The sequence below is a fragment of the Nicotiana tabacum genome, chromosome 23 (assembly GCF_000715075.1).
Source record: "Nicotiana tabacum cultivar K326 chromosome 23, ASM71507v2, whole genome shotgun sequence".
Classification (NCBI taxonomy): Eukaryota; Viridiplantae; Streptophyta; class Magnoliopsida; order Solanales; family Solanaceae; genus Nicotiana; species Nicotiana tabacum.
Genome location: NC_134102.1, coordinates 22,816,442 through 22,888,530, shown reverse-complemented (window position 1 = coordinate 22,888,530; position 72,089 = coordinate 22,816,442). Strand labels below are relative to the sequence as shown.

Here is a 72,089-nt window from a genome sequence, read left to right as displayed (position 1 = left end):
ATAAAGAATATGATAAACTTTCTTTAGTGTTGTAACCCTCTGAAAGAATATGATAAACCTTACAACATTATTTCTCTATGTGTTGAATGAAAAATTTGGGAGGGTTACAACAGTAGATAGAGAATTGTGAGAACGGAAAAATTATATACCTAAGGATAAAATCGTATTTTTATAAAGTTTATTGAGTTATCGGTTAAACCGTTAATAAAATTGGGCAAACCGGGACCCGAACATATAGCCCAATAATAAAATAACACTAAACGATTACCGAACTATTAATCCAATAACCCGATATCGATAATCCAATAAGCTTTTTTCGGTTCGGGCTATCAGTTTTACGCGATATATGCCCAGCCCTACATACCAAGTATTTTTGCTCAAAAAATTATTAAATATGTACAAATAAAAAAAATTGAACTCATTAAATTAGATTAGATATGGTAGAATTGCAAATCTGAACCCTTAAAGTTGAAATCTAGGATTCGCCATTGGTTGGAACAGTAATCCCAGGATAAATTATTCCAAGATAAAACAGTAAAATTGATAATCCTAAAATTAATACAACATATCAAACATTCAATAAAAAATAATATAAAATAATTAATCTCACCGTGACTTATATTCGAACCAAAGGAACCTAGATTTATGCTTCCTACACGTATCTATGCTCCCGAAAGTTGCTCTTTTTCCAAAGCGGGTAGCAATGAAAAAATTTATTCTGAGTGAGGCACAACCAACAATATGTGAGGCACTCTCTATTTTTGACAAGTATGTTGTGGTGCCCACTGGTCAGGACTAAGGGTGGCAAGTGGGTCGGTCCTGGGCCTAAACGGGCTAAGTGGTCCGGTCCAAACGGTCCCAGTCCCGGGCCGGTCCCAAATTAAACGGGCTAAACGGTCTTTTTGTAGGGACCGGCGCGGGACCGGGACCATTTGATCCCGGGCTAAACGGTCCCGGCCCGCGGGTTAAATGGGCTAAGTGGGCCCAACGAATTTTTAAAAAATAATTAAATAGAAATTAGAGACAAAAGGATATTAAAAATAATATCTAAGTCTAAAGACAAAAATATTGTAAAGCAATATGCCTTGTAATTTTATTATAGCATTAAAAAATATGGCAATAACTTTCTTAGTCTTCATCCCCCCATATGGAATAAGCACAACAAGGTGCTAATACCACCATTGAGAAGAAAAAGAAACTAATTAAGATGTGCCAAAATAAAAGTTACATACTACATACTAATTTTTGTTCATACAAGTTACATGGTATCTCTTACAAACTTTATAAATCTATCAAGGTCTGGAGGAATTTCCGTTGGTGGTAGCAGAAAAGTAGCTTGGTCATCGCCACTTCCGGATGAAGCAACATCCTCCGCAAGTTCAGCTAGCATTTCTTTGTAAGCATCGTCTTCATCTGGTTGTGATTCAGCAAGTCCAAAATTTCTTCTTTTCGACCGGTTCCAATCTCTGAAAAGTACTGATTTTTCCAAGCTCTCCCTCATAGACGCTCTATAATCACCGAGTTGAAGTCTTGCTTGACTGAAAGCGCTCTCTGATGCCACTGTTGAAGCTTGAATAGTGAAAATATTTCGGGCCATCCTTGAAAGAACCGGAAAGTATTTTTCTTTGTCCTTCCACCATTCCAAAAGATTAAAGGAGCCGTCGGGATTCACTTCCTCAATTCCCTGTGACAAATATACTTCAAGCTCATGTAATTGTGAAAAATCACTACTACTAGAACCTTGAAAACCCCTAAACCCCACCTAAGCACTAAATGCTCTTACTCCAGCAGTTCTTTTAGATGATTGAGAATCAGAAGAAGAAGGAGTTGGAACATTTGGTCTAGCATGATTTAATGCAACTTGATAAGCATTAAAAATAATTTGAGCATTTATTCTAATCGTGGCTATTGCTTCCGAAAGTTGAGACAATTCCTCATCTTCAAGTGCTAAACCATTATAAACAGTTTCATACCAAAAATGAGGACCTCCTAATTTCATACAAGGATTTAACAAAGCAGAAACACCATAAATAGGGGAAATAGGGGAAAAATATTTTTTAAACTTTTTTCTCATAGAATCAATAGCAAGTTTATAAATTTCCCCACCCTCTGAAAAATGAGCAAACAAATTTGCAAGTTCTGCAATATAAACTAAACAGTTAGAAATAGTAGGATAATATTGCCCAGAAAATTCATTTGTAACAATATGAAATTTTTCTAAAAAATCTACAAGTATATTAACATTAGCCCAATCCCCATTTGTAAGGTGCTCATCATCATCACTTACATGTGCATTAAATATTGAGTTTATGGGGTTTCTATATTCATATGCAACAACCGAACTTTCATACATGTAATTCCATCTATTTGGACAAGGTTTAGGAACCTTTCTTTCTCTTAGGCCAAATTCATCGCATCTTTTAAAATATTCTCTAAGTCTACTTCTACGGTTTGAATAAAAAAGCCAGTTAAGAGCCATTTTAACCTTTTCAATTTCAATATTTAAAATTCCCATACCATCACCCACAATTAAATGGTAAATATGACAAATACATCTAACATGAAAAATATCACTAAATGCAGGATTTAGCGTAGTGATAAGCAAAGCTATAATATTTGTGTTACTAGTAGCATTATCCATTGAAATTGACATTATTTTATCACTAATACAAAAATATCTACAAATATTTGTAACTGTGCTAGCAATAAACTGCCCTGTGTGATGTGAATTAATTATTCTATAAGAAATAATGCGTTTTTGCATTATCCAATCCTCATCAATCCAATGACTGGTAACGGTAAGATAATTACAGTCGTTACCACTTCTACCAATATCAGTTGTAATAGCAACACGATAATTTATATGAGTAAATAAATAGCGCAAATATTATTCATATTCATGTTTATATTTATAAATATTGCTCTTTACGGTTGTGCGAGGAAAACCTTTATAAGTCGGATTAAAAAAATTTCTAATATAATGTACAAAGTTAGGGTCAGAAGGAAAACTATAGGGTAAACACATAACAGTTACCATTTTTGCCAATTCTTCCCGATCTTTTTTTGGATCATAATATAAAATACCACCGGTAACCGTGTTAATTCTCGGTTGAAATTGATTTGAACCGGTACTAGGGTCAACCTGACTAGGAGTAGGTAAACTTTTCCCCTCTGCCAAAGCTTTCAGACGAAGATATTTCACTTTATCTTGAGGGAGTTTCAATATGTGTCTAGCCAAAGTTCCCCCCTCCCCCCCCTCCGCGATCTAAAATATTTAAAAACTAACTTCGTGCCAAACGGGAGATGTTTCCGTCCGTTTGCTAGGTTGTCTAGAAAAAGTAGGGGTAGTAACAGGAGTATCAGATGAGGTATCATTTGGCTTAGCAGGGTTATCACTAGTTGGGTTAACATCAGGAGCAGGACTAGTTGGTGTATCATCATCCGGTTGAGTTTTATCAAAATCTATTTCCTCGTCATCATTTTCATCAATAGTTGGATTAGAATAAAGAGCATTCATTAATTCATGGTCTAATTGTTCACCAGCTCTAATATTATGGCAAAATTGACTTTCAGTAAATTGTAATAAACTATTATCGCTATCAAGAATAGCAGGTGTAGGACGGATATGGAGTTTGGTTCGGGGAGCCCGGGGCAGTGGAGGAGGAACAGATTGAGCACTAGATTCGTCACTCTTGGACTTTCCCTTATTTTTACCAAAACGTTTTTTTTAAGGAAGCCATCTTAATTAATAAAGTAATAATATTAAAACTTAAGAATTGAAACGAGTTTACCGAATTGACGAATAACTTGTTAAAAATTGATTATCGTTGAAGACTTCAATTCACCAACTTCATAATTGTTTCACGAATTGTAACAACAAAGTAAGCAATAGCAACAATTATAGAAGAAAATTAGAGAGAGATTGTGATATATTGATGATTTTGTAAGAAAAATGAAAGAATGAGGGGGTATTTATAGTTGAAAATAGGGAAAAAGTGTAATTATAAAAAGTTTGGGATTAAAACAAAGTTGGGGAGGTTAAATGACTATTTTATAAATAGCCAGCGGCTATTTTTGACAGCCCAAGGGCTATATTTTAAAAAAATTGTTTTTTAGGAAATATAGCCGTTGGGACCGTATGGCTCGCTAAGGGACCGGTCCCGGCCCCTGGCGTAGGCATATACATATATCAACTTCCATAAAAATCACTCGTCATATAAGAATGGTGTGAACATCTTTTCGTAGTCCTCATACATTAATTAAAGAAAATGATTTCCTACAATCAATTTCAATTTGAATAAAAGAAAATATATGTACGAAGATTTTCTTTGTATACGATCGAAACTGATTTCGGCCTTTGTATGCCTGATCGAGATGGGATCATATTGGACCGAAGAAAGTCTTCATAATATCGAGAAGGGATCCGAATATGGCACAAACGAGCTTCAAATTTCAGGTATAGATCAAAAATCGAGTTCGAAGTCATTATCGAGCTCGGGTCCGAATCGAACTATGATATGATGTGATGGAATCGAGCTTAAGAGCCAGAGCCGACCGATACCGAGCCCAAGTCATTATCGGACCCCGAGTCAGCATCGACCTCAAACCCGCATCGAGCTCTAAAACTGGAAATCGACTGATACCGACCAATGCTGAGTCCGATCAAGATCGAGCTCATAGACAAGAGTCGTTGCAACCGCACTAAGGGAGAGAATCTCGACGGGAATTAGGAAAAAACTGATTTATCATGGGTTTCCCACTATATATTTTTAATTATATCTAAAGTAGGATCCCCCATTATAAAAGGGATGACTATATTTCTGTAAAAGGAAGTTTTTGGCATACATGGTAACTCAGATATCATACACTCCCATACTGAAGAATTGTCATTTTTTAACTTCATAGATTGATTCATCTTGCTTAATCCATAAATCATCATCTTTTCAACTTTGCTTATTTTTCATTCTTTACAGTCAATATTGGATATTTCTATTTACTCTTACGATTTGTGTCAAGTTATACCACATACCCTTAGAACTACGTACAAATTCAACTCTATCCGTTTTTCGGGTAAACAGTTTGGTGCCCACCGTGGGGCTAAGGATAATAGTGATTATTTGATACGAATCTGCAAAAACACACCATTTTACACTTGTTTTCAGAAGTGTCTTTGATTTCGCATTAACAACGGCGAGCTATCAATTAAATGGCCTTACCTATCGACAACGAAGCTGGTCTTCAAGGTGAGAACAACAACTTGACGCCCAGGACCGAAAGGCCGCTTGTCGACGCCGTTGGAGCTCGAGTCGAAGTGCCATTAGACATTAATTCGCATGTGGCCATTGAGGCAAACCTACATTCTGAACCTGAAAATAGCATTCATGGTGGCACTCGATCTGCAGCTCGAGATACCCATAACGTCGAGGAAAACGGTATCAGCTTGCGTATGATTTTCGAAATGTTGCAAGCTTAATAGGCAGCAATAGCTCAGTTGCAGAGTCAAACCCAGATACCAAACAGGCCGGAGCCTAGTCCACCCTGAAAAATTACCCACAGAATGGAACCAGTTATAGTAAGGTCAAATGAGCAAGAGTCGGGGACTAATCCCGAAATTTCTAAGATGTTCGAAGAACTGACCAAACGAATAGAATCAGGGGAAAGGAGGATCGAGGCAAACGACAAAAAGATGGAAACATATAAATCCAAGGTTGACCAGATCCCGAGGGCACCACCGATATTGAAGGGCTTAGATTCCAAAAAATTCGTACAAAAGTCTTTCCCCCCAAGAGCGGCTCCTAAACCGATCCCAAAGACATTCCGCATGCCCGAGATTCCTAAATATAATGGAACGACCGATCCCAATGAACATGTCACCTCTTACACATGTGCCATCAAAGGGAACGATCTAGAGGACGATGAGATCGAATCTGTATTATTGAAAAAAATTGGTGAAACCCTGACAAAGGGAGCAATAATATGGTATTATAATTTACCGTCTAACTCTATCGATTCTTTTTCTATCCTTGCATATTCTTTCGTAAAAGCACTCGTCGGGGCCATAAAGGTCGAGACCAGGAAGTCGGACCTATTCAAGGTAAGACAAAAGGATAATGAGATGCTAAGAGAATTCGTATCTCGTTTCCAAATGGAACGAATGGATCTACCACCAGTCACAGATGATTGGGTTGTTCAAGCTTTCACTCAGGGTCTAAACGAACGAAGCTTGATGGCTTCACGGCGGCTGAAGCATAACCTGATCGAGTACCCAGCTATTACTTGGGCCGATGTGCACAATCGATATCAATCCAAAATAAGAGTCGAAGACAGCCAGTTGGGCTCTGGGTCCGTTATTAAAAGGGCTACCAACCAAGAACAGAGGTCGATTAGAGACCGATATCGGCCGTATAGTGGAAATCCTACAAGCTCGGTGTGATAAACGGCTAAAACGATACTACTGCTAAGGTACGACCCCTCCCCCCTGTTCAATTAAATTATATTTCAAAACTAACCCTTGCAGGTGTTCGAAAAAAGACGAGGATTAATGAATTCGATCAAGAACAAAGATAGATTATTCAACACGAAGCCTTAGGTCAGAAAGCACGCATTGCACTCTTTTTCCCTTAGACCGATTTTGTCCCAAATGAGTTTTTCGACAAGGTTTTTTAATGAGGCAACCATTGATCGTGCTAACTTGGAATAATTCAACAGTATCCGAGGCCTCCTTACAATCAACCTCGAATACTGGGGAGCATACCATTGTCATTGAACATATCAATGATGATTATCAAGTACGGTGCAAAGGAAGTTACTTCATTATTTCATGGAAACAGGGTCTCAACTGGAAAAATTGTAAGTGCCAAATGGTCAAACGGGCCATGCCCATATAGTTGGCCCGAGCCCTGACACAAAACATGAACACATGTATAATGACTTACAAAGAAAAATTTCTTCTTTACCGATATCTTATATCCAAGAAACATTCCTCTATTTCGAGATCTATTATACAAACAAGCTTAAGGGTCGACCATTACCCTATAAATCGGGGACTGCCAACCGAAAAATCAATGAATTTGAGCAACACTCACCTGACTATAAAGCCCAAGGGCTACCCTATTTCGAGCTCGAGCAAGCACTCACTCGACCACTAAGCCTATGGGCTACTCTTATTTCGAGTTCGAGCAATCACTCACTCGACTACTAAGCCTACGGGCTATATTACTTCGAGTTCGAATCACTCACTCGACTACTAAGCCTACAGGCTACTCTTATTACGAGTTCGAGCAATCACTCACTCGACTACTAAGCCTACGGGCTATATTACTTCGAGTTCGAATCACTCACTCGACCACTAAGCCTATGGGCTACTCTTATTTCGAGTTCGAGCAATCACTCATTCGACTACTAAGCCTACGGGCTACATTACTTCGCATTCGAATCACTCATTCGACTACTAAGCCTACGGCTACTCTTATTTCGAGTTCGAGCAAGCACTCACTCGATCGTTAAGCCTACGGGCTACATTACTTCGAGTTCGAATCACTCACTCGACCATTAAGCCTACGGTCTACATCACTTCGAGTTCGAACAAGCACTCACTCGACTATTAAGCCTACGGTCTACATTACTTCGAGTTCGATCAATCACTCACTTGACCATTAAGCCTGCGGGCTACATTACTTTGAGTTCCAATCACTCACTCGACTACTAAGCCTATGGGCTACCTTATTTCGAGTTTGAGCAAGCACTTACTCAGTTACAAAGGCTACAAGGTTCAAATTCGATCAAATTGCCTTAAGCCTTATGAAAAACTTCATAAGGCATGAATGAAACAAAATCTTCACAAGGCAGAGAATAAAACGGAGGCAAGTCGGGAAAAGAAAAGATCTTTATATATATACAAGAATGTTTACAATGTCTGAACAGGACCCTACACAAAAAGCCAAAATGGAAACTAAGGGCTAAGTCTCTTGGTTATCTCCAGGGGCGGCCTCCTACCCATCAGTCTCCTCCCCGTTCTCGGACCCACTCTTACTCCCATCATCATCATCATAATTATAGAAATCCAAGGCTTCAGCATTAACTTCGAGATCTTTAGCCCTTTTTATTTCTTCGGCTAGATCGAAACCTCGAGCATGGATCTACTCGAGGGTCTCCCTCCGAGATCGGCATTTAGCAAGTTCAGCAACCTAGTGTGCTCGAGTGTTAGCGGTCTCGGCTGCCTCTCTTGCTTGTACCTGAACAGCCTCAGCATCCGCCCGATAGACGGCCACTAATGCATCCGCATTGGCCTTTGCTTTTTCGGCGTCAAATTTGGCCTTGGCAAGTTCGGAGGCCAACCGAGCCTCGAGCTCCTCTATTTTTCTTGCTTGAACCGAGCTCTTCTCCTTCATGCTTTGAAGTTGGTTTTCGGCCAATGATAATTAGGCTCGAACAGTTTCTTTTTCTGCAGCAAGACGGTCCATGCCATCTTTCGATTCCAAGGTCTCTGCCCTTATCATATCAACCTCCTCACGAAGCTTCCCAATCAGCTCAAGCTTCTGCTGCAGCTGTGAGATCGGAATATTAGCCACGGTTCCAGGATCGAGCCCATGGGTTTTTAAGATTATTATTACTTGCTCGGTCAGGTCAGTCTGGTCTTGATGAGCCTTGGCCAACTCAGCTCAGAGGTCTTTGATCTCATCTTTCCTTTGCCCAAATAGGAGTCTAAGGGCATTCCTCTCCCCCGTGACCCATCGGAGGTCGGCCTCATACCGACGCAGCTCAGCTCTAGACTGAGAACATATTTCTCAATGAAAACTGGGGACTACGTAAGAAAGAAGAAAGGAAGTTAGAGGAGAATAGAAAACATAAAAGTAATATCAACGAAGGGAGTTAAAGCTTACCCGATTCAAAGCTTGCTGCACTTCACAGAAAAGGCCTGACACATCACTAGGGCTAGCAACATCCTCGACTCCAGTAAAAAAATCACATAAAGGGTCATCCCCTTCATGAGACCGATTTATCTTGAGGGCCCCCAAATCTTGGGCTTCCCGAATCACCTCTTTGGAAAAGGCAGGGAGAGTGGGCGAGACTCCGATTACTATTTCCCCAAGCGACTCGCTTGGGGCGTTCTCCTCAGTTCGGAGAGCTTCAGGATCGGCCCCTTCTGATATACTCACTGTTTGTTGACTTCGGTGGGAAGCATCCTCGATCTCTAACGATTTGGGGACTCTGCCCGAACCTTCCTCCGATATCTCCTCAGTCTGAGGCGGAGCTTTATAAATCACCATCGATTCAGCTACCTTTGGGGCATCGATGGTTTTCTTCACTGGGGCCACCAGCACGGACCCGTCATTTTCTTCTTCTTCTTCGTCTTCATCCCTTAGACGCAGAACTAAATTTAGGGTCAAAGGGATGATATTCTTCCTCGGCTTACGAGTCGTCCTCGTCTTCGGTTTTGGATCTTTGGAAGCGGAGGCCCTTTTTCACTTATTATACTTCACCGGTTTTGGAACAGAAGTCGAAGCCTCTTCCTCGACGGGCGGGGAACTCAAAACCGCATCTTTGCCCACACCTATATACAGGAAAATTGATTTAAGTATATGGAAAGCATCTCGTTCGAACTACCAAAGATACGAGAAAGAGCTTACCATGATATTTGGCCTCCCATCGGCCCTTTGACAAATCACACCATGAGCACTCGGGATATGTGGAAGTCGAAGCTAGATCTCATACCCAGTTCTTGAGGTCGGGAACTGCACCAGGCATCCAAGAAACCACTGCACCACTAACACACCTCCTTTTTCCCGAGAGGGATAGGAGATAGGGGAGTTTTTCCAATTTAAGTGACATTAATCGAAATGGGATTATTTATTTGATCAGAGTCGCCACTTGGAATAATTTATGGTGCCCCAAGTCACCGGTTTATTTTAAATCCTAAATCGAGGAAATTTGAATCTATTTATGGTCTGCGAATACAGAAGACCGGGTAACGAATTCTATTAACCCAGGAGAAGGTGTGAGGCACTCCCGAGTTCCGTGGTTTTAGCACGGTCGCTTAACAATTAATACTTGGCCTAATTATCTAATTTATTACATATTTAAAACCTATTTTGCATTTTTACTTTTTAACCGCTTTTAATTATTTATGGAATTATTTCTGGAACAAGTCACGATGTCGTACAATTGTCATTTTGGCACATGTCGCAAGCCGCGCCACATGAAATGCACCCGCGATTTATGACACGCTTATTTTTATTATTGTTAGAAGTTATGGTCGGGTCACATGAAATGCACACCCGAATGAAATTTACGTATCGTGACCACGCCACGTGAACCATACCCATGGCCACGATAATTTATTTAAACATGCCTAAAGCAAACTACGATGTTCAAAGATGGTTTCCTACATTGTGATATTAATGTATGATAATTGTAAATTAATAACTACTTTGTGGACATCGTAATTTGATTTCAGTTCTGGTTCGTAAACAAACAAGTGGGCTACAAAAAACCATTGGGCCTAGAAGGTTGATTATTCCCTAACTTCCCTTTCAATTCATGATACGAACAATGTAACTCAAACGAAATTACAAACGGCCATCCTAATTATGTTCGTAAGATGCAAGTTAACCGAAATTCAGATTTCCAAGCTAAAGTGAGATTCAATTGGAAATCTCATATTATACAAATAGCCAACCCAACTTAACATTAGTCAGGTTCATGAATATGTTTTAACATGTAGGAGAACAACATAAGCTATCAACGAAATTTAAAGGAGCATAAATTAAAACAACAGAATCCTCTCTTTTCAACATTTATGGCCCCAAGCAAAACAGAAACAAATCGCCATGATGTTAAACAAGTTTAAATCTTCTAATAGACAAACTACTCAGAAAAGGATTCAATCATGTAAAGGAAACAATGAGTCGAAATTTCATGGAGAAAACAGAGGAATTAATTCATGTTTACAAAGACGGGTTCTCAAGTGAATACCTGGTTGCACAAAACCAAGTCTTAAAAACCAAATGAAAGCGAGATAAGAGAACGTTAAAGCTCAGTAAAATAGCAATAGCAACGACAGCAGTCCACGGCTCCAAAATAGCTCTAATAGCTCAATCAACTTAGAGATTCCAGGATTATGAACTGAAATTTGAGAAGAGAAGCTTCTTAATTTCCAATGTAACTCTTCTTTTTTGTTGTTTTCTTTTTTCGATTTTTTTTGTTTTTGTGTCTTTTTCAAATTTGGATTCAAAATTTTGAAACTGAGTTGGTTATGACAGCCATTAGAGAGAGTGGCGAGGACTTGAGGGAGATGAGTCTAGCGGCTGTTGAGTGAAGAAGGAGAGGAAGAAGGATGCTAGGGTTTTTTTAAGGGGATGGGGTGGTCTGTTCTTTTTCAGTTCTCTCTCTCTCTCCTTTAGGGTTTGGGAAAATGGGTGTTTTAAAGAGGGGGGGATCCGGTTGGGCCAGGTGGGTCATGAAAATTGGGCTTCTAAAAGGATGGGCTTGACTAAACCAATTTGTGTAGCTAAACTATTATATATATTTTACTCACTAATTGACTAATGACCTAATTAATTAACTAGCCTAAGAATGCATGTAGAGTTACTAATGTATTTTTTGGTATTTTAGTGTTTTACAAATGCAATTGATTATGCAATTAAAATTTAAAAAATATAAAAATTCAAAATATTTTTGTATTTTCTTTAAGATTTAAAATACAACTTAAAAATGCATCAAACATGAATACGTACAAAGCAAACTAAGTAAAAATATAAAAAAATAATTTAAAGCTATTTTTTGGATTTTTTAGGAGTAATTTTATATTAGGGCAAAAATTAGGTGCTCACAGCTGTCCCTCTTTGCTCGGAAACATGAAAAGTTTTCGGGCAAAGATAAAGTGAGCAATGACGAGCAATTTTTGCCCGTTTGGATACTCCATGGGAAGTGTTTTTTGAAAAGTTTGACCGAACCTTGCTTCGTAGGTTGCCTACATATCCTTGGCTATAAAGGAATCAGGTCAGTGTAGTTCTGGAAGTTTAGGTAGCTGGGACTACTGAGAAGCTGTGATTTCACTGTTGTTGCTGCTGTTTACTGCTTACTGAGCTCCTTATTACACCAAAGTCAAAATGAAAAAGACTAACTAAGCCTATCAGCTACGAGTTACAAGATTCTTATGTATGAGTCTTTTGAAGCGTGATGAGTCTTGGCTGGTTTTTCATGCAGACTCTGATCTGAACCTCGATGCTTGCTAGCTGCAGGTGCTAGTTCATTCTTCTTCAGCTAGCCCATATCTTTTCATCGACTTCTGCATTTTGAATAATTCACTTCTTTTTTTTTCTTTTATTCTGGATTGAGACTTCTTCTTTCGGTCATCTCAGACTGTCGACTTGCATTCTTGAGGCAAGCTTCTGCTACTTCTAACTTGAATTGAATTCTAAAATAATTTCCCCCGTTCTCCGGGTGGGATCCTGATGGTTCTTGAACTTGAAAATTGAAAGTTGACCCTGTTCTTCAGGCGGGCTGCTGATGCCTCTCTGACTTGACCTTGAAATAAATTCCCTCGTTCTCCAGGTGGGCGCCTGGTAAGTACTAGAAACTTAAAATGAATTCCCTCATTCTCCAGGTGAGTGCCTGCTAATGCCTTGTACTTGAAATAAATTCTCTCATTCTCCAGGTGGGCGCCTGATGACTTAAAACTTTAAATAAATTCCCTCGTTCTCCAGGTGGGCGCCTGATGACTTAAAACCTGAAATAAATTTTCTCGTTCTCCAGGTGGGCGCCTGATGACTTAAAACTTGAAATAAATTCCCTCGTTCTCCAGGCGCGCGCCTGATACAGACTTGAACTTGAAATGAATTGTCTCGTTCTCCAGGTGGGCGCCTGATGACTTAAAACTTGAAATAAATTCCCTCGTTCTCCAGGTGGGCGCCTGATGCTGACATAAAACCTTAAATGAATTCCCTCGTTCTCCAGGTAGGCGCCTGATGACTTACACTTAAAAAGAATTCCCTCATTCTCTAGGTGGGCGCATGATGCTAACTTAAAACTTGAAATAAATTCCCTCATTCTCCAGGTGGGCGCCTGCTGACTTAAAAACTTGAAATGAATTCCCTCGTTTTCAAGGTGGGTGCCTGATGACTTAAAAGTTGGAATAAATTCCCTCATTCTCTAGGTGGGCGCCTGCAACTAACTTGAAATTTGAAATGAATTCCCTCGTTCTCCAGGTGGGCGCCTTCTAATGATTTGAAAATTGAAACAAATTCCCTCATTCTTCAGGTGGGCGCCTGCCGCTAACTTAAAACTTGAAATGAATTCCCCCGTTCTCCAGGTGGGCGCCTGATGCTGACTTAAAACTTGAAATAAATTCCCTCATTCTCCAGGTGGGTGCATGCCGCTAACTTAAAACTTGAAATGAATTCCTTCATTCTCCAGGGTGGCACCTGATGCTAACTTAAAACTTGAAATAAATTCCCTCGTTATCCAGGTGGGCACCTGATGAGTTAAAACTTGAAATAAATTTCCTCATTCTCCAGGTGGGCGCCTGCTGACTTTAAAACATGAAATGAATTCCCTCGTTTTCCAGGTGGGTGACGGATGTTGACTTAACACTTGAAATGAATTCCCTCGTTCGCCAGGTGGGCGCCTGATGTTGACTTAAAACTTGAAAGAAATTCCCTCATTCTCCAGGTGGGCGCCTGCTGACTTTAAAAACTTGAAATGAATTCCCTCGTTTTCCAGGTGGGTGCCTGATGTTGACTTAACACTTTAAATGAATTCCCTCGTTCTCCAGGTGGGCGCCTGATGTTGACTTAAAACCTGAAATGAATTCCCTCGTTCTCCAGTTGGGCGCCTGATGACTTAAACTTGAAATGAATTCCCTCATTCTCTAGGTGGGCTCCTGATACTACAACAAAATAGACAAAACAAAAGAAACTTTTCTGCCCCAGTTTGCACTAGGAAGATTTGTGAGTTGTTAGCAGAACTATAAATCACCTATGCTATTGATGAATGATGCAATGATGAGAGTAAAATTAAAGACTCGACTAGGATGTGCGTCTCCTGTGAGTAAAACCAAGAACATTTTGACTAGCAAATGCATCTGCTAAAAAAAACCTGAATGTCCCAGACTAGGAAGTGCATCTCCTAGTGGTGAAACTTGAATGAACCAAATTAGGAAGTGTGTCTCCTAAAGAAATAAAAATCTGAAAAACCCAAACTAGGAAGTGTGTTTCCTAGATTTGAGATTGAGCTTGCGGAAAACTATAAACTAAGCTTGACTAAACTAAAAACTGACCTTATTCTCCAGGCGGGACCCCTGATTTCAAGAAAACTAAAGATTGATAACTTAAGAAAACTAAAAATTGACCCTTTCTTTTCTTTTCTTTTTAAATCCATACTTCCCCTTTTTTTAACTTATTATCCTAGGAGAAAATTCATTAGACTAGGTTTTAATCTTAGGAGAAAGATTCATCAGACTAAGATTTTGATCCTAGGAGAAAATTTATCAGACTAGGTCTCTTTTCTTTTTCTTTTTTGGTATCTTAGGAGAAAGATTCATCAGACTAAGATTTCTATCCTAGGAGAAAGTTCATCAGACTAGGTAGATTCATCAGACTAAGATTTCTATCCTAGGAGAAAGTTCATCAGACTAGGTTTTCAATCTTAGGAGAAAATTCATCAGACTATGTCTCTTTTTTATTATCTTAGGAGAAAGATTCATCAGTCTAAGATTTCGATCCTAGGAGAAAATTCATCAAGCTAGGTTTTCTATCTTAGGAGAAAGATTCATCAGACTAAGATTTTTGTCCTAGGAGAAATTTCATCAGACTAGGTCTTTTTCTTTGTTATCTTAGGAGAAAGATTCATCAGACTAAGACGTTTATCCTAGGAGAAACTTCATCAGACTAGGTTTTCTATCTTAGGAGAAAGATTCATTAGACTAAGATTTTGATCCTAGGAGAAAGTTCATCAGACTAGGTCCTTTTTTTTATGGTATCTTAGGAGAAAGATTCATCAGACTAAGATTTTGATCCTAGAAGAAAGTTTATCAAACTAGGTTTTCTATCTTAGGAGAACAATTCATCAGACTAAGATTTTTATAAGGAGAAAATCCATCAGACTAGGACTTTTATCCTAGGAGGAAAAATGTGAAGAGCAATGGAAACATTTTATTCACACTAGTAAGACAAATAAAGGCAAAGATTTGAGAAACTTCCTTTTGTTGGATCTTATCTTCTTCTTTTTTTGTTCTTTCTTTTCTTCTCTTTTTTTTTTGTTTTTTAACCAACTTTCTTGCACTGCTTTGTTCCTGTTTCAAACAAAGGAAATTTTATCAGTTTTAAAAGTGGTGATCGGTTTGTGGCCTTGAGTCTTGGGCAGCTTGGTTTTTGCTCAATCAGCTTGAGTCAGTTTCATGAAACTTTTTGCTCTGCATCAACCCTGATTGTTTCACACTCAGTGTCATTTGTATTTGTAGCTCAATCAGCCTTATCTCAAAAAGAGATATCTTTTCTTGGATAACCTTTTCCAATATCTTGAATGACTTTGCTTTTGGAGCAATTTGTCTGTCAAAGAGAATCACAACTGGTAAGAGCCTTTTGCACGATGTGCACACTTCATAGTAATTGTTCGGTACTACAGAGAATCTCTGATTAACCTTGAAGTTATCTTTGCTTGCTTTACCCGAATAGGCTGACATCTTTTGGGGGGAAACCTTTGCGTGAATCCTCAAGGCATGTTGACAGTAACAACTGAGTGTGCTGGCCAAATTTACTTTGTACAACTAAAAAGCTGGTAGCAGATTTTGAAATCTTTTCTTACTTATTTTGACAAGGACTGACTCAGAGTGAAGGGACACGATGGTGCAAAGAAACAGTATTAACAAGAAGTGCCCCTGTCGGGAAGGACAGAAGGAAGAGTTTTTTTTTTCAATAGCTAGCCTTAATGATCATGACATGCATTTTGGACTTAACGGTCTGATCTATCAAACTGACCAAATCTTCCCTTTTACCATTCTTATGATTTTGAAGTCGGGCTTGTTCGTGCCAATCCTTTGCATCAGCTTCACGACTCACTATCGACTAATAGTGCCCCGAGGGGTTTTCACGAACAAGTCTCTCTCATTTATTTATCTCTGCTTACTATCGCCTTACAGTGCCCGTGAGGGTTTTCACTAGTAAGACTCTCTCATTTTTTCTTCTTTATTTTTCTTTTTCTTTTGCTTTCTAGTGTGAGCAAATTGACAGTGTTCTATGCGTGTGACAACTGTTGCGCATTGCATGCATCTCTTGGCATTCTTGAAGGCATATCGGAAGGTCTTTATTTGGAAGGTTTTTGGATAGGGTTGGAAAGAAGGGTCGGGGTGGAGGCTCTAAGTAGACTCAATATGATGGGTTGTACACTTTACAACTCTTGGAATCGACTCTATCAAAAGTGAAATAAAATATTTTCCCCAGTTTCTGATATTGGGTATTTTTGTATTTTTTTTCCTTTCTTTTTTTTTTTCTTTTTTTCTTCTTATTTGGTTGGACTGAACCGTGTAAGGCTGCCTACGTATCCTTTTTTTTAAAGGAATCAGGTCTAACGTAGTTCAAACATCTGACCTAACTATTATTTTTTCATCTTTCTTTTAGCTCTGTTTTTTTCTTTTTTCCTTTTTTTTTTTTCAAAACAAGTTGCCCAACTTCTATTTTCTGGGACATGGACCTTTGACTATTCTATTTTTTTTGTTTCACTTATACTTTCTAAGAGTTACCCCAGTTTGTACTCTTGGGACGTGGACTTTTCTTTTCATTTTTTCTCTTTTTTTTTTCTTTGTTTTTTTTTCTTAGACTTTTGAATCTAAACTTGATTCCAAAAGAGGGTGGTCAAAGAAAATAACACAGGCTCGAAAGGGGTAAAGAAGGGTATAGAGTGTTTGGATAGTAGAAAAAGGGCCTCCCAGCCTCGAGAATGCCAATCATGTTTGCCCTTCACAATCACGACATTGATGCACATGTTGCTTTCTGATCTTTTTCAGTGTAAAGTTTTATGAGCAATACTTTCCTCGCAGTGAATGACCCTTATCAATTTGGGTGACTTTTCTTCGATTTTGTCTTGATGTAGAAGATGCATTTTGCCAATAAACTGATCCATTTCAAGTTGACTGGGATACACCTTCTTTTGAAAAATACTTTCTATCTCTTAGTGCTAAACAGACTTCAACCCGTCCGATTATCCTTAAGCCTGATTTCCTCAATGATTCAAAAGGTAGAGATCCTTAACTATTATGAGCATGACTGCTTTTATTCCATGTAAACTTGGTTCATGCTTATTTTCCAAATGTTTCATGTCTCTATACATCTTCAAAAGTCTCTTTCTCAGTTATCCAATTCAAGACTAAATCAGTTTTCTAAGATCTGACCAAAAATTCCACATGCATGTTATGTCACTAGAACTAGCGTGAAAAGAACTATGCACAAAAATGGACACAAAATGACTGACTGCTTTTTATTGAATAAAGGATAGCAGGGTCCGATAACACAAAAAGAAGACAAAATAAGCTACCATGGCTAAAAGAGGAGTGACTTTCCAGTTGCTAAGCGACATCTTAGCCACACATTCGCACATCAGCATTACTACGACATTTAACCGTTTTGATTGCTTTGGATTCAACACTCAAATTTTGACAATCATCCTGAGCAGGCCATGTCTTATTGCTCAAATCTGGTAAAGTCAACCCCACATTTGTCTCCATTTTTATTTTTCACCGCCAACTTTCCTATTTGCCTCTCTGTGACCTAGGATCAACAACAGTTGTATTTGTTCCATTGGTTGAAAAGATGCTTTTATTTCCGAAGGATCCTGGAATCGCCATTGCAAACCAACAAACCGACCACATTTAACTAGCTTTTTATTTCAAAACAACAAGCATGTTAGAATAAACACTCTCTTTCTTTTTTCCTTTCTCTCTTTTCTCTTTTTTTTGGTTTCTTTCCTTTCTCTTTTTTTTCTTTTTATTTTATGTTTCTTTCCTTTCTCTTTTTTTCTTTTTTTTTTTCATTCGATCGAACCTGATGTGGGTTGCCTATGTATCATGTGGGAACATGAATCAGATCTTGCGTAGTTCGGGAGGATTATGAATAGGTAAATAAGCTAACACTTTTTTTTACTTTTGAAAACACTCAGACAATGAAAGCATTTAGAAAAAGAATATATACTTTTTGCAATTTTGTTTTTGTTAATTTTTCGAAAGAAAGGCTTTTAAAGAGGAAAGAAAATATTTTTGGATTTTTGGTTTTGGTTTTTTTTTTTGATTTTTTTTTTTTGAAATTTTTGAAAGAAAGCCTTCTAAAGAAGAAATAAAATATTTTTTGTATTTTTGATTTATTTTTTTTTAAATTTTGGGAAAAAGACTTCTGAATAAAAAAGGTAGAAAATAGTTTTTTGGATTTTGATTTCATTTGTTTTCTTTTTCTAATGAAAGACTCCTACAAATAAAATATTTTTGGTTTAAAAATTTTCTTATTTTTTATTTGTTTGGGATTTTCTAAAAAAAAGACTCCTAAAGAAGAAATTAAAGGAAACTATTTGTGAATTTTTTAAAAAATGGGGGCCGGAACCGATGAGGTTTGCCTAAGTATCTCACATCTAGTGAGAATCAGACCCGCGTAGTTCTGCCAGGTTTGACGGAACAAAGGAAACAATGACTTTTGAAAATATTTGCTTATTTTCTCTCTTTTCTTTCAAATTTTCGGCAAAGTTTCGAAATGTTTCAAATACCTACCTCACTCTTGTTTTTTTTTTTTTTTGTGATTTTCTTTTTTTTCTTTTTTTGTGATTTTTCTTCCCTATTCTAGAAGCCAGTCAACATGCAAGTCGAAACAAATAAATGCACAAGTAGCAAGTAAAATGCATCAGGATGGTCCTTTAATTTTGGGTACACGTATCCTAGACGGACCCAACCCCTGTGTTGAGTCCACTAGGTCAAATGCACGTGATGCAAGCAAACGTACCTACTAGGGATCCGGCATGAGGCTGTGTTATTCTAAGTTTAAATCCTGGGTGTAGTGTTCTAGACCTGACTTACCCGAGCAGACAACTCGAGCCGGGGGGGAGGGGAGCGTACCGGGAATACAGAAGCTTCACCGGCTTTGAAACTTGTCCGAACCTCATTCTAAAATTAGGATATGACTCTAACAGAAAAGAAGTCACGTGAAGTGCACGCTCCCCAGAAGATTTAGAAGACTCGGAGAAAATGAGGGTTTCGTAGCAGTTTTATATACAGTTCACGGCAATATCAAAGCGGTAAAAAGCGGCATTTAGCATATTAGGCTCAAACACATAAAAATCAGATAATAAACAAAAACCAAGTATAACAGTTATTCTAAGCTCGAATTCTGAACCCTGAACCAGAAGTTCTGGGTTCTTTTCCCCAGCAGAGACGCCAGAGCTGTCACACCTCCTTTTTTTCCGAGGGAGATAGGAGATAGGGGAGTTTTTTCAATTTAAGCGAAATTAATTAAAATGGGATTATTTATTTGATCAGAGTCGCCACTTGGAATAATTTATGGTGCCCCTAGTCACCGGTTTATTTTAAATCCCAAATCGAGAAAATTTGACTCTATTTATGGTCTGAAAACACTGAAGACCGGGTAAGGAGTTCTGTTAAACCAGAAGAAGGTGTGAGGCACTCCCGAGTTCCGTGGTTTTAGCACGGTCGCTTAACAATTAATACTTGGCCTAATTATCTGATTTATTATATATTTAAAACCTATTGTGCATTTTTACTTTTTAATCGCTTTTAATTATTTATGAAATTATTTTTGGAATAAGTCACGATGTCGTACACTTGTCGTTTTGGCACACGTCGCAAGCCGCGCCACATGAAATGCACTCGAGATTTACGACACGCTTATTTTTATTATTGTTAAAAGTTATGGTCGGGTCACATGAAATGCACACCCGAATGGAATTTACGTATCGTGACCATGCCACGTGAACTGTACCCATGGCCACGATAATTTATTTAAATGTGCCTAAAGCAAACTACGATGTTCAAAGATGGTTTCCTACTTTGTGATATTAATGTATGATAATTATAAATTAATAACTACTTTGTGGACATCGTAATTTAATTTCAGTTCTGGTTCGTAAACAAATAAGTGGGCTACAAAACATCATTGGGTCTAGAAGGTCGATTATTCCCTAACTTCCCTTTCAATTCATGATACGAACAATGTAACTCAAACGAAATTACAAACGGCCATCCTAATTATGTTCGTAAGATGCAAGTTAACCGAAATTCAGATTTCCAAGCTAAAGTGAGATTCAATTGGAAATCTCATATTATACAAATAGCCAACCCAACTTAACATTAGTCAGGTTCATGAATATGTTTTAACATGTAGGAGAACAACATAAGCTATCAACGAAATTTTAAGGAGCATAAATTAAAACAACATAATCTTCTCTTTTCAACATTCGTGGCCCCAAGCAAAACAAAAACAAATCGCCATGAAATTAAACAAGTTTAAATCTTCTAATAGACAAACTACTCAGAAAAGGATTCAATCATGTAAAGGCAACAATGAGTCGAAATTTCATAGAGAAAACAGAGGAATTAATTCCTGTTTACAAAGACGGGTTTCTCAAGTGAATACTTGGTTGCACAAAACCAATTCTTAAAAACCAAATGAAAGCGAGATAAGAGAACGTTAAAGCTCAGTAAAATAACAATAGAAACGACAGCAGTCCACGGCTCCAAAACAACTCTAATAGCTCAATCAACTTAGAGATTCCAGGATTATGAACTGAAATTTGAGAAGAGAAGCTTCTTAATTTTCTATGTAACTCATCTTTTTCGTTGTTTTCTTTTTTTGATTTTTTTTTTTTTTGTGTCTTTTTCAAATTTGGATTCAAAATTTTGAAACTGAGTTGGTTGTGACAGCCATTAGAGAGAGTGGCGAGGACTTGAGGGAGATGAGGCTAGCGGCTGTTGAGTGAAGAATGAGAGGAAGAAGGATGCTAGGGTTTTTTTAAGGGGATGGGGTGGTCTGTTCTTTTTCATTTCTCTCTCTCCCTCCTTTAGGGTTTGGAAAAATGGGTGTTTTAAAGATAGGGGGATCCGGTTGGGCCAGGTGGGTCATGAAAATTGAGATTCTAAAAGGATGGGCTTAACAAAACCAATTTGTGTGACTAAACTATTATATATATTTTACTCACTAATTGACTAATGACCTAATTAATTAACTAGCCTAAGAATGCATGTAGAGTTACTAATATATTTTTTGGTATTTTAGTGTTTTACAAATGCAATTGATTATGCAATTAAAATTTAAAAAATATAAGAATTCAATATATTTTTGTATTTTCTTTAGGATTTAAAATACAACTTAAAAATGCATCAAACATGAATACGTACAAAGCAAACTAAGTAAAAATATAGAAAAATAATTTAAAGCTATTTTTTGGATTTTTTAGGATTAATTTATATTAGGGCAAAAATTAGGTGCTCACAGCTGCCCCTCTTTGCTCGGAAACATGAAGAGTTTTCGGGCAAAGATAAAGTGAGCAATTACGAGTAATTTTTGCCCGTTTGGATACTCCATGGGAAGCGTTTTTTGAAAAGTTTAACCGAACCTTGCTTCGTTGGTTGTCTACATATCCTTAGCTATAAAGGAATCAGGTCAGTGTAGTTCTAGAAGTTTAGGTAGCCGGGACTACCGAGAAGCTGTGATTTCACTGTTGTTGCTGTTGTTTACTGCTTGCTGAGCTCCTTATTACACCAAAGTCAAAATGAAAAAGACTAACTAAGCCTATCAGCTACGAGTTACAAGATTCGTATCTACGAGTCTTTTGAAGCGTGAAGAGTCTTCACTGGTTTTTCATGAAGACTCTGATTTGAACCTCGATGCTTGCTAGCTACAGGTGCTAGTTCATTCTTCTTCGGCTAGCCCATATCTTTTCATCTGCTTCTGTAATTTGAATTCACTTCTTTTTTTTTCTTTTTTTTTGGATTGAGACTTCTTCTTTCGGTCATCTCGGACTATCGACTTGCATTATTGAGGCGCGCTTCTGCTACTTCTAACTTGAATTGAATTCTGAAATGACTTCCCCCGTTCTCCAGGTGGGCTCCTGATGGTTCTTGAACTTGAAAATTGAAAGTTGACCCTGTTCTTCAGGCGGGCTCCTGATGCCTCTCTGACTTGACCTTGAAATGAATTCCCTCATTCTCCAGGTGGGCGCCTGGTAATTACTAGAAACTTAAAATGAATTCCCTCATTCTCCAGGTGAGGGCCTGCTAATGCCTTGTACTTGAAATAAATTCCCTCATCCTCCAGGTGGGCACCTGATGACTTAAAACTTTAAATAAATTCCCTCATTCTCCAGGTGGGCACCTGATGACTTAAAACTTGAAATAAATTCCCTCGTTCTCCAGGTGGGCGCCTGATGACTTAAAACTTGAAATAAATTCCCTCGTTCTCCAGGTGGGCGCCTGATGACTTAAAACTTGAAATAAATTCCCTCGTTCTCCAGGTGGGCGTCTGATGACTTAAAACCTGAAATGAATTCCCTCGTTCTCCATGTGGGCGCCTGATGACTTAAAACTTGAAATAAATTCCCTCGTTCTCCAGTGGGCGCCTGATGACTTAAAACTTGAAATAAATTCCCTCGTTCTCTAGGCGGGCGCCTGATACAGACTTGAACTTGAAATGAATTCCCTCGTTCTCCAGGTGGGCACCTGATGCTGACTTAAAACCTGAAATGAATTTTCTCGTTCTTCAGGTGGGCGCCTGATGACTTACACTTGAAATGAATTCCCTCATTCTCCAGGTGGGCGCCTGATGCTGACATAAAACTTGAAATAAATTCCCTCATTCTCTAGGTGGGCGCCTGCTGACTTAAAAACTTGAAATGAATTCCCTCGTTTTCCAGGTGGGCGCCTGATGACTTAAAACTTGAAATAAATTCCCTCATTCTCCAGGTGGGCGCCTGATGACTTAAAATTTGAAATGAATTCCCTTATTCTCCAGGTGGGCGCGTGATGACTTAAAATTTGAAATGAATTACCTCGTTCTCCAGGTGGGCGCCTGCCGCTAACTTAAAACTTGAAATGAATTCCCTCGTTCTCCAGGTGGGCGCCTGATGCTGACTTATAACTTGAAATAAATTCTCTCATTCTCCAGGTGGGTGCCTGCCGCTAACATAAAACTTGAAATGAATTCCCTCGTTCTCCAGGTGGGCGCCTGATGCTGACTTAAAACTTGAAATAAATTCCCTCGTTCTCCAGTTGGGCACCTGATGACTTAAAACTTGAAATAAATTCCCTCATTCTCCAGGTGGGTGCCTGCTGACTTTAAAAACTTGAAATGAATTCCCTCGTTTCCTAGGTGGGTGCCTGATGTTGACTTAATACTTGAAATGAGTTCCCTCGTTCTCCAGGTGGGCGCCTGATGTTGACTTAAAACTTGAAAAAAATTCCCTCATTCTCCAGGTGGGCACCTGCTGACTTTAAAAACTTGAAATGAATTCCCTCATTTTCCAGGTGGGTGCCTGATGTTGACTTAACACTTGAAATAAATTCCTTCGTTCTCCAGGTAGGCGCCTGATGTTGACTTAAAACCTGAAATGAATTCCCTCGTTCTCCAGTTGGGCGCCTGATGACTTAAACTTGAAATAAATTCCCTCTTTCTCCAGGTGGGTGCCTGATACTGCAACAAAATAGACAAAACAAAAGAAACTTTTCTGCCCCAGTTTGCACTAGGAAGATTTGTGAGTTGTTAGCAGAACTATAAATCACCTATGCTATTGATGAATGATGTAATGATGAGAGTAAAATTAAAGACTCGACTAGGATGTGCATCTCCTGTGAGTAAAACCAAGAACATTTCGACTAGAAAATGCATCTGCTAAAAAAAACCTGAATGTCCCAGACTAAGAAGTGCATCTCCTAGTGGTGAAACTTGAATGAACCAAATTAGGAAGTGTGTCTCCTAAAGAAATAAAAATCTGAAAAACCCAAACTAGGAAGTGTGTTTCCTAGATTTGAGATTGAGCTTGCGGAAAACTATAAACTAAGCTTGACTAAACTAAAAACTGACCTTATTCTCCAGGCGGGACCCCTAATTTCAAGAAAACTAAAGATTGATAACTTAAGAAAACTGAAAATTGACCCTTTCTTTTTTCTTTTTTTTAAAATCTAGACTTCCCTTTTTTTTTAACTTATTATCCTAGGAAAAAATTCATTAGACTAGGTTTTAGTCTTAGGAGAAAGATTCATCAGACTAAGATTTTGATCCTAGGAGAAAATTTATCAGACTAGGTCTCTTTTCTTTTTCTTTTTTGGTATCTTAGGAGAAAGATTCATCAGACTAAGATTTCTATCCTAGGAGAAAGTTCATCAGACTAGGTTTTCAATCTTAGGAGAAAATTCATCAGACTATGTCTCTTTTTTATTATCTTAGGAGAAAGATTCATCAAACTAAGATTTCGATCCTAGGAGAAAATTCATCAAACTAGGTTTTCTATCTTAGGAGAAAGATTCATCAGACTAAGATTTTTGTCCTAGGAGAAATTTCATCAGACTAGGTCTTTTTCTTTGTTATCTTAGGAGAAAGATTCATCAGACTAAGACGTTTATCCTAGGAGAAACTTCATCAGACTAGGTTTTCTATCTTAGGAGAAAGATTCATTAGACTAAGATTTTGATCCTAGGAGAAAGTTCATCAGACTAGGTCCTTTTTTTTATGGTATCTTAGGAGAAAGATTCATCAGACTAAGATTTTGATCCTAGAAGAAAGTTTATCAAACTAGGTTTTCTATCTTAGGAGAACAATTCATCAGACTAAGATTTTTATAGGGAGAAAATCCATTAGACTAGGACTTTTATCCTAGGAGGAAAAATGTGAAGAGCAATGGAAACATTTTATTCATACTAGTAAGACAAATAAAGGCAAAGATTTGAGAAACTTCCTTTTGTTGGATCTTATCTTCTTCTTTTTTTGTTCTTTCTTTTCTTCTCTTTTTTTTTGTTTTTTAACCAACTTCCTTGCACTGCTTTGTTCCTGTTTCAAACAAAGAAAATTTTGCCAGTTTTAAAAGTGGTGATCGGTTTGTGACCTTGAGTCTTGGGCAGCTTGGCTTTTGCTCAATCAGCTTGAGTCAGTTTCATGAAACTTTTTGCTCTGCATCAACCCTGATTGTTTCACACTCAGTACCATTTGTATTTGTAGCTCAATCAGCCTTATCTCAAAAAGAGATATCTTTTCTTGGATAACCTTTTCTGATATCTTGAATGACTTTGCTTTTGGAGCAATTTGTCTATCAGAGAGAATCACAACTGGTAAGAGCCTTTTGCACGATGTGCACACTTCATAGTAATTGTTCGGTACTACAGAGAATCTCTGATTAACCTTGAAGTTATCTTTGCTTGCTTTACCCGAATAGGCTGACATCTTTTGGGGGGAAGCCTTTGCGTGAATCCTCAAGGCATGTTGACAGTAACAACTAAGTGTGCTGGCCAAATTTACTTTGTGCAACTGAAAAGCTGGTAGCAGATTTTGAAATCTTTTCTTACTTATTTTGACAAGGACTGACTCAGAGTGAAGGGACACGATGGTGCAAAGAAACAGTATTAACAAGAAGTGCCCCTGTCGGGAAGGACAGAAGGAAGAGTTTTTTTTTTCAATAGCTAGCCTTAATGATCATGACATGCATTTTGGACTTAACGGTCTAATCTATCAAACTGACCAAATCTTCCCTTTTACCATTCTTATGATTTTGAAGTCGGGCTTGTTCGTGCCAATCCTTTGCATCAGCTTCACGACTCACTATTGACTAATGGTGCCCCGAGGAATTTTCACCAACAAGTCTCTCTCATTTATTTATCTCTGCTTACTGTCGCCTTACAGTGCCCGTGAGGGTTTTCACTAGTAAGACTCTCTCATTCTTTCTTCTTTATTTTTCTTTTTCTTTTGCTTTCTAGTGTGAGCAAATTGACAGTGTTCTATGCATGTGACAACTGTTGCTCATTGCATGCGTCTCTTAGCATTCTTGAAGGCATATCGGGAGGTCTTTATTTGGAAGATTTTTGGATAGGGTTGGAAAGAAGGGTCGGCGTGGAGGCTCTAAGTAGACTCAATATAATGGGTTATACACTTTACAACTCTTGGAATCGACTCTTTCAAAAGTGAAATACAATTTTTGCCCCAGTTTCTGATACTGGGTATTTTTGTATTTTTTTTCCTTTCTTTTTTTTTTTCTTTTTTTCTTCTTATTTGGTTGGACTGAACCGTGTAAGGCTGCCTATGTATCCTTTTTTTTTTAAAGAAATCAGGTCTAACGTAGTTCAAACATCTGACCTAACTATTATTTTTTCATCTTTCTTTTAGCTCTGTTTTTTTCTTTTTTCCTTTTTTTTTTCAAAACAAGTTGCCCAACTTCTATTTTCTGGGACATGGACCTTTGACTATTCTATTTTTTTTGTTTCACTTGTACTTTCTAAGAGTTACCCCAGTTTGTACTCTTGGGACGTGGACTTTTCTTTTCATTTTTTCTCTTTTTTTTTCTTTGTTTTTTTTCTTAGACTTTTGAATCTAAACTTGATTCCAAAAGAGAGTGGTCAAAGAAAATAACACAGGCTCGAAAGGGGTAAAGAAGGGTATAGAGTGTTTGGATAGTAGAAAAAGGGCCTCCCAGCCTCGAGAATGCCAATCATGTTTGCCCTTCACAATCACGACATTGATGCACATGTTGCTTTCTGGTCTTTTTCAGTGTAAAGTTTTATGAGCAATACCTTCCTCGCAGTGAATGACCCTTATCAATTTGGGTGACTTTTCTTCGATTTTGTCTTGATGTAGAAGATGCATTTTGCCAATAAACTGATCCATTTCAAGTTGACTGGGATACACCTTCTTTTGAAAAATACTTTCTATCTCTTAGTGCTAAACAGACTTCAACCCGTCCGATTATCCTTAAGCCCGATTTCCTCAATGATTCAAAAGGTAGAGATCCTTAACTATTATGAGCATGACTGCTTTTATTCCATGTAAACTTGGTTCATGCTTATTTTCCAAATGTTTCATGTCTCTATACATCTTCAAAAGTCTCTTTCTCAGTTATCCAATTCAAGACTAAATCAGTTTTCTAAGATCTGACCAAAAATTCCGCATGCAAGTTATGTCACTAGAACTAGCGTGAAAAGAACTATGCACAAAAATGGATACAAAATGAGTGACTGCTTTTTATTGAATAAAGGATAGCAGGGTTCGATAACACAAAAAGAAGACAAAATAAGCTACCATGGCTAAAAGAGGAGTGACTTTCCAGTTGCTAAGCGACATCTTAGCCACACATTCGCACATCAGCATTACTACGATATTTAACCATTTTGATTGCTTTGGATTCAACACTCAAATTTTGACAATCATCCCGAGCAGGCCATGTCCTATTGCTCAAATCTGGTAAAGTCAACCCCACATTTGTCTCCATTTTTATTTTTCACCGCCAACTTTCCTATTTGCCTTTCTGTGACCTTGGATCAACAACAGTTGTGTTTGTTCCATTGGTTGAAAAGATGCTTTTATTTTCGAAGGATCCTGGAATCGCCATTGCAAACCAACAAACCGACCACATTTAACTAGCTTTTTATTTCAAAACAATAAGCATGTTAGAATAAACACTCTCTTTCTTTTTTCCTTTCTCTCTTTTCTCTTTTTTTTTTTGTTTCTTTCCTTTCTCTTTTTTTTTTCTTTTTATTTTTTGTTTCTTTCCTTTCTCTTTTTTTCTTTTTTTTTTTCATTCGATCGAACCTGATGTGGGTTGCCTACGTATCATGTGGGAATATGAATCAGATCTTGCGTAGTTCGGGAGGATTATGAATAGGTAAATAAGCTAACACTTTTTTTTACTTTTGAAAACACTCAGACAATGAAAGCATTTAGAAAAAGAATATATACTTTTTGCAATTTTGTTTTTGTTAAATTTTCGAAAGAAAGACTTTTAAAGAGGAAAGAAAATATTTTTGGATTTTTGGTTTTTTTTTTTTGAAATTTTTGAAAGAAAGACTTCTAAAGAAGAAATAAAATATTTTTTGTATTTTTGATCCCTTTTTTTTGAATTTTGGGAAAAAGACTTCTGAAAAAAAAAAGGTAGAAAATATTTTTTTGGATTTTGATTTCATTTGTTTTCTTTTTCTAATGAAAGACTCCTACAAATAAAATATTTTTTGGTTTAAAAATTTTCTTATTTTTTATTTGTTTGGGATTTTCTAAAAAAAACAGACTCCTAAAGAAGAAATTAAAGGAAACTATTTGTGATTTTTTTTTAAAATGGGGGCCGGAACCGATGAGGTTTGCCTATGTATCTCACATCCGGTGAGAATCAGACCCGCGTAGTTCTGCCAGTTTTGACGGAACAAAGGAAACAATGACTTTTGAAAATATTGGCTTATTTTCTCTATTTTTTTTAAAATTTTCGGCAGAGTTTCGAAATGTTTCAAATACCTACCTCACTCTTATTTTTTTGGGTGTGTGATTTTTTTTTTTCTTTTTTTGCGATTTTTCTTCCCTATTCTAGAAGCCAGTCAACATGTAAGTCGAAACAAATAAATGTACAAGTAGCAAGTAAAATGTATCAGGATGGTCCTTTAATTTTGGGTACACCTATCCTAGACGGACCCAAACCCTCTGTTGAGTCCCCTAGGTCAAATGCACGTGATGCAAGCAAACGTACCTACTAGGGATCCGGCATGAGGCTGTGTTATTCTAAGTTTAAATCCTGGGTGTATTGTTCTAGACCTGGCTTACCCGAGCGGACAACTCGAGCCAAATGGGGGCAGCGTACCGAGAATACAGAAGCTTCACCGGCTTTGCAACTTGTCCGAACCTCATTCTAAAATTAGGATATGACTCTAACAGAAAAGAAGCCACGCGAAGCGCACGCTCCCCAGAAGATTTAGAAGACTCAGAGAAAATGAGGGTTTCGTAGCAGTTTTATAAACAGTTCACTGCAATATCAAAGCGGTAAAAAGAGGCATTTAACATATTAGGCTCAAACACATAAAAATCAGATAATAAACAAAAACCAAGTATAACAGTTATTCTAAGCTCGAATTCTGAACCCTGAACCAGAAGTTCTGGGTTCTTTTTCCCAGCAGAGTCGCCAGAGCTGTCACACCTCCTTTTTCCCGAGGGGGATAGGAGATAGGGGAGTTTTTCCAATTTAAGCGACATTAATCGAAATGGGATTATTTATTTGATCAGAGTCGCCACTTGGAATAATTTATGGTGTCCCAAGTCACCGATTTATTTTAAATCCCAAATCGAGGAAATTTGACTCTATTTATGGTCTGCGAACACAGAGGGGTGATTTACAAATAGGGGTATCAATTCGCACCTGACTGTGATAGCCCTCTCGATACCTTATTGGAGCTTTGTAACTAGTGGCCGGTATAAATAATAATACGTCTACGTATAAAATAATATGGCACCCGAAACCTTCAAATCCTAGATTCGCCTCTGCCCCACAAAGTTTTTACCCTTTAAGCTTTTAAGACTACAAGTTTCAAAAGTTTTTTCTTTTTTTTTTTAAATTCTGTGCCGAGTCAAACTATTTTATCTAAATTGAAACGGAGAGAATACAATATATTAGTCAAACTACTGAAATTCATGCTAAGTCAAAAGTGTTATGCAAGACGAGATGGAAGAAGAAATTTTTTCCCGAAAATTTCTTGTTTCCTGCTATTTGATTTACTAGATCTTATTTGTAAGTTATCTCATGTTTGCTTTTGGCCATAAATATATCTCAGCGAATTATACGTCTAATGAATTTATTTTATCTACGTGTTCGAAACTGCAAAGTGCAAACGTAGAACAAGGGGAATTTGAGGAAATGAGGTGAAAGAGAGAGACTGCTGGCAAGGTGGGGCCCAACAGACACTTGTCAAAATAGAAGGTGCCCTCACACAACTATTGTGGGTTGTGTCTCACCAGAATAAAACTTTCAGACACCAATCATAGATTTTGTTGTTAAAAGGAAACAGAAAACAGCAACAGTTATTTACTATTTTTTGGACAGTGATTTGTCACTGATTGTTGCACTACTTAACAGAATAAAGTTATGAGTTTTGTGATGCATTATTGTAGATGTTGATCCGAAAATTATTTCTTTCATATAATTATGGGCTTTTAACACATTTCTCCGGTTGCCGAAATAATTACAATCGTTAGTATGTATAAAAACAATATATTGATTATATATATTTCTATTGTACATTAATATATAAAAATTATATATTCGTCAACTATCTATATTATTATAAAAGCATGAATACAATGTCGGTTTACAAAAATAACCTTATAATATTAAGTATAATAACTCATAATAAAATGACATAATCGGAATTGTAGATATTAGCCTTATAATCTTATTAGTTTTGTGACATAATACTACACGGTAGGGATCCTACATAATTACCTTTAGGAATCCTATTAGTATAATTACATTCGGGCTGTCTAATTATATAAAATTAAAAAAGTAAATATCTTTAGTCATGTAATCCTCTAACTTTTAGGATATAATTCTTAAAAATTCCTATTACTAATTTAATTTGAAAACGTATTATAACGTCATATTACTAATTTAATTTGAGAATGTATTATATTATCCAAATCCATTTAGAAAAAGAAGAGCCTATATTATTATAAAAATATAAATACAATATTAATATACCAAAATAGCCCTAAAATATTAAGCGGAAGAACTCATAGGGAAAGGACATAACTGCAATAACCTATTTTTTGGACTACAATATCTTCTTTGCTAATTTTTAATATTTAAGATTTAAAATTAATAAAATTTTATCTATTAAATTCTTATTAAAAATATGTATGAAGGTTTAGTAAAATTAATTTCATAAGAACCATCCGTATTGGCAATACATTAACACTCCATAATGTTTAATACTATGAAAAAATAAAATAATATTAAATGAACCATAAAGAGTTGAAACTGAGAAAAAAATACTCCCATGATAATATATTTTTATATTATATTTGAACTATCTTTTTACTTAAATAATAATTTTTAAAACAATTTTTCATGTAATATTGAAAAATACCCATTTATTAAACAACAACTAAGAAAATATTTAAGAGTATAAATGTGTGAGAAAGAGAAAAAAATGGTTGGTAAGAGTCAATACCACTAATATTTCTACAAACATAACGATCTAAAAGTGAAATGTCATATTAATCTTTTACTCTTTGAAAATAAAATTTATGGTAGATAAAATTATTATCAAGATTAAATATTCAAAATAAGAGATGAACTAATATTAAGATCTGAATCAACATAGAATAAATTATTTTTTATGTTAAAACTAAATAATTAAATATTTTAATTAATTATTTAGCAAGAGAATCCATTTCAATTATTTTTTAAATTCATCATATGAGTAAAATTCTTATTCAAGTTAAAAAAATCTTTGAGTACATAAATTTATTACATAAAAAGAGCGTTAGAACACAAAGTAAAAAAATGTTAGTATATTATTAAGAATCAAAATGCTATACAAGTGTGTCAGGAAGCACAATCAAAGCTAAATCCTAATCAAGAACAAGCTTTCAAGATTATATTATAAAGAGTCGACTCTGGTATAATGTGATTATTCGTTGCAGATGCCTCCGGGGAAATTAAAATAATATTTCTATGTCATGCATTACTTGCAAATATCATATTAAGAGGCATGACACTGTTAGCAATAATGGCAACTGGTGTACCAACAACGATTTTATTGTGAGGCCACCCACTTTAGATTTGATGTACCTTTTCAAACAACCTAAATAACCATCACAAATAAATCAAAGCAGAGCAATGGTGCTAAATTTATAAGAAAAACAAAATTGATAATATGGGATGAAGCACTTATGGCTAAGTGTCAAACGATCGAAATAATTGCCCGAAATTCTAGAGATATATTGGATATTAATGAACTGTTTGGTGAAAAATTAGCGGTTTGGGAGGTGATTTATGTCAAGTACTACCCGTAGTTCCAAAATTGACAAAAGCAGAGACTGTAAAAGCTAACTTGCCAAAGTTATACTTCTGGCCTCAAATGAAAAAGATTCAACTGACAAGAAATATAAAGTAAGAACAGATCCAGTATTCAGTGTCTTCTTGCTTCTTGTCGGAAACGAAGAAGAGCATCCAATAAAAGATGATTTGGTTCTTCCTGAACACTTGGTTATCAATCTCAATGGTAATGGTAGCGCATTTAATAAGAGAAATATTTCTATCATTAGATTAAAATACAATTTATGCAAATCACATGATAGAATTAAAAAGATATCTTAGCTAGCAGAAATGAATATGTTGATCAACTAAATAAAAGGTTGATTGCAAAATTTTACAGTAAAAACAAAGTGTTTTTCAGTTTTTGACTCATCAGAAAATAATACCAATAATTACTACCACGAAGAATACTTGAATACTTTAATACCAAATGGCCTTCTACCCTACATGTTTGTTATCAAGTTTATTATTTTTTACGTATGTTAGTGTCACCGTATATATAATAGACTAAGTTAAATTGATTTTCCATTGTATATAGGTTAATTTTGAAGAAAAGTATGCTCGTCATGCTACTGAAAAACATAGATACGCCGAATAGCTTATGTAATAGCACACATATGGTATATAAAAGTCTTGACAATAACGTCATACATGCAAAAATTATGATACTTATCAATGTGCTTCTAAGTATATTCTTATTCCTGAATTCGACTTTCGTCTTTCGAAACTAAGGAATATCCTTTTAAATTTGTGTGAAAATAATTTTTAGTATGTTTATGTTTTGCAAAATATAATAAATAAAGCACGAGACAAACATTCTAAATATTGGACTATATTTACCGCAATATGTTTTCTTGCACGAACAATTGTATGTTGTACTTTCAAGAGGGATATCAAGATCTACAATAAGAGTTCTGGTTAAGGTAGAACAACCAACGCATTAGGAAGAAACATACACACAAAAATATTGTCCACAAAGAAGTGTTCGTCAAGATACCATCACATTAAATACTTTCAAACTATAATACATAATTATGTAACTAACATGACAAAATTGATCAATTGATCATTTGTGTAAGTTTTGATGATGTCCTTTTATTTTAAATTCATGTATTATGCTAATGTAATAATATTTTTCGGCATTTAGATGATTGTTCTATTATTATACATAAAAAAAATTTCATTAATTAAATTTTATTATTTCTTCATATAAATAAATATTTAAATTATCACATGTCATTATTAACGTGCAACGCACGTTCATAGATACTAGTTATTTTAAAAGTGACTACATTGTAGTTTATGGTATGAAAAGATAAAAAAGTATATGTACAAATCTTTGTATGGTATGGTATTATGATGGTCTAAAACTAAAAGAACCAACCGGAAAAACACAATTAACCGGTTATATTATACGTTAACATACAAAAAATATATATATGCCGATTATTATTTTAGGAGCCAGTTGTATTATGTAAAATCTCTTCATTGATAATGAATTTTACGGATCGCTTCTTTTCAAAGTCTGGATCAACTTATAACGTAATATGAATTATTTATATAGTGATTAATAATGAAAAAGTTGTAATACAAAGCTGTTATACAATGAGTAATTATACATGAAACTATATGGGGATTGCTTAATTACTAAAAGAATTACGTAATTACTACATTTATGTATTTAAATACTTTTAACTTTGTCTTTGCTATATTTTATCTTGCGTAGAATAATATAATACATAAATAAATGCATGTGTGAGTTAATACTGGCCGCCCTAAGTTACATTAATTATGTAGTGTTTTTCTCAATCCAACCAAACATTATATACTAGAGCAAAAACTTAAATCAGTGCTATATTATATGTGAGTTAAAATGAATTCGGTTACAAACGTACACATGAACCATAAGCAGAGCTAGCCTATTAGATGCGGGTTTAGCTAAACACAATTCACTTATACTTAAACAATATATTTATACTAAAAAATATATTAAATATATATAAACATTTAATGACAAAATTAGTAACTAAGACATACGATGAAATTGAAGTATTAGACTAAGAATTGTAGGACTTTACCCCAAAAAGGAAGCCCTTTCAAAAATTCTCAATGGCCAGAGAAAAACCCAGGCCAAAGAGGGGGTTTGGAAATAGTTTTCAACCAGCAATAGACGCGCCTCGGTTAGAACCTCACTAGCTGCGTCATTGCCCCAAGCGCAAAGATGATTTAGACTTGTTTTCAACATTCGGTTTTATATTAAAACTTCAGTTGCCTTTCTTTCTTGAATGGTAGCCGATGTGGGCATTTTCGGCAACTTTAATTATAGTATTTCTATTTTACCTTTAAGAAGAAAACTAAAAGGATAATTTTGATAATTCAACTTATATGTCAAATCTATTTTTAATTTTTAAACTCCGTACTACACATAAAATGAGATGCAAAGAATATATACTTTCACATTAAGCAGAAAAAATTGTCAAATATTGCGTGAGTATCTTGAGCTAGAATCATAAAACTTTAATCATAGTCAAAATAAACTTTTCATGTGGCTTAATGTGTCTCATACGAAGGTTAAAAAAATTCTAATATAATCTCTTTTACTTTTTTTCCGCTGCATTAATTTTATTACTGAGCTCCTGTAAAAAAGACCATATAACTAAAATGTATTATTATTATTATTATTATTATTATTGTTATTATTATTATTATTATTATTATTATTATTATTATTATTATTATTATTATTATTATTATTATTATTATTATTATTATTATTATTATTATTATTATTATTATTATTATTATTATTATTATTGAACAAATACTACTATCTAACTAGCTATAGACGTTAGGCAACAATAGCCTCTCCTGGTTTTAGATTTAATCTTGCGATTCTGTGGTTCAAATTGTGTCTTTTAGTAACCAATTAGCTATATATCTATAGTAGGGATAATTCTTAATATTAGCTAAGCTTGTCACATTTATGATTTTCGAAGATTCTCAGAGTTTCTTAAGATAATAGAGTACAAAATGAATCTTTTGATTCAAAAGATCATGTATAATCACTTCAATACTTATGATTGTTTTTTATTTTAGACGACTAAGAAAATAACTATCATGTGTTACTAAAAATATTCTCTCATAATAATATATTAATTGATTAAATGTTTGTCAGTTTGTTCAATTTTTACTAAATATATGTTCACTAATCAAAACTTTATTTATAACTTTAACAAAGTAATATTGAAATAATATTCATATAACAAAAATATCCGAGAAAACCGAAAAAACTGATAAAACCAAACCAATTTAAACCGATATAGTACTTGGTTTGGTTTGGTTTTTGATAAAAAAAAACGAACCAACTCGATCCATGCAGAGGCGGATGTAGCTTACTAGTTACGGGTTCAACTGAACCCATAACTTTCGACGCGGAGTAAAAATTTATATGTAAAAATTTATTAAAATTGCAAAAATAGTAGATATGAACCCATAACTTTAAAAATATAATGAGTTCAATATTAAAAATCTTAAAATTGAACCCATAGAATTTAAATTCTAGATCCGCCCCTGGATCCATGTACACTCATAGTTTCTTATTGTTGTAGGGGGAAATGGTCAAATTTACTTATTGACTTCAAATTTTTATTTATTTATCCGCCGTTCAAATTTTCGAATAAATTTATCCTAGTTGTAGCCATTGGATCGCATATACCCCTCCCTCTAAGGAAGCAATGGTCCCACAGTAAATACATAGTCAAATTTGATCCTTTTCTATTTTTAAAATTTTCAATTAAGTTATACTTGTACTTTCAATTTTCTTATTGTTTGACTTTTTTATTTATTTATGAAAATCTCCCGGTCTTTTTATAATAAATTTCAAGCACTGCATTTCATTTGGCCCTTTTCCATTGTTTAGATATCTCTTATTCTTAAATTTCGTCTAATTAAATGATACTACCAAACAGATTGAAGATTATCATATAAGATTTGTGGTTATCGCTAGCTTAATAAAGTGTGATGTGATTTGACCATCTCGCATACAATTATTCTGAGGAGAAAAGCTTAAAATGGGCCCCTAAGTGCTAAAACGTTGTAAACATGTTTCCACCGCTTTTCTTCCACATTTGCTTTCCAGTATACTTTCTTGGTTTTAAGAAAATAACAACCTCATATATAGATAATTCAATACACAAAATATTTTGCATTCCACCGAGATTCGAGGAAGGACTGCACCCCAAGAAGTGTAATGTTGACAGTTTACCTTAATATAAGTATTAATGACGGCTTTCATGATTCGAACTCGTGACCTATAGATCCTACAACAAGTACTATCAAATACAACCCTTTAATTAATATGTACTCCCTTCGTTCAATTTATGTGAATATAACTTTTTTAGTAGTATAAAAAAGAATAATTTCTTTCTAAATTCAAACATAGTTTGTGTATTAATTTTAAACTTTCTAATTTATTATTGATGAGAAACTTTTATAAATACACAAATATTATGTCATATTTAAGATCATAAATTTTAAATTTATTTATTTATTTCTTAAACTCCATATCTAATCATATAAATAAAATAAAAAAAAGAGCGTCAAAAAGTCATAGAAAAAATATAGTTTGACGCTGCAGATAACGATGATGCTATTAAAATATAACAAAAAGAAATAATGATAAGATATGAAATAATCGTTAACGGATATACAAAAGTTAATATTCTGCTTTATGCTTTTGCCTGATTTCGCTGCGAGAAGACTTGCTAGATGATGATTTTGTATACCTTTGTGTCACTCAAAAGGTATTGGTGACATCTTCAAGTAAATCTGTCCACTGACCCAATGTAAGAAGCCCTATTTATATATGGACATATTGTGGTTTTTTTATATATAAAATTTTAATTAAGCATATATCCTCTCGAGTTGATGGTCTTTCGAAAATAACTTTTCAGTCTCTCCAAGATATGAGGGTAAGGTCTGCATACATTATTATCATTTTTAGACCTTGCTTACGGGATATCACTAAATTTATTATTGTTGTTGTAATTGGTCATATGGACAGTAATAAAAATCCGAAAGGCATATCAGAAAAGGTCCGGGCTTTTTCATCACTAACTTCAGCTGCCCAATAGCTCTTAATTTCTACGTGGACCGAGTTTTGAGAAGTCATCATCGTGATTGTCACTGATTTGGCTTGAGATGCGTATGTCTGAAAGTTCAAATAAAATGTCTGAAATTTACTTGCATAACTAATATGCCAAATTTTATATAAATTTTGTAACTTCGTACCTGAATTTTCTTAACTTCAATTGTATGTGTCTGAAGTTGATTCGCTAAACTCATTAAATTTATAAATTTCGGATATGCCTTAAATAAAGACCCCAAATCTAGGAAAAAAGACACAGTATAACTGCTTTCAAAATAATAATCGAAATATATATATTTTTTGCATATATATATTCTGTATGTTATATACAAAAATTATACGAATTTTATATTTTTTTTTGACTACCGAATGTTAATAATTTTTTTTTTTGCGCGGGCTAAAAGCGAAAAAAAGTATCCAAATCTATGCATTTTCCCAATGTAATCCAAATTGATCCTTAAGGAAACTTATCAAAATATAGAAAAATAAGCATTCGAAAAGACCCGGAAAACACCACAAAGTACCCATACCACTATAAATAGAGGGGGCAGTTTGCTGTTTATTCTTCAAGTTAATACCTCAAACTATCTACAGCAAAATAATCTTTTACATGGCAATGAGTAGAGCACTCTCCCCTTCTTATCTTTGTATGCACATAAGCAGCAGTTGCCCAAATGGAAGCAGCAAATTTATTCAGGTTTCATGTGGAAGCTCTAACAAACGGGCCGTTCAAGAAGATCTTCTCCGAACAACTTCCCATCGTCCTACTCCTACGAACTTCAATCAAGTAAAGCTTTCATTTCTTTTTATACTATCATCGTGTCACATAAAAAGATAACTACAGAACTGTTCATGATTAGTGCGATAATAATATTAGTAACCTCAAAAATAAGGCCGATAACATAGATTGATAATGTATATTTTCTTTACACTGTTAGTGTATATATATATATATATATTAATTACTATTTTTTTTGTTTTTTTCTCTCTCTGTCTATACTCTTTCCTGTTGTTTTTTTTAATACTAAGAAATACTTATTGCAGGATGGATTTCACAGGAAATTTGCACTAGTGGAGGATGTTAAGCATGAACTAAAGACAAATGTAAATCATAATCGGTTGGATAATCTTGTCTTAATCGACGCCCTTCAACGTATGGGAATTGATTATCATTTTCAAGAAGAAATTGAATCAGTTTTAGAGGAAGAGTACGTTCAAAGTGCTTGTTTTCTCAAGTATCAAACCCATTTTGAGGTTTCTCTTTGTTTTCGGCTCTTGAGACAACAAGGTTATTATGTGCCAGCAGGTTAGTTGATTTTTCAGTGAAAGTCCAAGAAAAGTTTATACTATATGCGTATTTTAACTTATTATTAACAAGTAATATCTTATTTTTCAGCTTACTAATTTCACTTATTGTTTTATAAGGAGGTTACTTATTTTGACATATCTTTTAAGAAAATCATTGAATAGCATTAATCGCAAGGATTATTTGACTAGTTCCTTTTATTTCTCTCCAAACCTCATATAAATTATATATCAATTATTGGAGAAAAATAATTAATTCCGCCTTTGCTTTATAAAGCATCACTTAGCTAGCTTGAACCAAATAGATTTTGCTAAAATGATGCTTATTTTGACCCGAATAAAATATCTTTAAGATGACCTGATAGTGTAAAAATACTTTAATATTGTTATTGTAGAGAAGTTAAATTCATTGAAATATCCATCTAACCTAAGAATCTTCTATTGCGTGAGCAGATGTATTTAAAAAATTCAAGAACAAATATGATGGGACTTTTGGATTGAACCTGAGCCAAGACATAAGTGGATTGATAGGTCTATATGAAGCAGCACAACTTGGTGTAGAAGGTGAACATATACTAGATGAAGTTGCAAATTTCAGTGGGCAGAAACTGAATGCATATCTTGAACATAATGACTGTGTTCAAGCTAGAATTATTAATGACACATTGAAGTATCCCTATCACAAGAGTTTAGCAAGTTACAAGGCAAAAAATTTCATCACTAACTTTAGAGGAGTTAATGGATGGGGAAGAAGCACCTTACAAGAATTGGCAAATATTGACTTCTCCATAGCCCGAGAGATTCATCAACATGAAATGTCTCAAGTTTCCAGGTAATTTAAATTGAGTTTAACTTCTATATAATGTAAAAAAAAATTACTAATTGTCAATTCAACTAAAAGATAATTATATATAATTATCCGTGATAAGTGAAATTAATAACCTAAAAAATAAGATAGTTTACCTATATACTACGTGTTAATTAGAAAATATTGGTAATGTAAAAATTTTTTACGGTGGTATCAGTACTGTATATAAGTTAAATCTCGAATAACTTAAGTATATATAATGATATATAGTACAAAGGATTTTTACACATGTTAGTGTTTTAACATGTCGTTCGGTAACTTATCTTATTTTTCTGGACTACTAATCCTACTTTTTATAAACAGTTACCAATAATTATTTATCGGGTGACTCGACAATTTAAAAATTCTTCAACACTATTATATACGGTGGCGAAATCATGAATTTCATTTAGGGTGTTCAAACTTGAAATAAGCAAAAAAAAATCTCCGATAAAGAGTGTTTAATATTTGTTATATACCATTAAAATCTAATATTTTACCTATATATACAGCGTAATTTTTCGACGAAGGGTGGTCAGTTGACCATCCTTTCCTTAGGGCTCGCCCCTGATTATATATGTTGAGAAGTAAAACTTTATATGATGCATGTATGGATATAATCAAATAAAGTTAATTTATTGATGAAGTGGAGAATAATTAAGCAACTTCTAAATATAGGTGGTGGAGAAGTCTTGGTTTAGTTGAAGACTTGAAGCTTTTGAGAGACCAACCATTAAAATGGTATGCTTGGCCAATGGCACTCTTTGCAGATCCAAGAATGTCACTGCAAAGGATTGAGCTTGCAAAATGCATCTCTTTCATTTATGTTATAGATGACATCTTCGATGTTTATGGGACAGTTGAAGAATTAACCCTCTTCACAGAAGCCGTTAATAGGTAATTTCTTGAAGATTTTTTTTTTTGTGAGTTTAAGTTGTATTGTCAGTATAATATTTTTTTGATATCCCACCTGTTATTCCGTACTCGCATTGGGATCCGTCTAATCCAGATTTATGCTTTGAACGGAGGTAGATCTAGGATTTCTAGAACATGGATGCACTACTAAAAAAGCGAGAAAAAAGATATAAACTAAGTGGGAATCGATCCATATTCCTTTGGATAAATAACCCAGCATTCAATCAGGTGCACCATTCAACATTTTTGGGGCATGGAGGCTAATAGATAATATTAGATTAATTTTATGAAATATATACATAAAATATCTAGTTTGATAGAAAGATCACGGGTTCATGTACACATAAAACGGCCTAAATCTGCCCCGACCTGGCCGTGAAGTACCACTTTGGGGTGATAAATCATTGTCTACCAAAGACGATTTTATATCCAGGGCTCGAATTCGAGACCTCTGATTAATGATGTAAGATTACTTATCACTCCATCATAACCTTTGATGATGTAGCGGTGTAAAATCACCGATACTATAACAATATATATATAACTTAAATCCCAATTTCTCTTAGTGGTCAATACATTTTAAAGGCTATAAATTGCAGGTGGGAATTGGATGCCATGGTGGACTTACCAGAATACATGAGAACACCTTATAGGGCACTTTATGATACCATTAATGGTATTGGCTACAACATCTACAAAATATATGGATGGAATCCCACTGAAAACCTGCGTAAAACGGTATGTATTTACTCCCAACGTTTACTTTTACTTGACACGTTTTGACTTTTCACGCCCCTTAAAAAATAATAAATGAAGTGCATAATTTACCAAGATATTATCCATATTAATTGATACATATTTTATTAAATTTGAGAAAATAATTTGAAATGAGTAATAAATACTATGGGTATAACAAAAAAAAAATTATCTTCTCTTAATATACGTAAAATAACAAGTAAAAATAAAATTTTATTTTTAATATATATATACCAAGTAAAACTGAACGGAGGGTGTACATGCTTTTTCGCATTGAATAGGAATTGCTCTTGGATTTTTTGTCCCAACTATTACATCAATCTAGTCAAGTGATATTTGTTACTTTTACACACGGATGTTTGATTGAACACTGTGTTTAAAAAGGAAAAAATACTTTTTACATTTATCAAAAGTATCCTTTGAATGGGACCAAATTAAATACGGTAAAGGGATAAATTTACTCGTGTACTATCAGAAAAGGTCCAATATACTTTTCGTTATACTTTGTGTCTAAATATACCCATGTCGTAATACTATTGGTTTAAATATACCTCTTTTCTATTAAGTTTGTCCAAGGTCAACATCCAATCCTACGTGGCGCTGATATTTGATGAGGTGGATGCTACATGGCATACCACCTCAATGCCCCTAATCCCCATATATTAAAGACTAAAATTTGAAATATAATATTTTTTTATGGTAGCGGTAATAGTGGCAATAGTGGTGGAGGGGAAGGACATTTTAGTGGTGGAAAATCAAATAAAAGGGAGGGGTAAAATGGCTTAGGGGCGCTGAAGTGGCAAGCCATGTGACATTCACCTCATCAAATATCAGTGTCATGTAGGATTGGATGTCCACCTTGGACAAACTTAACAGAAAGGGATATATTTGAACCAATAGTATTACGGCAGGAATATATTTGGACCCAAAGTATAACGAATGATATATTTAAATCTTTTCTCATAGTACAGGGGTCTATTTGGTCTTTTGCCGAATTAAATATGTCATTATATTTTTATGATTCTACGAACATGTCTTTAAGGATAAAATGAGAATTTTAAAGTTAAAAAGTTTCTAAATATATAAATATATCATATAGGAATGTAGGTTTAGCATGTAGGAACTCAAGTGAAGAATGACAATACACATATGTGATACATCGTTTATCATTTCAGTGGGGAAATCTATGCAATGCATTTCTAAAGGAAGCAAAATGGTTTGCCGATGGAGTCATACCAGCAGCAGATGAGTACCTAAAAAATGGGCTTGTTAGTTCAGGAGTGCATGTGCTCTCAGTTCATATGTTCTATCTCTTAGGTTTTGGTGTAACCAATAATGAAAGCTCTATTAATTTGGAAGATACATCAGCCATGGCGTCTTCTGGGGCTATGATTCTTCGTCTTTGGGATGATCTTGGAAGCGCAAAGGTAACAAAAAAAAATATCATGTTAGTTTATTATTTCTTTAGCTACCGCGATATAGAGGTCACATGCGAAGCCAAATTTAAAGTTTATAAGTTCTGAATTTTCTCGTCTTAGTAACTAGATTCATAATTAAATATATATACATATTTATTAAATTTTTAATACAAATATAGTGTTTAAACAAAAATAATTGGATTCGACCGAACCCGCATCTAATAGGCTAGCTCCTCCCCGCTCCTCCCCTGCCGCGAAATTATCTACAAGTTGAAATCTATCGGTAATCCATCACTAATCTACTTTAACGACAAGTTTTAGTATTTCCTTTGTTTCATTGTATATGACACACTTTCCTTTTAAGTGTACCCAAAAATGATATATTTCTGTATTTAGAAATATTTTAACTTTAAATTTAATATTTTATCCTTAATGATATGATTTATTGTGACTGAAATATCTGTGGCATATTTTAGACCACAAATCAAAGATTCTTGTGGCATGAACTAATTAATTTCTTCGCTTTGATTTGATTCCTCCATAAAGCTAGCTCCTCCTCCTTTAGAATAGGCTCTTCCTTGGTTGCCATCGATCGGACTGGCTGGTTGGCCTCTAGCTAGTGACTAGCCCATCTATGGAGCTAGGTATACAACACCACGTTAAGACTCTTTGGAAAGTGAAATACCGGTGTTCGTCCGTGTAAGAATTGAATAAGGAATTCCTCTTCTAATTCGTCCCAGAATGAGCGTTATGGCAAAGAACAAGAACAAAACTAAAAAAGAAATTTGTCCAATAGTAACAAAAGGCGCCCCCACGGGTTCCGTCCATCATGCAGCAGAGCAGTGTTCATCTTTCTTAAACTCCATAACCACTCGCAGTACACTATCACATTATAAATTGGGACGGACGGAGTAAATATTCTGTAGCTAAACTAATTCTTCACTGTTTGTTCTTTTTGGAATAATATAAACAATGCGTGCAGGATGAGAATCAAGAAGGGAATGATGGCTCATACATAGAATGTTATATGAAGGGACAAAAAATTGCTTCCTTTGAATTGGCGAGAAATCATGTGTTTAAGCTAATAGAAGATGAATGGAAGCAGCTTAACAAGGAACATCTGCGTCTGAGTCGATCTTTAGGATCATTCACAAAAGCTTTACTTAATTTTGCAAGAATGGTCCCTCTTATGTACAATTATGATGACAAGCACTCCCTCCCTATCCTTCAGGAATACATCAAGTCTATGTTGCATGTGTAGATAATTAGTGTATGCATCTGTTCCAGATCAATGAGCAGTTGCAAAACTTTCATATATATAACAACTTAAACATAGTAGATTAGTGATTGTGAAATTCTAAAGGCCCAACAAGTTCCGTGCTATGAACTTTAAAAGTCTCACCCATAAAGTTTAAATGAGAAATCTGTCTCTAGCTATCTATATACATGGAGATAACAAATGGAAGCCTTTACATAACTTTTAGAAAGTAAAAGATCATGAAATTCCAATTTTCTTACAGAGGCCGCAGCAGTGGGTAATCCTCAAGATATTGTTGTTCTGATAATGTGTCGTTTTCGTTCTGAGGAGTCCATAAAACCTCAACTGCCTGAAATAAGTAAATGTATATCACAAATGAAAAACTAGAAGTAGCAGAAAAGTTGTTGCATTTTTATGACCATTTATTTTGCTTACCAGTGTTGTTTTGGAAAGAATAGACGCAAGATTTTGCAAGGCTTCTTTCAAGTCTCCCCTTCCATTAACAGTAGGCAATTTATAAACACCTTCAGCAGCTACCAAGATTGTAACCTGAAATTGCAAATATGCAGAAAAGAATGATCAACAAATCTCTTTGTGAGAAAATAAAGATCTCTAGGGAGATCTTTAGGGAGCCTTGGCATAACTAGTAAAATTTTTGCCATGTGACCAGGAGATCACGGGTTCGAGTCGTGGATACAGGCTCTTACAGAAATACAGGGTAAGACTGCGTATAATAAACCCTTGTAGTTCGGCCCTTCCCCGGATCCCGCGCATAACGAAAGCTTAGTGCTCCGGGCTGTCCTTTTTATAAGAAAAAATGTAATGGCCACAAAAGCAATTGACCCAAACATAAACCTATAGTCCTAATACCAACAACAGCATTAAGATAATAGCTCCCAACATTTAGAAAAGCTTTTATAATGGAACTAAAGAAGCCCCATTCCCGTTTTAGACCAGAGAAACCTACAAAATCAAAATGGAAAAGGCTATACAAGGTTATTCTTACCACCATGTATTCATTGCTAAATCCATCTCCCCTTTGGCTCATGGACTTTTTCCTTTTAATATTGTTGACATTCACAAGTGTCTCTTCGTCAAATTTGCCACGTTCCTCAACGGAAAGTCGACTGAATCGACTCTCACCTTCCTCCATGCTCCTTTTGACATCAACCTGCATGGGAGACGCAAAAAATATACTCAGTAGAATGCCAATGTTTGAAAGAACTCCCCAATATGCATTGGTGTGAAAATTCAATAATGAGAAGGATCTTCTAGCCCAGTTGAGGATACAAAAATCGGCAAAGGTTAAAATGTAGAAATCACATTATAGCAGAGATTAACCAAATAATGAGAAGAAAAGTCAAGCCTCAAGACAGCAAAACATCATGATTAATATCAACTGAGAGGAGCGGAAGTTTATGCTAGCTTTGTTCCATCTTTACTGCTTTGGTCATTATAAATTTTTGCCTAGTTCTTCTCAGACAACTGGTGCTGCAGGGCACAACAGTTGTAGAATTAATCTATAAAGGTACCTGATAAATGCCTATGCTTGAACCAGAACCTATACAGTTCAACATATGTATATTCCGGAAGCCAAAGGAATGATTCATACTGCAGTTGCATTGCAGATTTGGCGTAAAGGGAAACTACGTCACTAAGGTATTAAGACTTCTATCTAGCATGGCTTATCTGTAGGTAAACTATAGCAGCATATAAAGGGTGGCAGCCCGGTGTACAAGGCATCCCGCGTTCACGCAAAGTTCGGAGAAGGGTCGTATCCCAAGAGGTGTGATGTAGACAGCCTACCCTAATGCAAGCCTTAGTAGCCGTTTCCACGGCTCGAACCCGTGACCTATAGGTCACACGGAGACAACTTTACCGTTGCTCCAAGGCTCCCCTTCTAAACTATAACAGCATATATGCACTAAAAATGAGAAGTCTTGGGCACTATAAAAGCTGTTTCATGTATGGGTTTGGATTCTTTTTCACTAGTTAATTATGCAACAAAAGCAAGACTTTGAAACTAGAAACTGGAAGCGTTAATTAGCAGCTCTTTCACAATATCATAAATTCCCCCCGACCTTGGGTTGGACTACTGAGATTATCTATCCAAAAACTTACAGAGTAAAGCACTGTGTTCTCCCTAACCAACTAAAGCATACTTCTAAGGCATTTGTTTATTACTTATTAGTTCATCAAATCATTTCCCATTTCACAAGAAAGTATTTATTCATCAGCGCTGACTTCATTCCCTCCCTTCCCTTGAATATTTCAAAATGGCTTTGGTATTTGACAGGGAAACCAACTCCGAACCTCCTTGGCTGGTCGTCAATTTGTTTTGGACCTGAAGAGCCCAACCTTAGCAGAGAGACAGTCTAGCATTCTACAGATATTGTTGAAACCATCTACAAGAGCAAGAACTAATTTTGGAGCAACCAGCCCGACAAAGTTGGTCAGTTTTTGGGTGAATGCCCCCCAAAATAACAATATTAATGGTGACAAGTAACAGATATATTACTTTAGCTGATAAGAAATGCTTCTTAATATCCAATACTCATCAGGAGAACACATCTGAAAATTAGTTATTGTAATATTAAGTCAATAAGTCCCATAAAATGTCAGTGCTCATCTCAAGAATCGAGAGGGTGCACAAAGTCTCAGTTCTTTATCAAAATCTGAGCTCCGACAATACAGGGCCATATATTACGGGTTTATTGGACTTGGTAGCACAAAGCAGAATACATGAACCATAATTATACGAGTCGAGCCTATAACAGTTTTTCCATACATTCATTACATTTAATATTTGGTGTATGAATTAAGACCTATGATTTGACCCTTGCACTCAGAAGTCAGAACCCATTCATCTGAACGTTTTCTAGATGGAGAGAGAATAGAAATGAAAAAAGCAAACTGAATTCAATCAGAGGTCCAAACCTTCACTCTAAAACCAGTCTTACGGATTTTAGCTGATTTAAAAAGTAACATTATCATATATTCTGATTCAATCAAATAAGGAGCAAAAATGGGAAAAGAAGAGAACTAATGCTATTGCAAATTTTGGATCATGATCCTGGCAAAACAGGATAAAAGTTCATTGTTTTGCCACTATGGCCGTTTAAAACCACATAATCACACATCAGAAAGCACATAAATGAAGTATTTCTTTCACTCACAGATGAATAAGCTGAGATGCAATAATCAGGGTGTCGAAGCAAAGCTAATGTTGTCTCTGCAGCAAGGAAAACATCAGCTTATGTAAGAAATAAATAATACCATGGGACATCAATTGAAAAATCTAGCCAATTTTTAGTCTTTAAATTAGAAGGCATAAGCCATTTCAACAAGAAAAAGGATTGAAGCCAAAAATCTCAACTCAGTCCTATAGGGGAAGAAAAGTAAGTGGCTTTTTTTTAATTAATAAGAAACTTTTAGATAAAATGTTGTTACTGCGAAGCTCCTGTTGCGGAAGCCGAATATATAGAGAGTGATTAAATCACAACTACTATATTTAAAGGTAGCTAATAAATAGTAAGTGAGACAATAATAAAAAGAACACCAGAAGTTTACGATTACAGTGTTTTGGATAGCGTGCGGCGACAAATAGTGACGAAGGCCCACTTCACTGAGGCGAGAGGCGCGCAGCAAAGCGCTCGCCTTTTTGATGTGAAGCGACAATTTATACGAAAACATAAAATATTATATACATATAACTAAAAACTCAATAACAATAATATATTAATAAATATATCATTCAAAAATTAAAGACTCAATAGATAGTCATTTCGTTTATTACTATCGGATGACGCCATTTCAACGCTGTTTTATAGAAAAAAAATTATCAAGTCAATATGCAATTAATTCTACTCTATAAGTATAAGACTATAATTCTATAATTGAAAAAACAGAGCAAACAAAACAGAGCAAACAAAAAAAAGGCTACTGCCTCTGGAAAAACAGCAAAGAAAGAAGAAGAAAAACAAACAAAAAAAAAGGCTACTGCCTCGGGAAAACAGCAAAGAAAGAAGAAGAAAAAAGAAGAAACTAACAGCAAAGAAAGAAGAAGAAAAACAGAGCAAAAAAAAAAGGCTACTGCCTTTGGAAATCAGCAAAGAAAGAAGAAGAAAAATAAAGAAAGAAAGAAGAAAGAGCTGGTCATTGAATGATTGAAGAAAGAAGAAAGAAGAAGAAAAAGAAAAAAGAAGAAGAAGTCGCTGCTGAAATAGAAGAAGAAGAAGAAGAAAGTAGAAGAAAAAAGGAGGAGAAGAAGAAAAGAAAAGAAAGCAACATACCTGCTGATGATGGCGGATGATGGAAGAAGAAGAAGAAGATCGAAGGTCGCTGAAGGAGAAGAAGAAGGTCGCTGCTCGTCGCTGAAGGAGAAAAGTGAAACGCAAGCCCTAATTTTGTCTTTTAATATTAATGCTGCCTTTTCTTCCGTTTTATTCAAAAAGCGACGCCTCGCAGCGCCTCTCTCCTCGCAACGCCTCTCGCTACACAGGCAGAGGCGCTCGCCTTTTCTTTCTCGCAACGCAACAGACCAAAATAGCGATGTTGTCTCGCCTCGCGTCGCTACACGCTCTAAGCAACCCTTGAAGCCAAATTCCCTCTTTTACAGCCTCCGTAATTGCCATGTACTTTGCCTCAGTAGTAGACAAAGCGAACGTTGACGGCAAAGTAGACTTCCAACTAACCGGTGCATTTGCAAAAGTGAAAACATAACCAATAGTTGATCTACGCTTGTCCAAATCACCCGCATAATCTGAGTCACAATATCCAACCAAATACTGACTATCTTCCTGCTCAAAAATCAATCCAACATCTACAGCATTACGAATATACCGTAGAATCCATTTCACAGCTTGTCAATGCTCCTTTCGTGAATCATGCATATACCTGCTTACATCTCCGATAGCATGTGAAATATCAAGTCTTGTGCAAACCATTGCATACATCAAGCTACCAACGACATTCGCATATGGTACTCTTGACATATACTCTCGTTCCACTTCATTTTTCGGCGACATAGCAGCACTAAGCTTAAAGTAAGGAGAAAGCGGAGTGCTAACCGACCTCGTGTTCTCATTCATGCCAAAACGATATATTACTCTTTTCAAGTATTCTTTCTGAGATAGATAGAGTTTCTTTGAATGTCTAGCTCTTTTTATCTCCATGCCAAGAATTTTCTTCGCCTCACCCAAATCCTTCATCTCAAACTCTTTTCTTAGTTGAATCTTCAACTTTTCAATTTCCTCCTGACTTTTGGAAGCTATCAACATATCATCAACGTATAGGAGAAGATATATGAAGGATCCGTCTTCAAGCTTGCGCAAATACACACAATGATTGTATTTGCTTCTTCTGTACTTCTGCAGCAACATAAACTTGTCAAATCGTTTGTATCATTGTCTAGAAGATTGTTTCAATCCGTACAACGATTTTTCAAGTTTGCACACAATATTTTCCTTTTCAGCAACTTTGAATCCTTCTGGCTGAGTCATATAGATTTTCTCTTCCAAGTCTCCATGTAAAAATGCAGTTTTTACATCTAACTGAACTAGTTCCAAATTCAACTGCGCTACCAAAGCCAACAAAACTCTAATGGAGGAGTGTTTTACGACTGGAGAAAACACCTCGTTGTAATCAATTCCCTCCTTTTGAGTGTACCCTTTGGCCACCAATCTTGCTTTGTAGCGAACATCTTCTTGGTTAGGAAATCCTTCTTTCTTTGCAAATACCCATTTGCACCCAATTACTTCCTTGCCCTTCGGGGGATTGGCCAATTTCCATGTACGATTCTGATGAAGGGACTGCATTTCTTCATTCATGGCAATCCTCCACTTATCTTCTTCTGAACTTTGGACTGCGTCTTTATAAGTGATAGGAACACCATCAGCTACAATTGAGGCTGCACAAGCCACCGACCCTATGAGACGAACAAGTTTATTTATTGTTCTTTTTGGCTTGTTGGTTGCTATTGATTCAAGTTGTTGTTGAGGTTCCTGAATTGGAATCTCCCTCTCTGCTAACTCTTCTTCGAGGGGGAAATCTTCTATTGCTTCCTCGTTTTCTCCGTGTTGGAAAAATTAATTTTTCCTCAAACTCCATCTGCTTTGAAGCACCATAAGTTTGTTTGACATCTTCAACTGTCACCTTATATGTTATGGAAGATTCATCAAAGGTAACATCTCTGCTGAATATAATTTTTCTCGTCTTTGGACACCATAATCGTTATCCTTTGACTCCAGAAGTAATCTCCATAAATATAGCTTTCTTTGCTCTCGGATCCAATTTTGACTCTTTCACATGATAGTATGCAATTGAGCCAAACACATGCAAAAAATTATAATCTTCAGGAGGTTTTCCATACCATTTTTCAAATGGTGTCTTGCCATCAATAGCGGAAGATGGTACACGATTCATGAGGTGGCATGCATATGTTATTGCCTCAGCCCAAAAAATTTTGCCCAAGCCAGCATTGGACAACATACACCGAACCTTCTCCAGCAAAATTCGGTTCATACGTTCTGCCACTCCATTCTGTTGTGGTATATTTCTGACGGTGAAATGTCTCAAAATGCCATCATCTTCACAAATCTTATTGTAAAGATAATTTGTATTCTCCACCGTTATCTGTGCGAAGACAGTTTATCTTTCTGCCTGTTTGAGTCTCTATCATCGCCTTCTATTTGAGAAAAATTCCCAAGCACCTCATCTTTGGTTTTCATAGTATACACCCACTCTCTTGGAAAAGTCATCAATAAAGATTACAAAATAGTGTTTCCCACCTAATGAAGGTGTTTTGGAAGCACCCCAAACATCAGAGTGAACATAATCCAAAATACCTTTAGTATTATGAATAGTTGTTCCAAATTTAACCCTTGTTTGTTTCCTCTTGACACAATGCTCACAAAACTCCAAATTGCAAGTCTTTACTCCTTTTAACAATCCTTGATCTTATAAAATTTTCAAGGATTTTCCCCCAGCATGTCCCAAGCGCATGTGCCATAGCTTGGTTGCTTCTGCCTCCTTGTCATCACTGGATGTCACTGTTGTTGTCCCAATAATTGTACTACCGTGATAGTGGTACATGTTATTATTTCTCCGAATTCCCTTCATTACCACTAGTGCACCGGAGCATATTCTCATTATCCCATTTTCTACAACGAGTTTGAACTCCTTTGACTCTAGGGCTCCTACAGAAATGAGATTTTTCTTCAATTTCGGTACGTATCGAACATTTGTTAATGTTCTGATCAATCCATCATGGTTTCTTAATCGGATTGAACCAATACCATATGCGACAAGAGGATTGTTATTTGCGGTGTGAATAACTCCACATTCTCCTTTTTGAAAATCAACGAACCAATCCCGGTTGGGACACATATGATAGCTACAAGCTGAATCCATCAACCAAATGTCACATGGTTTGAATGGCTCAGTTGTAACTAGTGAGAAATCAGAGTCATCACAATCAGCTACATTTGAATCTATGACAACCTTCCCATTGTTAGGTTAGGCCTTTTTTTCAACTTTGGACAGTCTTTCTTCCGGTGCCCCTTTTCTCGGCAAAAGGAGCATTCATCTTTGCTGGGTCTGGATCTTGACTTCGATCTTCCTTTCTTCGTTCTCATCTAGTTTTGAGAACGACCTTTCACGACCAGTGCTTCTCTTTCTCCACTCTTTTGCTTTTCTCTCTTTCTTTGTTCATAGTTGTACAAGGCAGAACAAACTTCTTTGAGAGATACTTCATCATTCCCATGAAGTAGAGTAGTTTCAAGATGCTCGTACTCATCGGGAAGTGAACTTAATAAAATTAAGGACATATCTCCATCACTAAAAGTCACGTCCATATTCTGCAAATCTGTCGCCTACTTATTAAAGCTGGTGATATGATCATTCATTGTAGTACCAGGAACATATGTGAAGCGTAGCCGTCTTTTTTTCATGTAAAATTTATTTTGATTTTTTTCTTCAAGAATTTATCCTCCAATACATTCCACAATTTACTTGCAAAAGTTTCTTTTGTGTATGGATATTTTTGTTCTCTTGCGAGGTAAGATCGAATGATACCACAAGCAACGCGGTTGATAATCTTCCAATCTTCTTCTCCGATATTGTCTGGTTTCTTTTTTTCTATTGCAATATCTAGCCCTTGTTGAAAAAGGACATCAAGAACCTCAATTTGCCACATCCCAAAATGTCCTGACCCGTCAATAATTTCAATTGCAAATTTCGCATTTGACATAATTCTTGTCATAAGCGAAGTTGCCAACGACGTATTACTGACACTCGATGTGGACTCTTCATTTTTTTTGTCTCCTATTTTTGCTACAGATACTATTTATTTGCTGACACTACATAACACCAAAGTAATTCTTTTCTGATGTGGAAGTTCAGACTATGCTGCAACCACAGAGCATACTCAGATAGAACTTTAGCTCTGATACCAATTGTTGCGGAAATCGAATATATAGAGAGTGATTAAATCACAACTACTATATTTAAAGGTAGTTAATAAATAGTAAGTGAGACAATAATAATAAAAAGAACACCAGAAGTTTACGAGATTCGGCAAAATTTGATTTTTGCATAGTCCTCAGACACAATCAACTCAAACTTTATTTCACTCCAAAAATACAAGTGAAATACTATAAGAGAGAAAGAAGATTCAAATGCCTTAGGAGATAAGAAGGCAAGTGAGAGATGTTTACAAATGAAAAAAATCCTTGCTATTTATAGAAGGGAAATGGCTTTAATAATGTCATGCATGACATCACATTAAATGTGATCATGCAATGTAAATGCATGAAAAAATGCATCTACCAATTTCCTCCTAAAAGGAGGCTTCCAAATGTTCACACTAGTTCACATTAATCTTGTCAAATTCAGCAGCTCATATATTTGCACACATACTGTAGTTTAAATGATTTGCACAAACTATCTTTACCTGTCAACAAACAGCTTAAACCCTGTTTTGTGGATGTATCTGCCACATCTGCAATCTCGTTGAGTTCCTTTTGAAGTGATATATCCGAGTCCAACAACCCAACCTTTAGGGAAAAAGAGTAAAAGCAGTGAAACAGTAGTAAAGAAATTGTAAGCATAACACAAATGCAAGGCAAACAAAATTTCAGAAAATGGAACTAAACAAGAGCTCAACATACTGAATAGTAGTACTTCATCTTGTTACAAGAACCTATAGATACCTAGGTCATCATAAGCAATATCTGAGGAAAAGTCAATTGAGAGGAGGGTACTCAAAAGACTTGATTCAATTGAGAGTAGCAACTGGAAGTGAAGATGATGGTCCGATTGCTTCACGATCAATGTCAGAATGCACAATTTCAAGGAATCAGTGATCACTTATGTAAAGCTTGATATTTAATGTGTTAACAGCAGTCATGACTGGAAGGAAGATGGTTCATTCAAGATTTTATAATTTTCAGCAACTGATTCATTCAAGATTTTATAATTTTCAGCAACTGGTAAAGTTGCTGCCATGTGACCAGGAAATCACGGATTCGAGTCGTTGAAACAGCTTGTTGCACAAATGCAGGGTAAGGCTGCGTACAATAGGCCCTTGTGGTCCGGCCCTTCCGCGAACCCTGCGCATAGCGGGAGCTTAGTGCACCGGGCTGCCCTTCATCATATATGAGCACAAACTAGTTGACCATCATCAGTACAATTTATTAGACTATAAAAATCATAGTAGAATCATCCCTCTAGTTTTTGTAGCAGAGAATAACTTTTAGATTAGCATCCACTTACCAATTGAAATGGAGGAAAAATATCAAAAACTATAAGGGGGTTTGAAACTAGAGGACTTCTGGTCAACAGATGCAGCAAACAAGCAAATTCAGGAATATGTCAGAGAATTTTGGTGAAGCAGCTATCTTGCACAAAGCATTATAAGATGATGCAAATATTTATATTGAACTCCACATTTTGCACTTTAGAACCGATTATCCATAGTTGAAATAACAATTTCAAGGAACCAGCCGTCCATGCAAATGTTATCAAGAATTAGGTGCACCAAAATCTTGTCCAAGCAGTGATGATACATTCCACAACCCTGTGGATTTACTTTATGCTATCTGAAACTGATATCTGGGAGCAGGGGACAAAAGGCACACGACAATGTTAATGACAGGGTATCAACACATGTCGAAATCTTCAAATATGGTAAACATGGGCGTCCTAGCAACAAATACAGATCTACTTTCTTTACTTCATTGGCTATAACATTATATCATTATAACAATACCAATAACCTTCCCAATGTAGGGCTCCTCTATGTATCACTAATCCCAAATTTCTCCATAGGACTCTAGAGTAACCCTATGCTCAAAACAACTTGACCATCCATATTTAACTTCTTTGGTGAACAAAGTCATTGCACTAACAAGTAACTGACCAATCACCCAAATTTCAAGAGCTAAAACTTCTAACCACCAAACTTGGCAAGAATTATTAATTATTAACCTCACTAAACCTATAACCAACCTAAGCGAAACAAATCTTAAAGTAACCTATGTACAATAAGGGCAGGTTTGGTAAGAAGTATTGGACAAAACAATCATGGTATAAAATATATGCATTGCTTATCCAATGTTTGGTAGCAATTTTCAATTTCTGCGCAGTTAATTATAATAAGTTTTATGCCAATTCTAGCATTAACTGCATTCTTCATAAGGATCTCCTCAAACCCTTTTCCAAGCCCTTATACAATTTTAAACCAAACATAAGTTTAAGTTAAACACTTTATATCACACTTTTAATACCAAAGAACCAAATGACCGATAAAAATTATACCTGCATTACAATCCATGCATTACTAATTCCTATGTATTAATCTTCGTGTTATACAACCCATGCTTAACTTTTATTTAAACCAAAAGAACCCTAATTGTTATATCGACAATTTTACATTTAATTTCTAGTCTTTGACAATAACCACTATATTAATCACAAAGACAATAGTGCCTTTATGTATCAGTTGATTATAATCACGACGACAATAGTGCATTTATGTATCAGTTGATTACCTGCAGCATGAGAACACTTGTTTTGTTCTTAGTCCGATCGGCCTCATAAATAAACACTCCAAAACAGATCATAGCCGCAAATAAGGCCGCAATACCAACAATATACTCATCGCGTGTCCAAGAATGGGAAGGAATAGACGACGAAGAGGCATGAATATCATTACGATGAATACAACAGGGTTGTTGTCTTCTCATTGAGTAGTAGTCAATTTCTGCGTAATCTACTAGCGCAGGGCGGCGAGGGGTACTGTAAGATGTAATCTTACTATTTGAAGAAGAAGAAGAACTCGGCGAAGAGAATGCTTTGCCACCCATCCTACCACCAGAAGCAGCCATTGCTGAATTCGAATCATGTATTAACAATACCCACAAAACTACAGCCGCTAAAGCGGGCTGCTGCAAAATTTTGAGCGATTTCATGACAGTTTTGACGAGAATTTAAAATTGAAGAAGCATATGACGGGCAAGTTGGAGGGTCTTTTGTAGAGGTTTAAGGCTGTAGGGTTTTGGTAATGGAGAAGACGACGGGCATATTGGGTTTGGACTTTAGAGTATACTTCGAATTGAAGTTTGATTCCTGCCATTTTTACCAGGGTCCACCGCCACATCCTTCCCGCGTCCACCCGCCCCCAAGCAAAATTTTCGTTTTATGTTTTCTTTCAACTAGTATTTGTATCTGCGCGGAAAATACTTTGTACTATCTTGACACTTGACTTGTTCTTATGAATAATATTTTTTTTTGTCCTAAAGTTGATAAGTAATTTTTTATTACGCTGTTAATTGACTTAATATGATGTCATTGTCTTTCCTTTTATTATATATATATATATACACCTCATTTAATATAACATAAATTTTTTATTTCGTCCAAAATATATGAATTTTATTATTTTGTAAAAAATGTATCAATATTTTGATTATTTACTTTCTACATTATATGGATTAAGATTAGACTTTTCTTCTATTTTGTTTTCAAAATAAAGTTTTGATATTTACATATTTTACATCGTCCAAAATATATGTTCTTTTATTATTTATGTAAATGTATCAATATTTTTAGAATACATTTTCTACATTATATGGAAAAAGCAATTAAAATTTTCTTGTATCTTATTTTCAATTTTTTTTTTTTAACTATGTTGCTTGTAATTATTTCAAATTCAAATTAAAAAAGAGTAACTAATATTATTATTATTATTATGATTATGATTATGATGATTATTATTATTATTATTACTATTATTATTATTATTATTATTTAATTCTCTTTATATATATTAATTGGTATTATTATTATATTATATATGAATTGGTATTTTTTTTATTTTTTATTTTTTATAGATAATTATAAGATATCTATATTTATTAATTCAAGTAGTGTAACCAATTAAGTTAAAATTTAAAATTAAAAAAATAAATTAGTTAGAAAGGTAGTTTATTTTGTCTTAACATTGCCACTTGGCTTTTTGTGGTTATGCCACTTGTCTTAATATAGTGCTTTTGCTTCTCCTATTCTATATAGATAGATTAGAATAAAGCCTTTTCTATTCTCTTTATTATTATTATTATTATTATTATTATTATTATTATTATTATATATATATATATATATATATATATATTAATTGGTATTATTATTTACTTTTCATATATATTATATATTAATTGGTATTGTTTTTATTTTTCATTTTTTATAGATAATTATAAGATATCTATATTTATTAATTCAAGTAGTGTAACCAATTAAGTCAAAATTAAAAATTAAAAAAATAAATTAGTTAGAAAGGTAGTTTATTTTGTCTTAACATTGCCACTTGGCTTTTTGTGGTTATACCACTTGTCTTAATATAGTGCTTTTGCTTCTCCTATTCTATATAGATAGATTACGTTTGATGGACTTTTTCTAAACCATTGTTTATATTTTGATCTCGTTTAACGAAATATTTCGTGAAAATAGGCTTGTGCCAGAATTTTAAGCATGGTTCTGACAACTTTCAGAATTTGAAGCACCAAAAATTCTGACGATCGCCAAATTTTTCGACCATAATATTGAAATTCTGATGCTCCATCAAAATTTATAATATATCTATATTTATTAATTCAAGTAGTGTAACCAATTAAGTCAAAATTTAAAATTAAAAATAAAATTAGTTAGAAAGGTAGTTTATTTTGTCTTAACATTGCCACTTGGCTTTTTGTGGTTATACCACTTGTCTTAATATAGTGCTTTTGCTTCTCATATTCTATATAGATTATAATATATAATCGGGATCTGGCAGATGCATAGAGTCAGGAAGAGAACAGTGATTATGATAACAATGTCGATGAGTCCGGAGATGACACACCCTTCCCCGATGAGGGTGGTGATGAGGAGGAAGAGAATGATGGACCTGATTAGACGAGGGAGCATGCTCCACCCCCGTTAGACCAAGAGTGTACGAGTCCCAAGTGTCATTTCATTCAAGCGAGATTCCCTACCTTGATCATTTGCCAAGTATACCGGATGTTGATGCCCTCACAAGGGATACTGACAAAATTCGGACAACAATATGGGATGAGTCTAGACCAACGATGCTGGCAAAGGGCATGCTTTTTCATGATAAAATGTGCCTAAGCAGGGCGGAGAAAATATACGCGCAGTGCCTAAGCAGGGCGGAGAAAATATACGTGCAAAAGAGTATCGTGAGATGACGGTATGGGAGTCAACTCCGGATGTATACAAGGTTGTTTACCGTAGATGGTTTACAGGTTGTCATTGGATGTTGCGTGCGAGCAAGAAGAAAACATGTATGTGGAAAGTGGGTAAATACATTGGCACCCACACTTGTAAAATGGACAGATTCAGTGGGAATCACTTCAACTTGGATGTTGACTTGATTTCTCTTGTCCTGATTCCACACATTGAAGTGTCCATAAGGTACAAGATCAAAGAGTGCATTAAATCCCTCCACCAGGAATATGGTTGTACCATTACTAAAATAAAGGCATTTCTCGGGCGCAAACGTGCGTTTGAAATTGTTTATGGTAACTGGGATAAGTCATTTGTAGCTCCCTTCCGTTCATGGCCGCATTTCAATCGTGCGCAAACGTGCATTTCTCGGTAGCTCTACCCAAGTACATATTATCAAAAATAGTATTGGATTAAAAAACCAAACTTATTACGTTGACTTTCGAATTTCAATCTAAAATTATTAGAAAACTACACTGCCGGAGGAGGAAGATGTTTAATAATTATGTGAATATATATATATATATATATATATATATATATATATATATATATATATATATATATATATATATATATATATATATATATAAGTAGTACTAGTCCCGTATGTAATACGATAGCGCGGGTAAATACTACGTTATGTGTGTTGTCTTATCGACCTGAAAAGTTGCCCGCCTGCAAAAGTTGTATTGTACCCGAAAGAATCTTTAACACACGAAGCATAACGTAACGTAGTATTTACCCGGAAGAATCTTTAATCGTGGTATTAAACCGCGCCATGCTTCGTGTGTTAAAGATTATTTCGGGTACAATACAGCTTTTGCAGCTTTTGCTGCCCGCCTGCAAAAGATGTGAATATATACATATACATATAATTAGTCCTAGTCACGTATGTAATAGGATAGCACGGGTAAATACTACGTTATGTGTGTCGTCTTGTCGACATGAAAAGCTGCCCGCCTTCAAAAGCTGTATTATACTCGAAAGAATCTTTAACACACGAAGCATAGCGCGGTTTAATACTACGTTATGTGTGTTTGTCTTGTCGACCTAAAAAGATGCCCGCCTGTAAAAGTTGTATTGTACTCGAAAGAATCTTTAACATGCGAAGCATAGCGCGGTTAAATACTACGTTATGTGTGTTGTCTTGTCGACCTGAAAAGCTGCCCGCCTGCAAAAGATGGAATCTTTAACACGCAAAGTATAGCGCTGTTAAATACTACGTTATGTGTGTTGCCTTGCCTATAAATAACTAGCGCATTTTAATTATTATCTGCGCTTAACCAAAATAAATAGCAAAACTTTCCATAAAAGCAGGGTATTTTTGTTTTGCATTAACAAATGTCAGGACGCAATTATAAACCAATGTGCTATTGTGGAAAACGTTGTATGGTGAAGGATTGTTGTTCTGATAGTCATGTTGGGCGCAGATACTGGATGTGTGTAAACAGGTTTGGAGGCAATGACGAAAATTATTGCAATTTTGAGGTATGGCTTGATGACCCATTAAGCAGGAATACTACAAACGATCTTTGCAGTATATTTGGGATATAAACTGTGAATACTAACGTTGTGAGTCTGAAATGAAACGAGAAATTGCGGCATTGCAGGAGAAACTAAAAGAGGCGGAAGAAGAAAAAAATAGGCTGGAAAAGAAATTAAAGTGGTTGGAGCAGAGAATACTAGGTGGTAGTGACTAAGCAATGACATGTATGTGTTGAATACAGTATTTTATCTTTATGCTTTCCGTGTCATGTATTTTCATTAGTTGTACTGAATTTAAATTATGTTAAGTTGCTGTGTTTGTGTTGTAGTATTAAAATAACTAAGAACCGAGAAAATAAAAGCATAATGCGCATATAATGTAAACAATAAAAATTGTTGCTATTATTTGCATAAAATAATATTTACATAAAATACAAAACAAAATCAATGCGTCCCACAACCTGTGTGCTTCAATGCAGTCGCTGGACTGAGGCGCATCCCATCCCGCCCGGCTACGCTATCAGGATCATCCTCATCATGTCGCCTCTTTATTGCAGGATGCGCTGCAACATGATCGTCAGTAGTACTGGCAGGATCAGTAGAAGGGGTCGTCGGTCTAGCAGTAACCTACGAAAGAATAAGTTAGCTCAGTATATGAAAATATATATTAGTAATGTGCATGTTAAGTCACAAAAATTTAAATTGTCTTACCATGGTTTCGTCGGGCTCTTGAATATAATCATCCGTCGCAGCCAAGTCATCATCGCACAAAGTAGCCTCCGTGACGGGCGAGGATGAAGCCTTAATAAGAAAAACATAAAGATATTTATGGCTAATCAATGAGATAAAAATAAATTTAAATTTAATAGTTATACAAACATACATGCGCCTGTGAAAGATCCCCAACACCCCTCGACGAGGAGCCATAACTCAGCCGGCGCCCACTATCCACATGTCATCCAGATGAACTATTAAGTAGCAACAGAAAACATGAGTATACGCAACATATGTGAAGCCATGCCAAGTAAACTTAGGTATACATTTACCTGTGCGCCCTCCAACAAATCCAACAAATCCCTGCACAAGGGGAGATTATGTCGAGCATCGTACTCTCGTCCATATCCCTGCCGGAGAACCCACCTCCTAGCTAGAGGGAGAAACAGAGGTGGTACACCCGGAGATAATAGTGGTAGAGGTGGCTGCAACTGCATGAACCGCTCCCAGGCCCAAACCTAACATACAAAGTGGACGTAAAATTTAAGATATATTTTTACTGGGTATGTTATAATGAATAGAGTATTCGAATATGTTTTCACCTGTAGCTGCGGCAAAAATCTAGCAACGTCATGCTGGGTGCCCAAGGTCGCAACACCCCAGCTGTACTGGGGTAAATCATCTAGCCGCTCAACATGATGAAGAAATCTCAAGCTGACTAGGTTCCCCGAAGTGTTCGGGAACAAGACCCCTCCAAACATAAGGAGCAACAACAACCTCGTGTACCGGTGAATATGCAGCTCCGGTGTATCGCCTGTGATGTCAGGGTGCAATACCTCCAAATGGTCTCAGATAGTCGTCAACTGTAGACGACTGGCCCCAGCCAGTGCAGTCTCCTCCTGTGGCCGAAAACCAGTGAGTTGTTGCAGCATGTCTAGGTACTGCCCACCTGTCAGCACTCTCATGGCCTGCAACAGAGCAACAGGGTGTCCATCAACGGGCAGGCCGTATATAACCTCCACGTCCTGTAGTGTGATGGTGGCCTCGCCAATGGGCAAGTGGAATGTGTGCGTCTCCGATCGCCACCGCTCTATTAGGGCCGTGATCAAAAACTAATCGAGTTGCAGTCGCCCGATCTCCAAAATCCTATAGAAGCCCGTATCCTGCAGGCGTCTGACTATACGGGGATGGAGAACTTTGCCCTTCAGAAAGTCCCACATGTCGTCCACTCTCCTGACGCAGAGAGTCTGGGCCAGTAACTCTCCCTCCCATATGTAGGAGGACCTATGATCGCCCTGTAACGACAGTAGCTCATTGCTAGAAGGTCCAGGATGCATAGGCGGAACCTCCATGTCGTCTACTGTAAATTAAACAACATTAATTACATGTTATTTTTATAATTTTATATGTTTGTTTGTAAATTAAATAATTAATTTTTATAATTATACAAGATTTAATTATTAAGTATTCACATATGGGTTCCAGGCTCGATATTTGAGGTCCAGTAGCACCAAGATATCCTGAATTCTTGTATGTGTTAATTTTATTATTTTACATGTTATTCTTATAATTTTATATGTTTGTTTGTAAATTAAATAATTAATTTTTATAATTATACAAGATTTAATTATTAAATATTCACATATGGGTTCCATGCTCGATATTTGAGGCCTAGTAGCACCAAGATATCCTGAATTCTTGTATGTGTTAGTTTTATTATTTTACATGTTATTCTTATAATTTTATATGTTTGTTTGTAAATTAAATAATTAAGTTTTATAATTATACAAGATTTAATTATTAAGTATTCACATATGGGTTCTAGGCTCGATAGTTGAGGCCAATAGCACCAAGATATTCGGAAAATATTATTGTTTTCTCATGTTATTTTCTTACAATTGTTGACTAGAATTGGACAGAGTTTGTGTTTGGTTTATTAGTTATTTTGACGTATTTTTGGGTATAAAAGATACTTAAATGATTAATTTCAATAACTAAAGGGATACTACACTAAAATACACTATATTTTACTACGCTAAAAGGGCATTATATTATTAGTCTTTAAGCAAATAAATAATCTAAGTGAGATAAAAACAACAAATACATTTAATCACAAAACATTCACGAACATACATATACAACAGTAAAAAGTAACTTATTAACATATTTTTGAACAAATAATAATGATATCTCAATTTTTGCATATTGCTTTAGCACACTAATATCTTAGTCCGGATAAAAATAACATATCAGTTTAATCGCAAAAAAATACAAAATAACATAAAATACATTTAAAACAACTAATATGCATTTTTTATACGAGTTTCGACAAAAACTAAATCGGAATACCTCGATTTATGTTTTTTGGAAAGTTGAAGATTTTTGAATCTGAAACGAGCAACTCACAACGAGAGAAGGCTTAGCTAGGATGTGAGACCAATAATCTTTACTTTTTATGGGACGGGTGGGGTCCACTTGAGTTTTTTTGGGTCATTAATATGTGTGTGTGTGTTTGGGGGGGGGGGGGAGGGGCTGGTTTGATTTTAAAAATAGGGGGGTGTTTTGGTTCTATAACGGGGGAAAGGGAAAGGACGGATATTTGAAGGGGTATATCGTTGTTTATTAAGGCACTATACATATAGCGCCTTAATAAACTGTGTTATACCTGCCAGTCTAATCAACTTAATGTATAACGCCATTTTAAAGGGCGCTATATATAGTTTGATCACAATATTTGTTTTCACTCATTTCGGTCATTTGAGTCTAAAAAGACCACATTTAGGTTCCGGACTCGTGTAATGTGTGGCATGCCCTTTTGGAAGATTTTTTGGACAACAATATTATTGGAAAGGAAAACACAACCCCCTAAAATTGTCCATATTTTTCACTTCTACACTTTATCTTAAGTTTGTTTCATTTGAATACTTTATCCACATCTCAAATATAAAATTAATAGGCACCCAAAGCGTGTAATTCACACGCTAGAGTGACGAATAAGACGGGGACATACAGATTTAACCTAAACTAAATTTTAGAAAAAAAAAACTTTTGACAAAAAAGAAGAAAAAAATTAAAAGAAAAACCCACCCACCCCTTCGTCATCTTCCACACGCCCCAACCACGGCCACAATTTTTCTTCCTCCTAATGTCCACCCACAAAGTACCATAATCAATGGCATCATCGACTTGGATTCTTCTTTTTAGGTATTTCTAAAGCTTCCGATACTGTCAATAATGTTTTCAAGATTTTTAAATAATTATTTGAAATCTTTAATAATTGTTCTAATAATTTTAATTTGTAGCAAACTAATGAGAGAAGAAAGAATCTGAGTTGAGAAAGAGGAGAGAAACAAAGAAGAATAAATGTTTGAAATTTTATAATTAAATTCAACTTCATTTTTAATCTGTTTGGTGGAATTTTGAATAAATTTATCGAGTGTGGATTATTTAGTAGTAGAAGCAAAAAAAAGGTTATTTGTTGGTTTTTTAATTTTAGGATTTGAATGAGAAGAGGCAGAAGCAAAATTGGAAGAGAACGGTCTGAAATTGCCAAATCCATTTCTTTCACAGCTAAGACCCAATCAAATTCTTACAGGAAATAGCAGTGAGAGTAAGAAGGATAAAAGCAAAGGAAAAATACACACAGAGTGCTTATGTCGCTGTCAATTAAGCGGAGAGCTATAAATGATGGTGGACTGGTGGAGGAAAAGAGAGGAAGGTGGTGGACGTGGACAATGGTGTGCAAAAGAATAGAAGGAAAAAGAAATTTAAAAACAATTTAAAAAGAAAATTTGATCTCACGCTTTGAAAAATAGTGTAATACACGCACTATGTCATATCACCGGTATATAACACATTTGAGATGTGATTGGACGATTAAAATAAAACAGACTTAAGATAGACTATCTAAGTGAAAAGTATAAAAAACTTTAAGTGATTGTTGTTGTATTTTGCCTTATTGAAAAGAAAGAAAATTTAAGTGTAATGAGTCCAGTAGTGGTATGAGGATGCATGCATTAACTAATTTCTTTTGAATTTTCCTTCATATATTACTAATGTATTTGGTTACTTGTGCGTTATGCTTAAGGTCATAACATGGTTTATGAACCTTTTAGGAATGCCTTTTCCATCGATGTTTATCTTTTTATTTAGCACTCCTATTTATTTAATTTACTTAGAGCTTAGATTGTAGTTTCTATTTTTGGATCTCCCGAAAATACTAATAACTCTTTGTAATCCCAAAAAGCTCCTAAGCAGATGTTAAATGGATCTATTATTATCCAAGAAGGTAACCAAAGGATAATGTAAGGCAGTGCAAGCTAAATACACATTGACCTTCATATTAAGAGATATGATGGATATCTCTTACTAATAAATAATATTTGAATAGACAAAAAATATTGAAAGAAGTACCACTAGGTTAAATATTTAATCTTTTTTAATTTTAGTACATGGGCAATTGATTGTTTGTCGTGTACTACATGACTTGGATACGCGTGCAACGCACGTGCCGAGAAACTAGTTATATTTATATACTCTGCCTATTTCAAGTTGTTTAAATCTTCTCGTAGTACAAGGGTATAAATGATCAATTTTTTTGTGCGAATTTAAAAATTACATAAAAAGTAGTATTAGTATAAGGTACAATAATTAACAATTCAAAATATTTAAAAATTATTTTATCAAAAAATATGACCAAAAAAAAAACCTTGTTTAATTTTTCAAATAATAATAGATTCATTTTTTCTTAAACGGATAGAGTAGTAATCCAAAAGTTCTTATCATATATATTGACATATAAGAGGACATGTGGCAACATCTATATAGTCCAGTTAGTTAGTTAGTTAATTGCAGTTAGTTGGTTAGCATAGTAACCTTATGTCCAGCTGTATCTTAACTGTCATTAGTTAGTTGATCATGCTGTTAGTTAGTTAACTTGAATATATAGGTGTTAGCATTCAGATCAGTATTTTAAAAGGCGTGTGCGTAAGGCGAGGCATAAGCCCCGAGGCACGGGGCATAAGCCCCATATGTATTTAATTTTTAATATTTTATAAAATAATATAATTACAATAAATATTTATAAATAAGTAAAATTGCATAAAAATTGAAGAAAATTATAAATATGTGAAATATATATATATAGATGTACTCCAATCCTACAAAAAAACTAGTCAAAATAATATATTATACGGTACTTAGAAGCACAAGTAACTTGAGTCGAAAAGAATAAAGTTTTCTATATGGAGGAACAAAAAGGATGACTAACCTGCAATTTGAACTTGCTGCTATGAAGGGGAATGGAGTTCTCTTTGTATTTGTGAAAAATAATTTGAATATTCGTTGCTTTTAGGAGATATTAGCAGACTAGCAGACAAGATAAAGAATTGAAAAAGACCATGAATTAGGGCTTCATTCAATAAAAAAGATCTTGACTTTTAAATTTAATACATTTGAGTTCCTTTTTAAAACTTTTGAGTAATTACCAAACTTAATTTTGAAAATTTGGGTACTATACGAAGGACTTATTCAACAAATTTTATTTTAATTTGAAAAAGTCTCTGGGACTTACGCCTGGGCGTATGCCCCAAACAGAGAGAGATTTGACAAAGTTAATCGAGTTCGTATTTTTCAATTACATAGAGAAATAGCTACTCTGTCATAAGGAACCAACTCAGTTTCTGCTTATTTCTCAAGGCTGAAGGAGTTGTGGTATGAATATGATGTGATGGTACCATTACCTAATTGTGGTTGTCCAAAGTCTAAGGAGAATGTGGAACATCTTCATACACAAATTGATCAAGCTAGGGGATAAATTTTTATGAAATCCATTGAGATGAAAGCCTATGCTATGATCATTCAAGATGAAAGTCAACAAGTTGTTAATGCCAATGTTGTAACTGACAGGATTGATCCTTTGGTTGTGCAGGCATGGTGAGGTCAATGATTCAAAGGCAAAAAAATATTTTTTGTAGTGTGATCACTGTAAGATGAAAGGCCACACTAAAGAGAACTGTTACAAAATCATAGGTTACCCATCTGATTTCAAACCAAAGAAGAGGTATGGTACTGGCTGTTATGATGACCGAAAGCCTCCTAGTGGTGGACCTCATGAATGATGGAGGAAGGAACCTTTGGCTGCTGCTAACAATGCAAATGTAGCATCAGCTTCTCAAACTGCCGGAGACAATCACAAAGTAGCAGAGCACAAAGGATTGTTCTTCACTCCTAAACAATACAATCAAATTCTGAGCTTGTTGAACAAAGACTCTAGAGATCATCATGATAACATGGCAGGTATTGTCACTTGTCTAATGTCTAATTTCAAACAACAAAGGGAATGGATTGTAGACTCAGGAGCTACTCATCATATCACCTATAGTTCAGATCTATTGAATAAAAGTAATCACACTGCCAAGACTAGTACAAACAAGGTTCATTTACCAACTGAAGAACATGCAGATGTCACACATGTTGGTACTGCAAAGTTGTTCAAAGGGGAGACCATTTGCAATGTGCTTTATGTACCTGACTTTTAGTTTAACTTATTGTTAGTGTCAAAGCTAACCAGACAACTGTCGTGTTTTGTGCAATTTTTTCCTGATTTTGTTGTCTTTCAGGACCTTTATAGTGGTAGGGTGAAGGAGATTGGTAGAGAGAATGAAGAATTATATGTGCTGAGGGGTAATTCATGTGGTGATGGACTAGCTAAAGGAATAAAAGTAGTGCATACAATAGAAAGTGAAAGAAGGGACAACTTGTGGCATATGAGGCTGGGACACCCTTCATTGTCAACTATGAACAGCATAGTAAAGCTTCATGATAGTGTTAATACTAGAGTACAGAATAATTGCCATATATGTCCTTTGGCAAAACAAACTAGGCTGCAGCTTCCACTTAGTTCTTCTAGAGCTGAAGCTCATTTCCATATTGTACATATGGACCTTTGGGGACCCTATAAAGTTACTACATTTGATAAAAAGTATTATTTCCTCACTATTGTGGATGATCACTCTAAATACACATGTATTTATCTGTTGCAGTTGAAGTGTGAAGTAATTGTAGTATTAAAATAATTTGTGATAATGATTAAAGACCAGTTTAACACTATGATCAAGATATTGAGGTCAGATAATGGAACTGAGTTCTTTAACTCATAATGTACATAATTGTTCATTAAACTTGGGATTATTCACCAAAGTAGTTGTCCATACACTCCACGGCAGAATGGTATAGTAAAAAGGAAATATAGACACATCCTTGATACTACTAGAGCTCTAAGGTTTCAAGCATCCATTCCTCTCAGATACTGGGGCATGTGTGTGAAGGCATCAGTGTACTTGATCAATAGATTGCCCTCCACAGGAAGCACACCATATGAGCTATTATATCACAAGAAAGCCAAGCTCAGTCACCTAAGGATCCTAGGTTGTCTTTGTTATGCAACTAACTTGGTCAAGGGAGATAAGTTTGCACAAAGAGCCAAGCCTGTAGTGCTACTTGGCTTCTCAGAGACACAGAAAGGTTACGTTTTATTGGACTTAACTTCTAGGCATTTCTTGTCGGTAGGGATGTGGTTTTTAGAGAAACAGAATTTCCATTCAGATCACAAATTTCCTCAGGTTACACAATTCCCCCTGACACTATTTTCCCAAATGCCTTATTGCTTTATCCTTTGCAGGATATAACAGTTGCAGCAGATATGGCTGGGCCATTAGAGGTGTGAGAAGAAGAGGTTGGTCAGGACAATGTAGTTCCTGACTCACATTGCCAAGACAATGAGATTCCCGAGGCAGACAATTCAACTCTTAAGGACATCTTTAGAGAAGATGACAGTCCAACTGATACTAGTGCTGAGGAGAATAATAACATTCCATCTGCTGCTCCTATTGAAGATGGCATTCCATCTGCCCCCACTATTATGCATGCTGAAACAAAAGCAAGAAAATCAATCATACAAGGCAAACAACCTATATGGATGAAGGATTATGTCACTAAAATGAAGCCCAAGTAACACTGCAACTTGTATCCTCTGTCATATTACTTATCCTATGCAAGTACCTCTGTCAAATATCAGAGTTATCTTGCATGTTTATCTTCTTTGGTTGAACCACAGAGCTTCAGAGAGGCTGCTAAAGATACAAGGTGGATTGAGGCAATGCAACAAGAAATTACAGCACTTGAAGAAAACAAGACTTGGGAGATAGTTGACTTGCTTAAGGGGAAGAACACTGTGGGATCAAAGTGGGTGTACAATATCAAGTTTAAGGCAGATGGGGAAGTAGAGAGGTTCAAGGCAAGGTTGGTTGCCAAAGGATATAGCCAAAGAGAAGGTTTAGATTACCATGATACTTTTTCTCCTGTGGAAAAGATGGTTATTGTTGTCACGACCCAATTATGTACTAGGTCGAGACTGCACCTAACGCTGCCGTTAGGCAATCCCACAAGCGAAATTACTATTTATTTATCCCGTTTTAACATATTTTTAATTACGCTAAATTTCATGCAGCTGTGTTAAGTCCTTTTATACCAAAATATCAACATAATAAGTACATACTCTGAGGTGATAGAAATGACAAGTACAACAATACATAAGTGCTACCAATCCCAAAAATCCGGCGTCACAAGTACATAAACAATCTAGAGAATATACAAAACTACTAAAACTACTGTCCGAAAGTAATAGACAGGAATAATAAATACAATGGAAGGAGACTCCGGTGATGCAGATCGTAGCAAGGCAAGCAGCTCACCCCTAAGTCTCCGTAGATAATCGGCTACGCGCCCGCGTGACCACTGGTGGAACCTGTCTCAGTACTTGCACATCAGTGCAAAAGTATATTGTGAGTACAAAAAACAATGCGTACCCAGTAACTATCTAGTCTTACCTCAAAGAAGTAGTGACGAGGGGTCGACTTGACACTTACTAAAGGTCAATAATAATAATAATATAAGTGCATAAATTAGAAATGGTGAGCATACAACATGTATCAATTAAACAAATAAAAGTAACTACAATAAGTACAACGAGAGTCAGTATCACATCACCAACATCTCATAATTGGCCGTGAAGGCACTAACTCAATTACCCAAACTGGAACCCATTTCTATTATTAAGCACGAAGTTGCCGAGGCGAGCAGCCCGATCCCATAAGAATAGTGATACTCAATACTGCCGAGGCGAACGACCTGATCCCATAAGAGTAGTGTTGCCATCATCTTTCCAAGGTGAATGGACCGATCCTATAAGAATGGTGTTATCATACTGCCGAGGCGAACAGATCGATCCCATTAGAGTAGAGATGTTTACCTCGCTCACGGAAGAACTTGCAAGGCGAGAAGACATGGATTTTTCATAGTTATTAAGTATTCCTCAATTTTCAAAAAATAAGAAGGCTAAATTGATAATTGCAACTTTAAATCCCTAGTCGCAGCTCTATTCAACACAGTTAATATGTATGATAAACACAACAGTACAATTAAAAGCATGATGTGGATCTAAGTCTACCCGGACATATCATGGAATACAGCTACGCACGGACTCTCGTCACCTCGTGCGTACGTAGCTCCCCACATAAGTAATACACAATAAGATACACTTAAGGGGATGAGTTCCCTCTTACAAGGTTAGGCAAGAGACTTACCTCATTTCCAAGCTCACTTCCGGTCCACTAATCCGCTCTAAAAGCCCCAAGTCGATGCCGAACAATCCGAAGCTAGTCAAATGTTATATAATTCAATCAATATACTGTTACACCCCATGTTTTCGTACGTAAAAGTACGCCATAAGTAAATTGATGGAAGTTCGGGAATGAGATTAAATTGAGATTATAAGCATTATGCTATTTCAAACAAGTGATAAGTAAATTCGTGAAGGAGAAAAGGGAAGCAAATCGAAGAAAAGGAATTTCGTCAAAGTTTGACATTTTGGGATAAAATAGGGCCCGAGCTACAATACTCGATATTTATGGACTAGTGTCATACAAGGTACCACATGGCCATGATAGTAAGGTGTATAAAGTATATTAAAAGTGAGTAGTATTTTATGTAATTTGAGATAATTCTTAATTATATGGATAATTGGATAACTAGTGATTTTAGTGGGGGTTTAACTAATTAATTAGATTATTTGGATAAATTTGATTAGCCACCTAACGTGGCAGCCCAAGGGGTCTTGATTTAAAGCCCATATAATGACTCCTAATACATGTGAAAGGTGACATCTTTAGGAGATAATGGTAGGCCAAGTCATACCTAAGTGGGGCCCATATTCATTTTGATAAAGACAATTCAAGTAAGCTGTATAATCTTGCAAAGGCTACTATTTTTAACAGCACACGGGTTATGCCATTTTCATGTCTCTTTTACCATTTCACATTCATCACTTATCCAACCCCTATAGCAAAGAAAATTCCAACTTCATGTTCATAGAAATTTCAGCAAAACACTACGTAGCATATCAAAAAGGGACTAAATCTTAAGACAACAAATGGAATCTCTTGTGTAAGTAGAGTGGGCTAATCGTGAGTAAGTAAGAAAGCAAAACAATTCCATACCAAATTCTAAGAGAATCGATTCAGGTATGTTAAGGCTATCCCTTCTTTCTTTTTGGCATGATCCAAATGATACAAACGAAACGAGCAAAATATGCAACTTTCATAAATGACTCTATTCATAGAAATACTAGGGGTGTCTATATTCTTGACTCCCCATGCAAATTATTATTATATCCTCTGTTCATGGGTCTCAGATACATATTTGATAAAGTTGTCCGAAAGGCATATTGATTTTATGATATTCGAGAAATCTTATTAACGTATTTCTTATGCATTTCATGCATTTATACATGTACATTGACCCATGACTAGAAGACGTTATATACGCGTATATTATATGTATATGGGATATGGAAAAAGGGTTATGGCGTTATATACGCACCACCACCTGATCAGCTGGTATACGTTGATGATTTGCCCATAGTGGCCGAAATGATATGATGGGATGCCCTCAAAGGCTTGATGATGTTATGAACGCACATACCTATGCATGGTATGATATTTATATGCATATGCATGACATTATAAAAATGAAATGGTTCACGGAGTTATTCAGACATACATGTCGAGTCTTTTACTCCATGTTTTCTCATGTCTATTGTTTACTGATTTTCATTCCTTACATACTCGGTACATTATTTGCACTGATGTCCCTTTTGCCTGGGGATACTGCGTTTCATGCCCGCAGATCCCGATAGACAGGTCGAGAGCCCTCCAAGTAGGCTATCAGCTCAGCAGAAGATGTTGGTACGCTCCATTTGCTCCGGAGTTGCTTGTTTGGTCAGTATGATTTAGATGTGTATTGTTTGGTATGGCGGGACTCTGTCCCAGCCTTTATGGAAATTATGTATTCTTATAGGGTTGTAGACAGATGTCATATACGTAAAAGATTGTATGGCCTTGTCGGCATACGTTTAGTGTACGAGTGGTTATTTTGGTTTTATAGGCCTGTATGTCTTAAGTATAAGTTGGTACTTCATATTGTATTCTACTTATCTCACGGCAACCTCTCCGACTCATTTATCTATGATAGTATGATACGAAAAGATACATTATGTCGGTACTCAATTGAGTAAGGTATCAGGTGCCCGTCGCGGCCCATCGGTTTGGGTCGTGACAAAAGTGGTATCATAGCAGCTCTGTCCTAGGGAGTCTACAAGCCGTGTCTAGTAGAGTCTTGTTTATGGGTGTGTTGTGCACCACACTTATAAGTAGGAGGCTACAGGGCATTTAGGACGGTCACTCTTTCTTCTTACTCTAAATCATGTGGTTGAGCTTAGTCGTAGAAATTCAAATTCCTAAATTCTATTATATTCGTAATACAACGATACTGACATCTAGATAGACGGTTGGTAAGGGATTGAATATGGCTTTGGAAGAATTGAGTCAGAGGAACTCAATTTTGCATCATGCTTATGATGAGTAAATGTAATGTCTCCAGCAGAATATGCAGATACTAAGACGTGCAAACTTCTTGATAAGGAGCCTTAAGGCAAGAATATCTATCCACCCCTATGGTGAAAGGCAATGAGAGATTTAGAAGATAGATACAAATTTCGACAAGTAAAAGAAGCAAGGTGAAGAAGGGTACGAGGTACCTAGTTAGTAAAGATGAACATTATCTACAATTTAGGAAGAGAGATATAAGCATATTGAGTTACCTTCAACAGTAACAGAGGTATGTACAATTGGCCACACCCATCTCATTTATGCCTTATGAGGGCTAACAAAAGTAGTATAAGAGAAAAACGGATATCAGGATCCGGCTGGGGTAAGAGTAGCCCAAAATGGTGAATGGATTGTTTGTGTTAGTTGACATTTCCGAAGGATATAGATAATGTGCTAATAGATCTCCTTGTGAGATACCCAGATGGTG

General features: G+C 35.6%; 2 protein-coding genes and 1 non-coding gene across 3 annotated transcripts; 1 reads left to right on the top strand and 2 right to left on the bottom strand.

Moving 5' to 3' along the window:
* Positions 1 to 34,104: 34,104 nt before the first annotated feature.
* On the bottom strand, positions 34,105 to 34,257 carry LOC142177678 (U4 spliceosomal RNA). Its single transcript, XR_012706246.1, has one exon. It is a non-coding gene; the product is annotated as a U4 spliceosomal RNA (small nuclear RNA).
* Positions 34,258 to 37,741: 3,484 nt separating this feature from the next.
* On the top strand, positions 37,742 to 43,761 carry LOC107828192 ((3S,6E)-nerolidol synthase 1). Its single transcript, XM_016655464.2, has 7 exons — positions 37,742 to 37,967; positions 38,225 to 38,486; positions 38,939 to 39,317; positions 40,011 to 40,229; positions 40,847 to 40,985; positions 42,179 to 42,430; positions 43,404 to 43,761. The coding sequence occupies exons 1-7, from the start codon at positions 37,791 to 37,793 to the stop codon at positions 43,680 to 43,682; spliced, it is 1,707 nt and encodes a 568-aa protein (XP_016510950.1). The 5' UTR covers positions 37,742 to 37,790; the 3' UTR covers positions 43,683 to 43,761.
* On the bottom strand, positions 43,723 to 55,282 carry LOC107828193 (FLUCTUATING-LIGHT-ACCLIMATION protein 1, chloroplastic-like). The gene is made up of 6 exons (XM_016655465.2): positions 54,728 to 55,282; positions 52,630 to 52,732; positions 46,856 to 46,911; positions 44,686 to 44,850; positions 44,115 to 44,228; positions 43,723 to 44,028 (listed from the first exon to the last, which is right to left on the bottom strand). Exons 1-6 carry the CDS (start codon positions 55,145 to 55,147, stop codon positions 43,936 to 43,938), a joined length of 951 nt encoding a protein of 316 aa, XP_016510951.1. The 5' UTR covers positions 55,148 to 55,282; the 3' UTR covers positions 43,723 to 43,935.
* Between the last annotated feature and the right edge of the window lie 16,807 nt (positions 55,283 to 72,089).

Bases quoted from the DNA above. Each gene is read 5' to 3' on its own strand.
- LOC107828192 (XM_016655464.2), top strand. From the start codon at position 37,791: ATGGCAATGAGTAGAGCACTCTCCCCTTCTTATCTTTGTATGCACATA. The intron at 38,487-38,938 runs GTTAGTTGATTT...TTGCGTGAGCAG, and splicing joins AGGTTATTATGTGCCAGCAG to ATGTATTTAAAAAATTCAAG. The intron at 39,318-40,010 runs GTAATTTAAATT...TTCTAAATATAG, and splicing joins GAAATGTCTCAAGTTTCCAG to GTGGTGGAGAAGTCTTGGTT.
- LOC107828193 (XM_016655465.2), bottom strand. From the start codon at position 55,147: ATGAAATCGCTCAAAATTTTGCAGCAGCCCGCTTTAGCGGCTGTAGTT. The intron at 46,912-52,629 runs GTAAAGATAGTT...TCCTTGCTGCAG, and splicing joins TTTAAGCTGTTTGTTGACAG to AGACAACATTAGCTTTGCTT. The intron at 44,029-44,114 runs GTAAGCAAAATA...TACTTATTTCAG, and splicing joins TTCTTTCCAAAACAACACTG to GCAGTTGAGGTTTTATGGAC.